Source organism: Larus michahellis, unplaced genomic scaffold (assembly GCF_964199755.1).
Source record: "Larus michahellis unplaced genomic scaffold, bLarMic1.1 SCAFFOLD_34, whole genome shotgun sequence".
NCBI classification, from domain to species: domain Eukaryota; kingdom Metazoa; phylum Chordata; class Aves; order Charadriiformes; family Laridae; genus Larus; species Larus michahellis.
The window spans coordinates 2,217,201-2,287,505 of record NW_027436399.1 but is presented as its reverse complement, the minus strand read 5'-3'; the positions used below and the strand labels follow the sequence as shown (position 1 = coordinate 2,287,505).

The 70,305-nt window shown below is 52.2% G+C and overlaps 3 protein-coding genes across 3 annotated transcripts in view; all 3 read left to right on the top strand.

Annotated features, from left to right (window-relative positions):
- LOC141737344 (olfactory receptor 14J1-like) overlaps positions 1-598 on the top strand; it is a 921-nt gene extending 323 nt beyond the window's left edge. Inside the window, exon 1 of the mRNA XM_074572029.1 lies at positions 1-598. This exon is cut by the window's left edge and continues 323 nt beyond it. Within this exon, the coding sequence (XP_074428130.1) occupies positions 1-598 (598 nt within the window).
- A 33,176-nt stretch (positions 599-33,774) lies between these two features.
- On the top strand, positions 33,775-35,280 carry LOC141737369 (olfactory receptor 14A16-like). The gene has a single exon (XM_074572055.1). The coding sequence runs from the start codon at positions 33,775-33,777 to the stop codon at positions 34,783-34,785; it is 1,011 nt and encodes a 336-aa protein (XP_074428156.1). The 3' UTR covers positions 34,786-35,280.
- Positions 35,281-46,694: 11,414 nt separating this feature from the next.
- On the top strand, positions 46,695-47,459 carry LOC141737343 (olfactory receptor 14C36-like). The gene has a single exon (XM_074572027.1). It carries the CDS (start codon positions 46,695-46,697, stop codon positions 47,457-47,459), a length of 765 nt encoding a protein of 254 aa, XP_074428128.1.
- Positions 47,460-70,305: the final 22,846 nt, after the last annotated feature.

Sequence of the window (70,305 nt, the reverse complement as noted above, 5' to 3'; positions counted from 1 at the left end):
AGAGTTTTATCTTCTCACTGTCATGGCCTATGACCGCTACGTTGCCATCTGCAAACCCCTGCACTACGGGACCCTCCTGGGCAGCAGAGCTTGTGTCCACATGGCAGCAGCTGCCTGGGGCAGTGGGTTTCTCCATGCTCTCCTGCACACGGCCAATACATTTTCCCTACCCCTCTGCCAGGGCAATGCCCTGGACCAGTTCTTCTGTGAAATCCCCCAGATCCTCAAGCTCTCCTGCTCACACACAGACTCCCTCAGGGAAGTTGGGCTTCTTGTGGTCAGTGTCTGTTTAGGCTTTGGTTGTTTTGTGTTCATCGTGCTGTCCTATGTGCAGATCTTCAGGGCGGTGCTGAGGATCCCCTCTGAGCAGGGACGGCACAAAGCCTTTTCCACGTGCCTCCCTCACCTGGCCGTGGTCTCCCTCTTTATCAGCACTGGCATTTTTGCCTACCTGAAGCCCCCCTCCATCTCCTCCCCAGTTCTTGATCTGGTGTTGGCTGTGCTGTACTCCGTGGTGCCTCCAGCACTGAACCCCCTCATCTACAGCATGAGGAACCAGGAGCTCAAGGATGCCCTGTGGAAACTGATGACCAGATGATTTTCAGAAGCAATAAACTTCTTCGGTCTTGTTTTGGAAACCACTCAGAATGTAACTTGTTACAGGGCAAGCCCATCTTCTGTAGCTTTTGTTAGTTTTGGTTTGAGTTTGTGATTTTGGCATTGGTTTTCTTTGTATAATGCTGTCCACAAAGAAGTGTCATCATTTTTGCTGTTTGTAATTATGCATCTACCTTAATTTGTGAATCCCACAGACATTGTAAAAGAGGACCAGTGCTCTCTGTGTCTTTAAACAAAAGAAAGAATCTTCTAGCGACTTGTTTGCCCAAGATCCTTCCTTTGGGCCCTGCTCTGGAGCTGCAGGGCTGTGCCTGTGAGCAGAGGTGGAGGGGAAAGGGTCTCAGCACAGCAGCACTGTCAGGGAGCACCAGCCTTGCTCTTTTCAGACTTATTCTCTTTCTGTTTCCACACTCTCCTGCTGAGCGCAGGTGTTGCTGTAAGGACCGAGTGCTCTGGCAGCTCATACTCCTGCTGTGTGCTGTCCTGTCCCCACAGGCAGGGACAGGCACTGGGCGCTTCTCTGGCAGAGCTGGCCTCCCCAACAGCTCCTCCGTCACTGTCACACCGTGGCATTGCCGCAGGGTGGTGCCTGAAGGCTCAGGCCTTCTTCCAAAGTTGCTCTCAAGGAAATGCCCAGGAAAGCGCCCCGCAATCGAAAACACCTGTGTGCAGCTTAACTGTGTGAGTGTGCAGGGGGGGACAAGCAGCAGGTCCCTCGCCCAGCCAGGGCTCCTGGGAAAGGCATGAAGGACCAGCAGAGCAGGTTCTTCTCTGTCCCTGGCGGTGATGGACACTAGGGGTAAGATGCCCTAGGGTCATGCTTACAACTTATCCAGTAACAACCACCACTGGCCTCTCGCCCCAGCTTGGGGAGGCTGGTTGGTCTTCTGAAGAAGTCCATGTTTGTATTGTAGGAACCAGATGCAAGCATGCACGTCGTGTGCGTGGGGTGAGATGAACCCGAGTAAGCCCAAACACCATCAGCTATTCCCAGGGCTTCAATGAAGGGCTGTGGGGCAGACAGTGTCTGGAGGTCACTTCACTTGGAGAGTAACGTCCCCTGGGAAACCCCCTGAATGCAGCACTGGGATGGGCTTCCTTGACCCCAGGTCCCTGTGTCCATTCCTCACGCCGTGGGGCATCTCAGAGAGGTGCCGAGCAGGGAGACACAGCGCGGGGCTGAGGTGCTGCCGGCCTCTGGGAGTGGCAACAGGAGGCCATGGAGTCTGCTGCAGGGCCTCTGCCCGTGCCAGGGAAGGACTCGTGTCTCTGAACAGCCCTGCCAGAGCCCTGACAGTGCTGGGTGGGTCTCCAGGAACAGCCTGTGTGATTCTCAGGAAGAGACCAGGACAAAATAAAGTGAAAAAACTAATGGGTCAAAATAAAAGTAAGTAGAAAGAAGAAAAATCAAAAAATAAAAAACATTAAAAAAAAAAAAAGAAAAAGCTTAAAAGCAAAGGCCACATGCAGAAGAAAACCAACCACCTCAGATATACCACAAGGTTGTAACAAAATGAAAAGCATGGCCAAGTGGGAATGGATGGACAGGGAAACCGTTCATTTTGGAGGGTAGTTGGATAAAAAAAGAGAAGCAATTGTCGTTTCAAGGAATGAAAAGGTCAGGACTGTTTGGGGGCACCTCTGAAGCATCCTGGCACCTGATGTGAATTACTTCTGTGGTCAGAGACAACCTAAGAGCCTTCCCTAATTTGAAGAAATGAAGGGGAAGAAAGGACAGTCATATTTAGGCTGGAAGGGATGTTGGGAGGTGTCTCGAGCAGCCTCCTGCAGGGCCAGATGAGACTACCGAGGGCTTTCTCCAAACACATCCTGGTCACTTTCTAGAAGAGATCCAGTGCACGCTCCCTGGGAAACAGCTTCCAGCACTTGACTATCCTTATGCTGGAAAAGTTTCTCCCTGTATCTACCCTGACCCTCTCTTTTGTCATCCCATTGCCTCTTGTCTTTGTGTCTTGTACCATGGACATGAGGCTGACTCAGTCTTCAGAATGAAAAGTCTGGGAAGATCATGGAACAGATCCTCCTAGAAGCTATGCTAAGGCATATGGAAGACATGGAGGTGATTCGAGACAGCCAGTATGGCTTCACCAGGCTCATGTCCTGCCTGACCAACCTAGTGGCTTTCTACAACGGCGTGACTGCATGAGTGGACAAGGGGGGAGCTATGGATATCATCTCTCTGGACTTCCGCAAGGCCTTTGACACGGTCCCACACAACATCCTTCTCTCTAAGTTGGAGAGATATGGATTTGATCGGTGGACTGTTTGGTGGATAAGGAACTGGCTGGATGGTCGCATCCAGAGGGTAGAGTGGTCAATGGCTCGATGTCCAGATGGAGAGGGGTGGCAAGCAGTGTCCCTCAGGGATCCGTACTGGGACCGGAGCTGTTCAACATCTTCATCAATGGCATAGACAGTGGGATCAAATGCACCCTCAGCAGGTTTGCTGATGACACCAAGCTGAGTGGTGCGGTTGGCATGCCAGAGGGACAGGATGTCATCCAGAGGGACCTGGATGAGCTAGAGAGGTGGGCCTGAGCAAACTTATGAAGTTCAACAAGGCCAAGTGCAAAGTCCTGCACTTGGGTCGGGACAACCCTCGTTATCAATATAGGCTGGGGGATGATGTGATAGAGAGCAGCCCTGTGGAAAAGGACTTGGGGGTCCTGGTGGATGAAAAGCTGGACATGAGCCAACAATGTGCGCTTGCAGCCCAGAAGGCAATCGTGTACTGGGCTGCATCGAAAGAACCGTGGCCAGCAGACCCAGAGAGGGGATTCTCCCCCTCTACTCTACTCTCATGAGACCCCACCTGGAGTATCATGTCCAGCTCTGTAGCCCCCAGCACAAGAGGGACATGGACCTGCTGGAGCGGGTCCAGAGAAAGGCCACGAAGATGATCCGAGGGCTGGAGCACCTCTCCTGTGAAGACAGGCTGAGAGAGTTGGGGTTGTTCAGCCTGGAGAAGAGAAGGCTCCGGGGAGACCTTATAGCGGCTTTCCAGAACCTGAAGGGGGCCTATCAGAAAGCTGGGGAGGGGCTGTTTGCAAGGGATGTAGCGATAGGATGAGGGGCAATGGGTTAAACTAGAGCAGGGCAGGTTTAGATTAGAGTTTAGGAAGAAGTTCTTTCCACTGAGGGTGGTGAGACAGTGGCACAGGTTGCCCAGAGAGGTGGTGGAGGCCCCATCCCTGGAGACATTCAAGGCCTAGGCTTGATGAGGCTCTAAGCAACCTGCTCTGGTTAAAGATATCCCTGCTTACTGCAAGGGGGTTGGACTGGATAACCTTTCAAGGTCCCTTCCAACCTAACAGATTCTATGATTCTATCATTCTAAGAGCTGGACATGGATGTGAAAACCATCAGCAACCAGCCCTAGCTATTGTGATCATGACCTTGTTAGGTCACCTCCCAAAGGGAACGAGAAAGTTTATTCTCCTGCCAGGTGCCAGACCTCACAGGATCAGACTTTGGCCTAGTCTTGCGACTTTTTAGGGGGGAGCCCGTGTGAGCAGCACAGAAGGGCAGCAGAGCCTGGTACAGCAGTTCTTCAAGTATGAGAGTGTGCAGAACCATCATCAGGGCAACAGGCAGAGCTATCAGGAGAGAAGCTTGGGGAAACAGGAAAGTCATGGGGAAGCTCCATAGAAGAAAGGAAACATGCAAGACATGGATGCAAGGATTTAAAAAAACCAAAACCAACACAACACAACACCAAAAAAAGGGAGGAATTCAGAAATAGAGTTGGATTTAGGAAAGCCAGAGCTCACACAGAGCTAGAACACTTGCAAAGGAGTTCAAGGGTACAGGGAAGTAGTCACCGGCATAGGACAGTGTAGGGCAGCCTCTGGTGGGATCCCACTCTCCTTTCGGGGGAGGGGGGGCTTTGGGGGGCCCTTTGTGGGGGCTGGGATTGCCCAGATCCTTGTGTATTTTACTGTGGCTAACTTGTCTTCAATTGAGGTGCCTGAGAAGACACCAGGTCACTACAGCTCCAGGGCTTTCTTGCCTCTTCACCCACCCACTCACTGCCTAGAGCCTAGGAGGACTCCTACCGCTGTCCTGCACTCGGCATCGCACACCCCCACGCCTCCCTGCCCCCAGGAGCAGCCCTGAGCATCCCATGAGGGAAAGGATCCCCATTGCTGGGGGATGGCCGTCAGCGCTTGAACATCCTGCTTGATGGAACACATCAGGGGCTTTCACAAGAACCTCCAGATTTGATTTTCAACCTGTAACCAATGCCCCTGACTTCCTGCGTCACCAGCCACAGGTTCCCTTCCCAGCGAGGTTCCCTTTCCTGGTCATTCCCTCCATGGTCTCTCTCCACTGATTAGCCTCGCTGGGGCCCAGTAGCACCCTCAGAAACTTGGAGATTTGCTGCTGACTTCTACTTCTCCAGAGGCTTGGGCTTTCAGGATTTGCAGTTCAGGAACTTGGCACCAGAGGGCTCATTAACATGCAAAACTCACCCACAAGCCAAGCCTGTAGGCATGATTTTCTTAACTCTTTAGTTGTTTTCTGGTTAATCAGAGAAATTTCAGAAGTTAAAATATTGCAGTAATAGAAAACAATAAGAAAGGTTTTTCCTTTTGCTCCAGTTTTCTTCATTTCTTTTCTTACACATTAAGTGATAGCAGCAATCTCCAAACGGTATTGAAAGCCGACATCTCCAATGGAGGCTGAAAATACAGACAAGTAAAGACCCCAAATGTCAGACACTCTATGGGCAGTCCTTGTCCCAACCCACATTTCTCTCTTCAGCCACCTGGGACTACAGCAGCCTTGTTCAAGTCCGAGTTTTCTCCACTGCAGTCTGTAGCTCCGTCTTTCACTCCATCAGCACTGGTATCCACAAGTTTTATGAAAACCAGTGCCAGCCTTGGCTGTCGCGACCATGAAATAGTGGGGTCTCACCTCCCAAGGAGAAGGAGAATAGAAGAATGCAGATGACAGACCTCAGAGGAGCAGACTTTGGCCTAGTCTTCTGACTTTTTTGGGGGAGCCCATGTGAGCAGCACAGAAGGGCAGCAGAGGGTCTGCAGTACAGTGGTCTGCAAGGACAGTGTCTTTCAAGTGCGAGAGTGTGGTCATACCCATAGTGAGGACAACAAGCAGAGCTACCAGAAGAAGAGCTGGGGGAAACCAGACACTCATGGGGAAGCCCCATAGAAAAAAAAGAAGCATGAAGAGGTGGATGCCAGGATGAAAACAAAGGAGGAATTGAGGAATATGGTTGGTTTTGGAAAACCAAAGCTCCCGTAGAGTTGACACTTGCAAGGGATTTGAAGGGCACAACAATGAGCAGTTACTCCTTCAGGAACACCTAAAGAATAAACAAAGATAATGTGTGGTCATGGCTGAATTTGCAGAGAGTAGGTGTAGATAGGTACGAGGTACTCTTGGCCTGCGTCTTCACCAGCAAGGTCTCCCAGGTCTGTGTGCTTAAGAGGCAGAACCCCATGCGAAATCCAGCAGTGGAGGCAGATCAAGTCAGGGGCTACATGGGTTAGGTCAACCTTTGGTAGTCCATTGGACCAGACAGGATGAATCCAAGGATGTTGAGAGACCAGGCTGATGTCAGAGCAGGGCTGCTCTGATCCATTTTGGATCATTTTGCGTGGCTGGGCAGCAGCTCTGTGGAAATGGCCCTGGCGCTCCTTGAGTTTTATCAGGCCAAACAAGAGCCAGCAGCAAAGGCGGCCAACAGCATCTGAGGCTGTATGAGCAGGAGCACAGCCAGAAGTGATTGTCCTGCTCTGCTCAGCACCTTTTACACCACACCCTGCCCAGTGACAGTGAGCCAATGGCAAACAGGAGCCAGCTCACTGGAGGGCCACTAAGGTGGTAGCCCTTCCGTTGTCCTTCAAGTGTTTGTGTGATTTCCCTAACAACAGCAGCATATACCACAACAAGAAAACATTAAAGCAACAACATCATTGATCGGCCTAAATATAAATACCTGCCCTGGAGCAGTCTACATCTGTGGTAGCCCCTCTGGGCAATGACAATGGAATCAAAGAATCAGCATCGCAAAACAGTAGGGGTTGGAAGGTTTGAAGAGGTAAGGTCTGTTCAGAGGATGTTTAGACTTCTGTGACACTGACTGTGAAAACATTCATGAGAGGCCTTTACCCTATTTACAACCACAAACCTGAAGCCCTACCACCACCTCTAAGTGAAGGTAGTCGGGTAGCAAACACCGAGGGAAATGGGCAAGACAAATTGGAGCAGGGCTGAGTAGAGAGGAAGGATCACCTCCACCGACCTGCTGGCAGTGCTCTTCCTAGTGCAGCCCAGAAAGCCATTGGCCACCTTGCTGCAGAGGTGCAAAGCCTGGAGAAGAGAAGGCTTTGGGGAGACCTAATATCAGCCTTCCCACATCTTCTTGGCTGTCACCATGACAAAGGCTCTTCACTGTTGTGTGTGATGGGAGGATGAGGGCCAATGGCATCAGCTGAAACAAATGAGCAAAACTTTACCCCTGTCAAGACAGTCAAACACTGGAGAAGATTTCCCAGAGGGCTTGTGTCATCTCCATCCTTGGAGCTTTTCAAGCCCAAAATGAAGGAAGCCCTGAGCAACCTGGTCTGACCCCATAGCTGACCCTGCTGTGAGCAGGAGGGTGGCCTAGAGATCTCCTCAGCTTCCTTCCAGCATGAATGATTCTGCGTTTCAATCCACCATCTTTCCTTCATGAGGGGAGGGAAATCAGTCAGGTTCCTGGTGACCTCGGAAGTCAACCAGAAAGTGTGGTCAGACGATCAGGGACTTTCTTGTCGCACTCCAGGCATGGTTGCTCAGATGCAGGGCTGCTTGGCAGGTCCCCCCAAACAGCCCTGATCCTTTCCATTGTTTCACCGTTTCTTTTTCCCTCTTTTCCCACTCAAAAGTTTTTCCCCTTGACCATCCCTGTACCCTCCCATGCAAATAGCCCACCTCTATTTCCTCTTTCCTCCATGGTCCTAATTTGGCTTCCTTTGTACATTCATTTGGTGTTTCCGAGCTTCTCACCATGGGAATGTGTACCTTGGTGAACAATGGCATTGATCAAGTGCCTCCTTTGATTATCTGTAGTGTCCTGCCATTCCTCATGCTGTTATCTTGTCAGAGGCAGCACATGTCAGGGAGAGCCATCTGCAGGCACACATGAACGACTGGCCCAATGGAGCTTCATTCCTGGGGGACCCTGATAAACTCTGGGATTCAGCAAATGGAAAACTCACACAGTTTTACAAGGAGAAGTGGTCAGACCTTTCCTGGGGGCAGGATCACCCCACAGATGAGGGCATGCTGCGGCCTGACTGGCCAAGGACTGACCCCGAGGAGAAGGGCCTGGGCATTACGAGGGATGCAACTTTAGCCAGTGGTACATGTGGACCGTGAACTGGACTAGCTGCACACAGGGCTGCATTAGGGGGCACACGGCCACCCAGACAAGGCACTTATCATCCCCCTTGACCCAGCACTGGTGTGGCCACATCTGGTCTAGTGTGTCTGTGTGTGGGGCTCTCTGTTCTGAAGGAAGGAGGAGGAAGTGGAGAAGCTCCAAAGGACATTGGCCAGGATGGCGTTTGAGGCCTTTGTGGAGAAGCTGAGGGAGCTGGGCTTCTGTACCTTTTGAAGTGGAGGCCCAGGGCTCTCTAGCAGTAGCCTGCACCTGCTTGAAGGGTGGCTTCAGAGGCGGTGGAGCTTTTCTTGGTAGTAGGAAGAGAAGGAAACCTCAAGAATCTGCAGCTTGGAAGGTTCGGACTGCATGTGAGGAAAAAGAAATCTCACCCAAAGGGTTGCACTGTGGTGCAAGAGGTCACCCAGAGGGAGTCTTGATCAGCCCATGGCTTTGTGTTTCAAGGAACAGCCGGTGAGAGTGGAGAGACATCAGAAAAGATACGGAAATGCCGGGGCGAGAGCAATGTGGGAAAGCACAATGGGTGCCTGCAGCCTACAAGGAAAGAGGCACAGGCATGGGACAGTGATGGTCACTCTGCATTAGAGGTGTCCTAGGGTCTGGCCAGGCTAAAAAACCCAACAGCACCAAGGTCTTTGTCCCCTTGGCTATGGCAGTTGCCTCTGCCACCAAGGCCTACCAGAAGAAACTTTATTTTGAGGCTCTGGGCTTGGTTTCTGCTTCAACGTTGCATGGGGAAGCCGGGAGGTGTTGCACAGTCTCCCTACCCTTGGCCTTGCTCACCCTCACACCCCACTGCCCCCAGGAAGAGCCCTGAGCCACACCTGAGGGGCAGGATCTGCCTTCCCAGGGCCTGAGGGTCAGGTTTGGCCCTTCTGCTTCATCAAACAAAGCAACAGCTTTACAGCCACCTGCACTGTGCCTTTGCCTTCCTGCAATCACAGCCTCCAGCTATCTCCTCTAACGAGTCCATGGGGAGACTTTGTCAGTAGTGGCCCTCAGTGGGGCCCATTAATGCTTGCAGGTACTTTGAGTTTTTCTTCTGACTCCTTGAGCAGTGTTTTCAATCTTCTCGCAGTATCTGAGGTTCGTGGACTCAGAGCTAAATACACCATGGGGCTCATTGAAGTACAGAAAGCCCTAAAGACCTATTTCTCTTCCTTCAATTTCCTTCAAGTCTTCAAGACTTCTACAGCTAATTGGAGTTCTTTCATAGTGTAGTTAAGAAGGAAGATTTCAAAGAGAATCTAATTTTATTATTATTATTGTTGTTGTTGTTGTTGTTATTATTATTATTATTATTTTAAAGGGCTTTTTAATTTATTTTTCCATTTAGAGAAGAGGTGATAGAAGTCTTCTGCAATTGATATTGATCCAGAGGGTCTCCTCAGGAGGTCTGGATGTTTAGGAAAAGCAGTCCCTTGAGGTGACATTGTATGGACATCCTTGCTCCTCACCCCCACAACCCCACCATCTCTGTCATTGGCCAACCGGGATTTACATCAGTTTCCTTCCATCAGACTTCTCCACTGATCTCTGCAGCTGGATGTTACAGCTCCATTGCACCAGCTCCTACCCGATCTCCTTGGAGACCTGGCTGCACCCAGGCACAGAAGGATTTTTCCCCTTTGCAAGCAAAGAAAAGTAAAGAATAATCATGTTTGAGAAACACTAAAACACCCTCTGCAGCCATATGCTAAGTACAAGCTGCGTCTAGTGAGGTTGCTTTTCTACGAGGGATAATCTTATGAGAAATAGGTACAAACAGATAGGTATAAAGAGTTAGTTCTTCTGAAAACTCTTTCTTAGGGGAACCTGCAAATTTGCAGACAGCTTACAACAAAGCAGCTTCTCCTCAGGCCCTGTATCATCAAACCTGCAGCTAGCGTATGCGATAGTGAGTGAAGAAATAGAGGATAAGCAGGTGAAGCGTATCCAGGGGAAGAAGGCCTTATTGTGGCTTTGCACACAGGTTGTCCTCAGGACGCTGCATATAATGTAGGCATAAACCACAGTAGTCAGGGTGAATGAGCTCAACAACACAGCGGAGGAGAGAGCAACGCTCCTGTTCCATAGTAGCCAGTGCCCACGCAGGCTGCTCCCAGCAAAGGATGATGCCGCAGAAGAAGGAGTCACTACTTTGGGCACAGAGGGTCTAATGGCATACGAGATGGTGGGGCTGAGCACAAGTAGAGTTATCATTCCCCAGCAGCTAAAGATGAGGATGGAGCACAACCAGGAGTTCATAAGGACAGAGCAGTATGAGGGGTTACAAATGACCCTGCAGCAAATGAAACGCATCACAATACAAAGGTTAAACTCATCTGTGCCCAGGAAGTCAGAGCAGAAGGTCTAGGACTTGTAAGCAGCCCCAGAAGCACCTTAACCTCCAACATGGGACTGCCAAACACGTTAGGGGCGATGACCAAGTGAACCAACTATCCAAGAAGGACAAGGTGCTGAGGATGGGATACCTGGGGGCGTGTTATTGGTGGTGGAGCCAAATGATGGCAATGGTGACTGCATTCCCCATGACAGTGAGCAGATCAACCACCAGCAGCAGTGTGAAAAGGAGGATTTTCAACGCTTGAATGACTGAGACGGTCTTTAGGAGAGATATAGTAGAATTGTGAGGATCCATTTCGGTACCCAGTCAGTTGAAGGTGTGACAAGAGTAACTAATATCATAGAATCATAGAATCATAGAATCATAGAATTGCTGAGGTTGGAAGGGACCTTTAAAATCATCAAGTCCAACCTTTAACCTACCCTGACAAAAGCCACTTCTAAACCATGTCCCTAAGTGCCCCATCTACCCTTTTTTTAAACACCTCCAGGGATGGTGAATCCACCACCTCCCTGGGCAGCCTATTCCAATGTTTAATAACCCTTTCAGTGAAAAAGGGTTTCCGAATATCCAATCTAAACCTCCCCTGACGTAACTTGAACCCGTTTCCTCTCGTCCTATCGCTTGTCACCAGGGAGAAGAGGTCAGCCCCCATCTCTCTACAACCTCCTTTCAGGGAGTTGTAGAGGGTGAGAAGGTCTCCCCTCAGCCTCCTCTTCTCCAGGCTAAACAACCCCAGCTCCCTCAGTCGTTCTTCATAAGGTTTGTCCTCCAGACCCCTCACCAGCTTTGTAGCCCTTCTCTGGACACGCTCCAACACCTCAATGTCCCTCTTGTGGCGAGGGGCCCAAAACTGAACGCAGTACTCGAGGTGGGGCCTCACCAGTGCCGAGTACAGGGGGATGATCGCTTCCCTAGTCCGGCTCACCACACTATTCCTGATACAGGCTAGGATGCTGTTGGCCTTCTTGGCCACCTGGGCACACTGCTGGCTCATATTCAGCCGGCTGTCCACCAACACCCCCAGGTCCTTTTCTGCCGGGCTGCTTTCGAGCCACTCTGCCCCAAGCCTGTAGCGCTGCATGGGGTTGTTGTGACCCAAGTGCAGGACCCGGCACTTGGCCTTGTTGAACCTCATACCATTGGTCTCAGCCCATCGGTCCAGCCTGTCCAGATCCCTCTGCAGAGCCAACCAACCCTCAAGCAGATCAACATGCCCGCCCAGTTTAGTGTCATCTGCGAACTTACTGAGGGCGCATTCGATCCCTTCATCCAGATCATTGATAAAGATATTAAAGAGAACCGGCCCCAGCACCGAGCCCTAGGGGGCACCACTTGTGACCGGACACCAACTGGATTTAACTCCATTTACCACCACTCTCTGGGCACGGCCATCCAGCCAGTTTTTTACCCAGCGAAGAGTACACCTGTCCAGGCCATGAGCAGCCAGTTTCTCCAGGAGAATGCTCTGGGAAACAGTGTCAAAAGCTTTGCAAAAACCCCAGTAGATAACATCCACAGCTTTTCCCTCATCCACTAAGTGGGTCACCTTATCATAGAAGGATATTAGGTTTGAAGGCATGACCTGCCCTTCACAAACCCATGCTGAGTGGGCCTGATCACCCTGTTCTCCTGCATGTGCCGTGTAATGGCACTGAGGAGGATCTGTTCCATGACCTTCCCAGGCACCGAGGTCAGACTGACTGGCCTGTGGTTCCCCGGATCCTCCTTCCGGCCCTTCTTGTGGATGGGTGTCACATTTGCCAACCTCCAGTCAGCTGGGACCTCCCCGGTTGTCCAGGACTGCTCATAAATGATGCAAAGTGGCCTGGCGAGCACCTCCGCCAGCTCTTTCAATACCCTTGGGTGGATCCCATCCGGCCCCATAGATTTGTGCACCTCCAGGTGCTGAAGCAGGTCCCTCACCGTTTCCCTTTGGATTAGAGGGGCTTCATTCTGCTCCCCATCCCTGTCTTCTAGCTCAGGGCTCTGGGTACTCAGGGAACAACTGGTCCTACTGCTGAAGACTGAGGCAAAGACTTCATTAAGTACCTCAGCCTTTTCCTCATCCTTGGTCACTATGTTGCCGGCCCCATCTACTAGAGGACAGAGATAATCCTTAGTCCTCTTCTTATTGCTAATATATTTATAGAAACTTTTTTTGTTGTCCTTGACAACAGAAGCCAGGTTTAGCTCTAGCTGGGCTTTGGCCCTCCGGATTTTTTCCCTCCATAGCTTCACTACCTCTTTGTAGTCCTCTTGAGTGGCCTGCCCTTCCTTCCAGAGGCCATAGTTCCTCTTTTTTTCCCTAAGTTGCAACACTAGCTCCCTGTTTAGCCAGGCCGGTCTTTTTCCCCGACGGCTTGTCTTCTGGCACATGGGGACAGCCTGCTGCTGCGCCTTTAAGACTTCCTTCTTGAAAATCATCCAGGCTTCCTGGGCTCCTTTACGCTGGAGGACTGTTTCCCAGGGGACTTTGTCAGCCAGGCTCCTGAAAAGCCCAAAGTCCGCCCTCCGGAAGTCCAAGGTAGCAGTTCTGCTGACCCCTCTCCCTGCTTCTCGCAGAATCGAAAACTCTATCATTTCATGGTCACTGTTCCCGAGACAGCCTCCAACCGTCACATCCCCCACAAGACCTTCCCTGTTTACAAACAACAGATCCAGCAGGGCACCTTCCCTAGTTGGCTCTCTCACCAGCTGTGTCAGGAAGTTATCCCCAGTACATTCCAGGAACCTTCTAGACTCTTCCCTCCCTGCTGTATTGTATTCCCAGCAGATGTCCGGCAAATTGAAGTCCCCCACAAGGACAAGAGCTCACGATCCTGAGACTTCTCCCAGCCGTTTATAGAATATTTCATCTGCCTCCTCATCCTGGTTGGGCGGTCTATAACAGACTGCTACTATGATATCCGCCTGGTTAGCCCTGCCCCTGATTCTTACCCAGAAACACTCAGTCTCATTATCACCATCATTTAGTTCAAAGCATTCATAACACTCCTTAACATACAGGGCCACCCCCCCGCCTCTCCTTGCTTGCCTATCCTTCCTGAAGAGCCTATAGGCATCCATGGCAGCACTAGAGCTACGGGAGTCACCCCACCACGTTTCTGTGATGGCGACCACGTCATAATTCTCCTGCTGCACAATGGCTCCCAGCTCCTCCTGTTTGTTGCCCATGCTACGTGCATTAGTGTATAAGCACTTCAGCTGGGCTATCGGTCCTTTCTCCTTTTTCCTGGCGGGAGCCGAAATTCTGCCACCCCCAGACTTATTCCGAAGGAGCCCGGTTACGCCCCCTATCTTTTCCAAGTCTGGTGCCAGCATGCCACCTTCAGGCTTTTTGTAGCAAGCTTGGATCTATCCCCATCCCCCTTCGAATCTAGTTTAAGGCCCTGTCTTAAATGGCCTAAATGAGCCCCGCCAACTCCTGCCCTAAAACCCTTTTCCCCCTCCGAGACAGGCTTTTGCCGTCTGTTGCCAGCAGGCCTGGCGTCCTGAAAAGCAGCCCATAATCAAAGAACCCAAAGTCCTGCCGATGACACCAGTCTCTGAGCCAGGCATGGAACAGCTGGCATTTCCCGTTAATCTTCTCATCAATCCTCGCAACTGTTGGGATAGAAGCAAACACTACTTGTGCTCCTGATCCCCTCACCATCCGTCCCAGGACCCTGAAGTCTTTCTTCATTGCCCTCAGGCTTCTTCCTGAAATTTCATCATTGCCTAACTGAAAAATCCATAAAGGGTAGTAGTCAGTAGGCCTAACTAGGGTAGGGAGTTTCTTCTGGACATCCTTAACTTTGGCCCCAGGGAGACAGCAGACTTCCCTACAGATTGGGTCTGGTCTACATATGGGACCTTCCACTCCCTTCAGAATCGAGTCCCCTACTACAAGGACCCGTCTTTCTTTCCTAACCGAGGATGTTGTTATACGAGGCGTAATCCATCTTGGCCTCGGTGACAACCCCGAGTTCAGCAAGCTGTTGTCCTTCTCATCCTCCACTTCCCTTTGCAGAACATCATATCCGTTCTGCAAGGGCACCTGGGATGGTGTGGGGGTCACCTGGGTGGCACGCCTGCGACGCCAGACGGGGACTTGTTGCCACTGGCCCCTGTCCTCTGAATCTCCACATTCAGCCACGCTGCTAGAGGGTGGGGAGTGCTCTGTATGTGGAGCTCTGTCTGCCTGAGGTGCTTCTTTCAGGGAAGGCAGGATGCGACTCCAGTTATCTATCTCCTGTTCACAATCCCTTATACTTCTCAAACGACTTACCTCCTCACGGAGCTCCATCACGAGGTGAAGGAGTTCCTCTACCTGGGCACACCTCCCACAGGTCTGCTCACCACTACCATTCAACACCGGCACAAGAGCAGGGCACACCCTGCAGCCTGACACCTGGGTGGCAGCATGTTCCCACGCAAGCTCTGTCTGAGTGGCCACATCGGAGCTGCTCGGTGCAGAGCTCAGGGATAGCATGGCCTTCTGCCGAGTTCTTACCATGACGTCCTGGTCAGGTCGAGAGGCTTCCAGTAACTTACTGTTCAAGGAGCTGCGTCCTGTACTGTGAAGTGGACTCAGCTCTCACTTAGGGCTGCCACAATCCCACAGGAGGGGGGATTCCTCTTGCCTCTCTTCAGGTGGGCACAAAATAGGCACCTGCTGCATGGGAGCTGCTGGTCTCAGCTCCCAGCGTCATTCCTGGAGATGGAGGCCAGCAGTGAGCTCTTCAGACTCAAACACCTACTGACATTTCAGGTCTCAGACGTGGTCCAAGATACGTGCCGGTAACTGCAAGATCTAACGGAGCAGTTCATAGAGACAGGGCAGTATCTGGTGCCACCATCTTTGAGATTCACGAGGAATTCCTTTGGCCACCAGCACATGACCACATTTTGGACAAGTGAACTTTTCCCTACTCTTTCAACCCAGGGCAGCCTTCTGAGGTAGTCAGGGGACCAGATGTACTCATTGCCATTGACCTCATCCATCTTCTCCATCAGCCGTGTATACTAGATCCCCACTGACTGTAACGGCAGATGTCTCACGGACATCCCCACATCACCTAACCTAATTCAGGGCAGCTACTCAATGGCCATGGACAGGCCTGTTGTGCTACAGGAGGTGCCAGGGCTCTCCAGCACAACTGCAGGTGGCCGGCAGGGACTGCACAGGACCTACGGGAAAGGCATCGCCTTCAGAGTGGGTGCGAGACACACACTCCAGATGCCATGTCTCATAGATTCAGTTTCTGTTGGCCGGCAACTGAATCCCACGAGGGCAATGAGGCAGGGTCTGACCCACCTCCATCCAGTCGATGCAGAGCAGTTCAGGAACAGGAAGCACATCACACTGGGATCTCCACTCATTTGCCTATTTAAGCAACACAAGGAAGTCTCCAGAATAATGACCCCAGGTCTTATTGGAGACATTAATGACCCTGACACCACTGGAAGGGGAACACAGCAGCATGCATACTGTCCAGCAGGTTTCTGGGTCTCTTGGGACAACATCTTTGCACAGGCGCAAGGTAGGCCAACAAAGGTGTTGCTGAGTCCAGTCAATTCAGAGGGAATTCTGATCAGGGGTGTGAAAATGTCAGCCTGGGCTGTAGCGACCATGAAATAGTGGGGTCTCAGCTCCCAAGGGGAGTGAGAAAAGACTGAAGCCAGACTACAGATGCTGGGTCTCTAGAGGAGAAATGGGGATGGCTTTAGGTAAGCTAGAGCTTCCCAAGTGTAGAGCCTTGCAAGGCAAGGGTTCGAGGGCACCAAGAGGAGAGGCCGCTGCTTCAGGAACAGTTAAAGAAGAAACAAAGAGAATGAGTGGCCACTGCTGGAATTTAGTAACAGCAGGTGTAGATGAATCCGAGATTCCCTGTGTCCTTCTTGCCTTGGTCTCCTCCAGCAAGCTCTCCCAGGCCTTTGTGCCTTGAGGCAGGACTCTGGAGGGAAAAAAAACCGTGGTGAATTTGGAGAGAGTCAGGAGTTACTTGAGCAAACACAATCCTTAGCAGTCTATGGGACTGGAGGGGTGGCATCCGAGGGAGCTGAGAGGGCAGGACGATGCCACAGTAAAGCCACTCTCCATCATCATTGAAAGCATCTGGAGTTTGCGGGAACTCCCTAACAACTGGCAGCACCCAAACGCTGCAGGCACTTTCTGCTGTGACCCTGCTTTGCGTAGAATGTTGGTCTATAGAAATCTTGCAAGGTCACTTCCAGCCTGAACGGAAAGTTCCCAGAACAGGCCAATGTCTGCCACCCTGAGACCCGGAATCTGCACTCTGCTCTTCGTCCTCACTCCCTCGGGAGCTGAGACTCCACTCTTTCTTTGCTACTAGAGCCAAGGCTGACAAGGATGACACAGGTTTTCTGATCCAGGTGAGCATCGCCTTGCTTGGCCCATCTGGCAGCTGTGCTAAAAAGCTGAGGCAAAGAGCCCCCAGACACCTAAAGGAGCATTTGCACCGTGCTCTCCTGGGAATGTCAGGGGGTGCTGGGCTGACTTTTGGCTGCCAGGTGCCCACCCAGCTTCACTCCCGCTCCCCCTCCTTCTCCACTCGCCTTGCTGTCTGCAGGGCTGTTTCTCTCCATGTGTCTCACTCCTCTCTCTTACGGTGACTGCACGCTGCTGTTTAGCCTTGCTTCAATATGCTATCACAGAGGTGCCACGAGAATTGCTTACTGGCTCAGTTTGGGCAGTGGCATGTCCCTTTTGGAGCCAGCTGAAAGTGGCTCTCTCTCACATGGAGTCACCTCTTGATCCCTTTTCTCCTAAGCCACCTCTGCAGCCCCCTCACCCCTACCAAAACCTAGCCATGTCAACGCAATACACAGGGTCATTGATGTCCCCGGTAAGACGTTACGTCGTTGGTGAGCCCAAGACTTCCTCAGGTTGGTTAAATAAGGGTTGGTCCCCTTCCTCTCCTTCATTATAGGTTCTTTGTGTCAGAGCAGAGATGTGCTGGACCTCAGTCGTGGCACCAGGGCCAAGCTCAGGCGTGCAACAAAGCCAGCTGTTACCAAGTGCCCAAGTACCGTGCAGGCAAAAGGTTTGCGTCAGAGCATGCTGGGGGGGATGGCAGATGGCAATGTAAAGGGGAAACGAGGAGATCAATCCCTGCTCTCCTCAGGACGAGAGAGAAGCAGGGCTGGACTCTGCAGCCCCAGCAGGAGAGGGCTTTGCTGTCTGCGGGGTCTCTGCAGCCCCAGAGGGCCTGTGGTGCAGGTGAAGCTGATCTCCAGGCAGGACAAGGGGCTTTTGCAAGTGTCCTTGGCTATGGGTATCCTGAGATCCAGGAACACTGTGAAAATCTTTGCTCTGTTCCTTGACTGCATCATCAAAGGGATGACTGAGGGATGTGGGAGAAGCACTCCCTGCATCTACTGGATTGAGATGGGACAGCACTTGCCTCACTGCAGTTGCTTGAAGGAAAGCACTGAACGCCTCAGAAGGTCTCTTGGGGTCTCTTACACGGCTGCTCTGAATGGGGATGATGTTCGCGCAAGTCCTGTGCTGTCCCTGCCGGCTGCACGCAGTTGTGCTGGAGAGCCCTGGCACCTCAGGCAGCTCCACAGGATGGAGTTAACCTTGAAATTGGGCAGCTGCCCTGAATTAGGTTGGGCATTGTAGGGGTGCCAGTGAGAACCCAGCCCTAACTGCCAATGGAGATCTGGTAAAGACAGCTGGTGGAGAAGAGAGAGAGACGTAGCTCTTCAGATGGCAATGACTCCATTTGCTCAGAGGAATAGCTCTATAGGCTGCCCTGTACATAGTGAGCAGGAACAGGCTTCATTGTCCTAAAGGTGGTCATCTGCTGTCACTTCATCTGTCCAAAGCAATGCCCCAAGAGCCTCCAAAATGATGGCCCCATACGCTGCCCTGTCCCTCTGAACTGCTCCATCAAAGTTTAGAGATACCTGCACATGTCTTGGGCCACCTCTGGCACTTCAAATGTGCACTGTGGTTTGCAGGGGTACAGGAGATTCCTCCCTTTCATTGTCTGGGTGTCCTGTCTCATAGGTGGAAAAGAAGAGGTCGTTCTTGGACCTAACTCTGCCTCTGATAGGGGAAATGATACTGCCGGAAAGGAATGTCCCCCCGCAACAGCTGAGGGAGGAAACATCAGTCATGACTTCAGCTTGTTTCACAGCAGGTTCCCCTGGAGCCTCAGGGACATCTTTGATGGAGCCACAGCGAGCCGAGAAAGTGCCACCTGATTAGGTCAGAAGTCCTTGAGTGCATTGCATGGAGGAGACTCAAGCATGCACATCATGTGCATGTGGGGAGAGGAACCCGAGTTGAGCAGAAGTGCCACCAGCTATTCCCAGAGCGTCCACAAAGGCCTGTGGGACACACTCTGTCTTCGGGTAACTTGACTTTGAGAGGAACGTCCTCTGGGAAACCACCTGGATGCCGCACTGGGATGTGCTTCCGTGAACCAGGGTGCCTATGTCCATACCTCATGCCATGAGGCATCTCAGATGGGCACCACACCACAGGGCTGAGGTGCCTCCCAGCATCTGGGAGTGGCAGCAGGAGGCCAGAGAGTCCCTACGCCTCTGCACGTGGAAGGGAAGGGCTCGCGGCTTTGAACACCCCTGTCAGAGCCCTGACAATTCTGCGTGTGACTTCAGGAACAACCCCACCGGCCCAATGAGATTTCTCTCACCTGCCTTTTCCGGTTCATCGCAAGTGCCTCTGTGTGCTGCCTCACCCTCCCCTGTCCTTATGGCCCATCCCTTGTTTCACACAGTCTGAAAGCAGCACGTCCACAGAGCACTTCGCCCGCGCAGTCCGAAAGGGTTCTGCAAGCAGGAGTGTCGCTGCCCTCCAGAAGATGGCTTTTCTCACCCTTCACACAGAACAGAGCACGTCTAGGGACTATGATGCACTCAGAAGCACAGACACCTCCGTGTTTCACCTCTCTGAACTTCCTTCCCAATGTCCTTAGGCACCTAACAGAGAAACAAATGTTGTCACTCGAAGGCGTACCCACAAGGAGAGAGGGGACAGGAAGACCTAAAATTTTCCATGGAAAAAGGGGATCAGGACAATTTGTCATCATCAATGGCGTTTCCCCTAATGGGAATGGGGAACGTCCCCAGCCTTCAGAAAAATCTCTTCCTCCTCCCTCCCATGACCTGCCCCATAATTGCAGTTGGGAACAGCCTCAGCATGGGGCTGCTGGTGGAAAACCTGGAAACCTGCTACAGCTCCGCCACCCTGACTGTCCTCCCACTGGGCACAGCACCATCTCTGCTCACAGCGCTCTTAGGGCTATTTCCTGCACCTTTGGCAGGTACAGAGTGGCTCCTGCTGGTGGCCACATGCTATGAACAGTACTTGGCTCTGTGCCACCCCCTGCTCTCTGCAAGACTCCTGAACTGGAAGGGTTGTCGCTAGAAGACAGCTGCACCTTGGCTGGGGGGATTTCTGTCATCTGCAGTAATCATTTCCTTCTTGTCCCAGATACATTGGCTGGCCCTGATGTACTAGACCACTTTTGTGATTTTGCCGCAAGGCTGGAGCTCTCCTGCAGTGAAACCATGACGCTCATGCTCTCAGCTTTGGAAACGTGCTGTTTAGATCCAGTCTTCCCCTTCCTGGTCACACCGGCATCTTGTGTGTGCATCAGAGCTTCCATGGCCACCGAATTAATTCGCATCAGGTGCAGGGATGCTTTACATGTGCCCTTATACAGCCCTGACCATATCAAGAATCCTTCAATACTCCTTCAGGAGTTTGTTTGATTTCCCAAGGAGTATCAGTACCTATTAAAAAAATATAAACATACATATGTCCAATGCAGCAGTCTGCATCTCTGTTAGAAGCCTTGAAGCAGTGTCCGGGGGAGCAGGGCTTGAGGTGTGAGCATCCCGTGAGTTGACGGATCCCCTTTCCCAGCAGATGGGGTCAGGGCTTGGCTGTCCTGCTTGGTGACACACATCAAGGGCTTTCACAACCACATGCCACGTTTGATTTTCCACCTCGAAGCAGCACCTCTGACTTCCTGCTTCACCAGCCTCCAAGGACTCTGGGAAACTCTTGGAGGTTTGCTGCTGACTTTTACTTGTCTTGAGGCTTGTTCAGTCTTTCAGGATCTGCAGTTCAGGCACTTGGCACCAGAGGGCTCATTAACATGCAAAACACCCTAACAAGTCAAGTCTCTCTGGGCATATTTTTCCTTAAAGTCTTCAATTCTCATGTGCTTAATTAGAGAAGTTTCAGGAATGTAATCAAAGTGAAATAATATGATTACTAAACAACAAGAAGAAAGGGTTTCTTTTTTCTTTTTCCTACTTTATTTTTCTGCTTATACATGAATGGAAATCAGCAGTCTCTACATGATACTGATCCTGAGCGTCTGCTAATGCAGCCTGAACAGATATGAAAATCAAGACCCTTTGTGTTCCACAACCTATGGCCAGTCTTCATCCTGCCCCCAACCCAGCATTTCTCTCATCAGCCCCCTGGGACTTACAGCAGCCCTGTTCAAATCTGAGCTTCCTCCACTGAAGCTGCGCGGTTCAGCCCATTGGCACCGGTTCCCACCTGGGTTACTTGGAGAACGAGCAGCACACGGACACAGAAGGGTCTTTGTCACTTGCCAACAAATGGAAACAAAGGAATGCATAGTTCAGTAAAAAAATGAGACATTCCTCAGCAATGTGTAAATCCACATTACCCCCACCGAAATCTGCTTCCTACAGTGGCTAACCTTAGACCAACAGAAAACATAATTTTTGTTAAATCACAGATCCCAAGACTTCCCAAAAGATTCCCTCTCCTGGACTTTCTTTCTTTGTCCATAATTGTTCTTTGCAGGCAGTGAGGCACACACTCACGTCACGAGCTCCCTCGATTCGCAGAGAGAAGCAAAGAGACAAAGTAAATCAAATGGTCTTTTGAACACACAAATCTGCCTAAAGGGGGCCCTGAGCAGCAACAAGCTTTTGGACAAATCATGGAATAAGAGAATGATGGAATGTGTGGGGTTGGAAGGGACCTTGAAAGGTCATCTAGTCCAACCCCCTGCAGTAAGCAGGGACACCGACAACTAGATCAGGTTGCCCAGAGGCTCATCAAACCTGGCCTTGAATGTCTCCAGGGATGGGGCCTCCACCCCGTCTCTGGGCAACCTGTGCCACTGTCTCACCACCCTCAGTGGAAAGAACTTCTTCCTAAACTCTAATCTAAACCTGCCCTGCTCTAGTTTAAAACCATTGTCCCTCGTCCTAAGGCTACATGCCCTTGCAAACAGCCTTGCAACAGCTTTCTGACAGGGCCCCTTCAGGTACTGGAAGGCCGCTATAAGGTCTCCCCGGAGCCTTATATGAGCACATTGTTGGCTCATGTCCAGCTTTTCATCCACCAGGACCCCCAAGTCCTTTTCCACAGGGCTGCTCTCTATCAAGTCATCCCCCAGCCTGTATTGGTAACGAGGGTTGTCCTGACCCAAGTGTAGGACCTTGCACTTGGCCCACCTTGATTGCCGTGTCCAGTTTTGCGCCCCTCACCACAAAAAAGACACTGAGGGGCTGGAGCAGGTCCAGAGAAGAGCAATGAAGCTGGTGAGGAGTCTGGAGAACAAGTCTGATGAGGAGCAGCTGAGGGAGCTGGGGCTGTTTAGCCTGGAGAAAAGGAGGCTGAGGGGAGACCTTCTCGCTCTCTGCAACTCCCTGAAAGGAGGGTGTAGAGAGGTGGGGGTCGGTCTCTTCTCCCAAGAAACAAGCAACAGGAGAAGAGGAAATGGCCATGAGTTGCCCCAGCAGAGGTTTAGACTGGATATTAGGAACAATCTTTCCCCTGAAAGGTTTTTCAGGCATTGGAACAGGCTGCACAGGGAAGTGGCTGAGGCACCATCCCTGGAGGTAATTAAAAGACGGGTAGACAGAGCGATGGCACCTCTCGCTCCAGAGGCACCCAGCTGCGGCCACCACAGCCAGTCTCCCAGCAAGCGGCTCTCGAGAGCAGACGCACATTGTTGCATCGTCACGTTGCCGCGACACCGCACTGCACATCGTCATGTTGCCACGCCGCTGCCCGGCTGCTGCCCAGCCACCCCCGGGCCCACCTGGAGGCCCGTCTGGACACGCGTGTGGGCCACGCGCTCTCGCTTGGGACAGTCAAGATGTGGCTTGGACTCTAAAAATGACTGGCTGGGTCCTAAAAATACTTGTTTAGAGCTTGACAATGGGTCTTTGAATCTTAAAATGGGCTTTGGAACTTGTAAATGAGGGTTTGTACCTAAAAATGAGGCTTTGGGTTCAAATGCATGATAATTTGGTCCCTAAAAGAGGAGTTTGGACCATAAAAATGAGGGTTTTGACATCCAAGATGCATCTTGGACCCTAAAACTGACTGGCTTAATCTTAAAAATGCCTTTTTGGAGCCTGAAATAGAAGCTTTGGAAACAAAAAGTGTTTTTGTACTCTTGAAAGGAGACTTTACAAAACACAACTGAGACTGGGGGCCCCTCTCCAGCCCCCAGTGGGGTCGACAGTGTCCCCTGGTCTCACTGTGACACGGAGGTGGACAAAACTGATGCTGCCATGGAACCAGCCCAGCAGGCGGCCGCTGTCCCCACAGCCCTGGGCACAGGGCACCTGTGGGGACAGGGAGGGGGACAAGAGACCTGGAGGGACAGAGACAGGGCTGGGGACAGTGGTGTGGCCAGGACACCTGTGGGGACAGCGATGGGGACATGGCACCTACAGGGATGACACTGGGGTCAGGGATAGGGTCAGCTGCAGGTTGTACACCTGCCCCTCCTCTGCGCTCCCACACGGGGAAGTCAGGGGGCTGAATCTGGCACGTGTGTCCCCCTCCCCGCAGTGTCCCCACACCCCAAGGTGCTCTCCCCATCTCCTCAGTGTCCCCACCAAACCTGTGAGCAGCAGAAGGGTCCACGTCACCTCCGTGCTGGTGACGACCGCCTGTCTGACGCGGATGGAGGAGGGGAAAGATTGTTCCTAATATCCAGTCTAAACCTCTGCTGGGGCAACTTGCGGCTGTTTCCTCTTCTCCTGTTGCTTGTTTCTTGGGAGAAGAGACCGACCCCCACCTCTGTACACCCTCCTTTCAGGGAGTTGCAGAGAGCGAGAAGGTCTCCCCTCAGCCTCCTTTTCTCCAGGCTAAACAGCCCCAGCTCCCTCAGCTGCTCCTCATCACACTTGTTCTCCAGACTCCTCACCAGCTTCATTGCTCTTCTCTGGACCTGCTCCAGCCCCTCAGTGTCTTTTTTGTGGTGAGGGGCACAAAACTGGACACAGCACTCGAGCTGGGGCCTCACCAGTGCCCAGTACAGGGGGACGGTCACTTCTCTAGTCCTGCTGGCCACACTGTTCCTGATACAGGTCAGAACGCTGTTAGTCCAACCTGGCCTTGTGCCCCGGGATTCTGGGTTGGTTGGGTTGGAGTTTGGGGTGGATTTTGGGTTTTTGGATTTGGCTTTTGGATTGGATGTTGAGTTTCCTGGACTGGATTCTTTGGGTCGGATTGTTCGTGTTAGATTTTTGGGGTTGTTTTTTTCATTTATTTAAGTTGTTTTTTGGGGTTCATGTTTTGGGGTTGGATTTTGGGTTTGATTATGGGTTGGTTGGTTGGAATTTTGGGTTGGATTGGATTTTTACCCCTTGGTGGGCGTGTCAGGCAGCCATTGTGACATGAGGGCGGCAGGGCCAGCGCTGAGTGTCTGGCGGTGGTGGCATGGCAACCGCTGATGTGCTGCCCGCAGTGGTGGGGCTGCCATCGGCAGGGACATGTTCAAGCAGGTCAGGTTCCTCCAACGCCGTCCAAGCTGGCCTTGAGCCCTGGGATTTTGGGTGGGTTGGGTTGGATGTTGGGGTGGATTTTGTTTTGTTGGGTTTGGATTTTGGATTGGATTTTGGATTTTTTTGGGTTGGATGTTTGGGGTTGGATTTTTGGGTGGATTTGTTTTTATTTCAGTTAGATTTTGGGTTGGATTTTGTTTTTTTGGGTTGGATTTTTGGGGTTGGATTTTTTGGATTGGAATTTTGTGGTTGGTTGGGTTGAATTTTGGGTTCTTTTTTGGGGGTATTGGGTTGTTTGGAGTTGGGTTTTGGACTTTTTTGGGTTCAAATTTTTGGGTTGGGTTTTGGGGTTGGGTTTTTTGCGTTTGATTTTTACCCCTGCGCGGGCGTGTCAGGCAGCCATTGTGACATGAGGGTGGCAGGGCCAGCGCTGAGTGTCTGGCGGTGGTGGCATGGCAACCGCTGATGTGCTGCCCGCAGTGGTGGGGTTGCCACTGGAAGGGACGTGTTCAAGCAGGTCAGGTTCCTCCAATGCCGTCCAAGCTGGCCTTGAGCCCTGGGATTTTGGGTCGGTTGGGTTGGATTTGGGTTGTTTTGAGTTGTTTTTTTAGGGTTGGATTTTTTAGGTTGTATTTTTTGCCTGTATTGTTGTTTTTCGAGTTGGATTTTGGATTTTTGGCATTGGTTTTTTGGAGTTGGTTGGGTTGAATTTTGGGTTGGGTTTTTTGGTGTTGTGGTTTTTTCATGTTGCTTTTTTTGCTTTTGGGTGTTTTGATTTTGGGTTTGTTCAGGTTGGGTTTTGGATTATTTGGAGTTCGATTTTTTTGGGTTGCATTTTAGGGTTTTTTTTTTGGTTTAGTTTTTGGCCTTGATTTTTCCCTTTTCGCGGGCGTGTCAGGCAGCCATTGTGACATTGCGGCGGCAGGGCCAGCGCTGATTGTCTGGCGGTGGTGGCATGGCAACCGCTGATGTGCTGCCCACAGTGGTGGGGCCGCCATCGGCAGGGACATCTTCAAGTAGGTCAGGTTTCTCCAACCCCGACAGACCTGGCCTTGAGCCCTGGGATTTTGGGTCGGTTGGGTTGGAAGTTGGGGTGGGGGTTTTTTTAATGTTTGGATTTTGGCTTGGATTTTGGAATTTTTGGGCTTTGCTTTTTTTGGCTTGGATTTTTTGAGGTGGATTTTATGTTTTTTGAGTGATATTTTTGGGTTGGATTTTGGGTTTTTCAGGTTGGATTTTTGGGGTTTGGTTTTTGGGGGTTGGATTTTTTGGATTGGATTTTTTGGGTTGGTTGGGTTGAATTTTGGGTTGGGTTTTTTTGTTTGGGTTTTTTGGGATTGGGTTTTTGGGGGTTCGGTTTATGTTTTTTTGATTAGATTTTGGTTTTGGGGACTGGATTTTTGGGGTTGGGCTTTTTGAACCCTGGGATTTCTAGTTGTTTGGAGTGGATTTTGGGGTGTTTTGGGTTGGTATTTTTTTGTGTTGGGGGTTTTTGTTGTTGGGTTTTTCTTTTTGGGCTAGATTTGTTGGGGTTGGATTTTTGGACTGGGCTGTCCCCAGGGCCCTCCATCCCCCATGCGTTTAAACTTGCCTGTCTGATACCAACCAAATCCCTTTGATTTGGATGAAAATAAAAGTATTCCAGTGCTTGACAAACCTTTCAGTGAAGAAATGTTTTTCCTACTATCCAATCTAAATCTTCCCTGGCACAACTCCTGGCCATTTCCTCTTGTCACGTAACTCGTTACTTGGGAGAAGACACCAACATCCACCTCGCCACTTCCAAGCCTGTAGTGCTGCATTGGGTTTTTGTGACCCAAGCGTAGGACCTGGCACTTGGCTCTGTTGAACCTCAGGCCACTGGCCTCTGCCCATCGATCCAGCCTGTCCAGATCCCTCTGCAAAGCCTTTCTTCCCTCAAGCAGGTCGACACTGCCAACCAACTTGGTGTCGTCTGCAACCTTATTGAGGGTGCACTCGATCCCCTCATCCAGATCATTGATAAAGACCTTAAAAGGAACTGGCCCCAATTGTAGGCCCTGGGGAAAACCACTTGTGACCAGCTGCCACCTGCATTAAACTTTGTTCACCACCACTTTGGCCACTCTTTGGCTCAGCCATCCAGCCAGGTTTTCACCTGGCATAGAGTACTCCCGTCCAAGCCACGGGCAGCCAGTTTCTCAGGGAGAATGCTTTGGGAAATGCTGTCAAAGGCGTTTCTAAAGTCCAGGTAAAGAACATCCACAGCCTTTCCCTCATCCACTAAGTGGGTCACCTTCTCATAGAAGGAGATCAGGTTTGTCAAGCAGGACCTGACTTTCATGAACCCATGCTGACGGGGCCTGATCACCTGGTTGTCCTCATGTGCCACATGATGGCACTCAGGATGATCTGTTCCATGATCTTCCCCACACCGAGGTCAGACTGACAGGGCGGTAGTTCCCAGGATCCTCCTTCTGGCCGTTTATGTTGATGGGCGTCACCTTTACTAACCTCCACTTAACTGGCACCTCCCCGCTTTGCCAGGACTGCTGATAAATGATGGAAGGCGGCTTGGTGAGCATCTCCGACAGCTCCCTCAGTACCTGTGGGTGGAACCCATCTGGCCCCATAGATTTGTGTATGTCTAAGTGCTGTAGCAGGTCCCTCACTATTCCCTTTGGATTATGGGGGCTTCATGCTGCTCCCCATCCGTCTTCCCGCTCAGGGGCTGAGTACCCAGAGAACTGCTGGTCTTACTAGTAAAGACGGAGGCAAAGAAGGTATTAAGTACCTCAGCCTTTTCCTCATCCTTTGTCACTATGTTTTCCGCCATATCCAATAAAGGATGGGGATTCTCCTTAGCTCTCTTTGTGTTTCTAATGTAATCATAGAAACATGTTTTAGTGTCTGTTATGACATTAGCCAGGTAAAGACCTAGTTGGGCATTGGCCTTTCTAATTTTTTCCCTGCATAACCTCACAACATCCTTGTAGTTCTCCTGAGTTGCCTCCCTCTTCTTCAAAATGTCATAATCTCCTTTTTTCCCCTGAGTTTGAGACAAAGCTCTCTGTTCGGCCAGGCCAGTCTTCTTCCCCACCAGCTTGTGTTTAGGCACATGGGGATGGCCTGATCCTGCGCCTTTAAAAATTCCTTCTTGAAAAACGTCCTGCCTTCCTGGACTTCTTTTGCCCTTCAGGACTGCCTCCCAGGGGACTCTGTCAACCAGGCCTCTCAAAAGGGCAAACTAAGATAACCAGGTCCAAAGCCCAGAGAGTTATTGCCATTAGGCACCTCCTGATGGTGGAGAGAGGGTGCAAACCAGGGATGAGAACAGCTGTTTCCAGCTTGTGTGCATGCCTCAGCCTGGCAAATGGGGAATGCCCACGGCTTGGGGTAGCCGTGCCCAAGGAGCTGACCTTGCTTGCCCAGGGAGAGAGCAGTGTAGGGGCAGCAGTGAGGGACTTAAAGGCAGAAAGAAGAAAGGAAATATCAGGGGGTGTCATGCAACAGTGAGCTAAGTTGAGTTTTGATCCTGAGGCAGAAGAAGAAGGGGGATGTGCTGTTTGGTGCTGGGATGTGGAGCTACATATGGGATTCCAGGAACTCTGGGGCTTGGAAATCTTGTGCAATAAGTGAGCATTAGCAAGGCTTTGGAAGAAACGGGATGGGTTGTGGGGAGCTCACAGGCACTGGCAAATCCTCAGAAACCCACAGCTCAGTGTTGGAAGCAAGGGAGCAGACCCAGGCACAGGAGAGTGTAGCTGTGTTTTGGGGATGGCCAAGGGCCTTGGTGGGGCTTTGACACCCCAAGAGAACGGAGACCCTTGTCTGCTCAGCTGTGGCTTCTGTCTCATCCACTGAGCTCAATGAGAGGACACCAAGTCCTTACAGCTCCAGCGCCTTGTTGCCTCCTCACCCACCCTCCCCAGAGCCTGGGAGGTTCCTACTGCTGACCTGCACCTGGCATCTCATCACTCCCACATCACCTTGCCCCCAGCAAGAGCCCAGAGCACCCTAAGAAACAAAGGAGCCCCCTCTGCAGGAGAGAGGGGACTGACCTTGGCCAGCCTGCTTGGTGAAGAACATCAAGGCCTTTCACAGTGATTTCCACATTTAAGTTTTCTCCTCTACCAAGTGCCTCCAACTTTATGCTTCACCAGACCACAGAGACAAGAACTTTGTCTGCTCCTTCCCTCCATGGTCTCTGCAGTGAGGGACTTCAGCAGGGTCTGATAACACCCTCAGAAACCTGGAGGTTAGCTGCTTTTACTTCTCGAGAGGCTTGCTGAGTCTTTCAGGATCTGCACTTCAGGAACTCGGCACCAGAGGGCTCATTATCACACAAAACACACGAAGGAGCCACGTCTGGGCACAAATTTTGTTTAGTCTTCAATTCTTTGGCTCATTAGAGAGATTTCAGGAGTGCAGTCAAAATGAAAGGATGTCCAAGCAAAGAGAACAAGTTATTTAAATGCTTGGTTTTGAAGAGTCGTTTCTGCATTAATCCCAACACATTTGGGTAACAGAAATGTCTTCGGGAAGAGTCTGCCCCATCTAGACCCATGTGGATGGACTGGCACAGCCACCCCCAGCAGGGGGAATCCCCATCTCCTAGGCTGAGGCACGCAGTCAACATGCAAACCTCTGCAGTGCCCACTTGCTACAGGCCTCCAGGCAGAGTGTGACTCATTCCACATGACCCTCTGAGCCTCTGTCAGCTCATTGTGCTTCCTCTCCGCATCCCTGCAACTCTCAAGCCTCTGGGAGCTTTGGCTTTGGCATCCTCCCGACATCCTGGGGCCAGGTTTCTAAATGCCTCCTCTGCAGCTTCCCCGCCTTCCACCTCCTGTGTGCTGCCTTTTTGCCCTGCAGCCCAGTCCGTTTATACCAGCAGCCTCCTGAGACGAGTGTTTCTCTTCATGGTATTCCAAGACATCATTCCTGTGCTTGGAGGAGGCTGTGCTATAATGCCTATATGATTTCCCGAGCTCCTTCACCCTTCAAAACTCCTTGCCATGGCACCGCTTGTATCAGTCCCCCGAGTACATCAAAGTCTTCTCCTCTGGAGCCACCCACGTGTGTTCCTCTGCTGGCCTTCCTCACTCCTCTTTGGCCTCTGGGACCCCGCTATTTCCTGGTCACTCCAGCAAGGCTGACACTAATTGTCACATCCCTGACCAGCTCTTCCTTGTTGGCCAGGACCAGGTCTAGGTGAGCATCGCCCTTCCTGGCCCACCAGGCAGCTCTGCTAAGAAGTCATCTCATGATGCTCCAGGCTGCTGGCACCTTGTTTCTCTGCCTGGCCAGTGAATGCCTGGGCAATTACTGTTCCCCACAGGAATCTCCTCATTTACCTGGAGTCTTCTTCGCATTCCTATTTCAGACTTGTTCTGCCTACTGTGCCTGATCAAGTAGTTTATAACTGGCAAGACAGGGTCACCCTTACTGGCTTCTCCTCCCATCCTCACTCACACAAGCTACTCACCCTATTGCCCATCTCATAGAGGAGCTCCATAGATCTGAGCTGCTCCTTCACACAGGCGGCATCCCCCCATCCTCATCCTCCCTGCCGCTCCTTCCAGCAGAGCCCGTGTCCTTCCATTGCAGCACCACAGCTCAGCAAGCTGTGCCACCACATCTCATTGAATCCAAAATCATCACAGGGCTGGGACAAGACACGGGGATCCTCCTGGAAGGGCACAATTGGGCGGCAGCAGCTCAGCTGTGGCACCAGGGTGGAGCGCAGACTCCTCACAGGGAAACCTGAGCACCGATCCTGACCAGAACAACCATTGTCCATCGAGCAGTTTGTGCTGGGCTGGGCTGTGCTGCACGTACAGCGTGGCCTTCACACCCGTGCTGTGCTGCACAGGTCCCTTGGCTGCAGGACAACCTCAGCAGCATGTTGTCACACAGGAGCCCGCAGACAGGTCCCACTCTCTGCCGGACATTACGCCTCCTGCGAGGCCTTGCCTGTATGCGACCCTGCAGCAGGAGGTTCTCATGGAAACTTCCTTTCTGTTTGAGTGTAGAGATGGTGAATAGTGTTGTTCCCTGTAAGAAAATCCTACAGTAGCTTGAAAAACAGGAGACTGTCTTCTATGGATGGGGTCTGCATGGTGTCCTGCACTTAGTTCAAAGGCCCATTTAATGCACACATCCTGGAGTTCCCACCATCTAAAATGTCATAGGATTGCCCCTGGGATACTCTCCGTACAGTGCTAGACCACATGAACAGCGTTTCAAAACATACATTATGAAGTGGGAGTGCCTTTCTTACTGGGGTCATAACAGACCAACACTTCCTAGTGAAAAATCACTCTCTCAGCACCCCTGGATGCAAACCTCTGGACCCGTGGACTGGTAAGGGTGTAGTTTGCTCCAGTAACCCTTGGCTTGATCCCCATCCACTGCTGGTTGTTCTTCTCCAGAGTCCTGCCTCAAAGCACCAAGGCCTGGGAGACCTCGCTGCTGGTAACTGAGGCAAAGAGGACATTGAATATCTCAGGTCTAGTCCTACTCCTACTGAATTCGACAGTGCTCCTACATTATTCCCTTTTCTTCGTTTAACTGTTCCTGAATTACCTAAAGCTCATCTCGGTGCCCTGGAATTCCTATTTGAGTTTCAGTTGAGTTTTGATATGCACCACTGCTGGATCTGGAGGATGCTGCCCTTGAGGACAAGATGTATCCAGGCACACTGTGAAATCTATTGGTCTTTTCATTGATTGTATCATCAGGGCAGTGAGTAAAGATCCCCGTGTGACGTGCTCCATGTCCATGCAATGCCTGCAGCTGTTGTGTGGAGAAGGGACAGCCCTCACCTCTCTGATGACACCGGATGACTGATGCCTCTGACTGAAGGCACCAGTGAAGGGAACAGACACCCAGCTGCACTCTCTGCGATGCCATTAGAGGCACTGGAGATCTGGTAAATTGAGCTGATGGAAAAGAGAGAGACCAAGCTCTCCCTATGGCCCAGGACGGCAGTTGTACATAGGAATTCCTCTAAAAACTGCCATGAACACAAAGAGGAGAAGATTCTTATGGCCCTTGTTTAGGCATCAGCTGTCATTTCACTTGGCCAAAGGGCTTTCCCACCAGGCTCATTCAGGATCCCTGAGACGATGCCCTGTCTCTATGAACGGCTCCAGCAGAGCTTGCAGTTATCTAATAATAAGACCAAAAAAGGTGATATTTCGATGTAACTTTGAGAGGAGAAGTAAAAGTTCTGGAAAGAAGTGTCTCTGCCCAGCTGAGGGAGGGAACATCAGTGGTGACTTCATCCTGTTTCCCAGCAGGTTCCCCTGGAGCCCCAGGGACACCTGGAGGGAGCCCCGAGGGGGCAGAGAAAGGGCTGCCTTGGGCTGGTCCTCTGCTGCTGAGCTGGGCTGGGCTCCTGGCATGGAGGGAGCTGATGGCAAGCGGGCAGCGCTGCAGAGAGACAGCTCTGCCCAGGAGCAGCTCCTCTGCCAAGCGCAGCAGGGCTGAGGGCACTGCCTGCAGGCAGCGAGGGCAGAGGAGGGAGGCAGAGAGTGTAAAGGCAGTCTGGGGTGGGAGGAGAGAGGAGAGCTCACTTGGAGAAAGATCTTCACAGCCCTGAACAGGGTAAGTCTCTGGCTGCAGGGCAATGCAGCTGCGGTTCCTGGAATGATCTCCCAAAGCTGGCACATCCCACAGCCTCTGGGATCTGTCAGGAGGTCTCTCACCGTTTCTCCAGCGTAGAGGAAAAGGACTTGCTTTGGAGCAGGGCTTCCCTGTGGCTCTGTCAAAGGGACAGGGCACATCAGCTGCCTTCACCCGGGGATGGCTGCAGTGTGAAGGTGGGTGTGCAGCCAGGGGTGCCCAGGGCTGTCCTTCAGAGCAGGGTCCCTTCACCCAAGGGTGCTTTGTGCCGTGGCAGGGACTTATCTCCTGTCAGGATCAGCTCTCCGTTTACCTGAGGAGCTCCCACCAGCAGTGTGGGGAGAAGCTGTGGGGGGAAGAGGCAACTCCTGGCAGGAGAGTGTCCTGCTGTCAAGGGGGTGCTGCGTGGGGCAGGGCTGCTCTCAGCTGCAGTTCACCCCCAGGACATTTCCCAAGGGATTGTTTGAGGGAAAGCTCAAGGCAGGAATTACGTTACAGATAAGGAGCTTTCCTGCGTTTGTGTTTTTATTTTCCTAGTGAGAGGGTGGGGAGGTAGAACAAGGGATACATGTATAGGGAGCTCTCAAGTTGGAAGAAGTCAGTGAGACTCCTGAGCTGTAGCTTTGAGTGATCAGCAGGTCTGCCAGGAACCTCCTGGAGTGCCTTCAGCCACTCCTCTGCCCATGGGCAGCACCAGCATCAGCTCTGCTGGACCCATCGGGGTTGTTCTGACCTGCCCTTTTCCACCTGCAAACAGGAACATGAACCCGGCCAGTGCCCGGCAAACAGGCAGGTTTCTGTGGGGCCAAGGGGAGCGCACAGGGGTTGGGATGGGGTCTGTGAGAGCTGACGGGGAAAAGACATGGGACAGGGAAACACCTCCCAGGAGGAAAATCTCCCGGCAGCAGAGCTATGATCAGGGAATGAGAGGAAAGAGAAACCAGAAATGCTGTGGGAGGAAGGATTCAGAAAACTCTGTAGGATCCCCTCCAATGCAGACCCCTTCCCCTGAGCAAGTGTCTCCATGGGAATGAAGTGTCCAAGCTCTCCTCTAACCCGTGGGGCTGTGGGCAAAGTAGTCTATGTGGCTGGGGAATGAGCTGACTCTCCCCTTCTGAGATACCATCACTAGGACACTTGGGTGTCTCCTTGGGGTGTCCTTCCAAGCACTGCGCTGCCCTCCAGGATGCCAGTCTGTCCTGGAGCATCCTGCTGTTACCTGAATGCCCAGTGGAGAAGTGCAGAGACGCTACGACCAAGGAAAGGCTGCTGGGTTTGTGAAACGAGCCACGTGTGTCCTTGGCGAGAAGTGGGGTGCTGAGACCTTGAGAGAGGGTGAGATGCTGAGCTCTCGGCAGGGGGTTTCTCTGCTCTCAGCAGCGCCTGGTGTCTTTTCAGGTCTACATGTGAGTGCGATTCCCCTCTGTCTCAGAAAGGCACAAGCAGAGGGCAGCTGGGAACAAGACAGAGGGACAGACCAGCTCCCCTCGCTCTGCACTAACCCTCAGACAATCCCCTCGCCTGGCAGGACTCCCTTTGCTGTCCCTGAACGCAGCAGAAATGGTGAGGGTTTCTGAAATCCAAGAGAATCTCCTGCTGAGATGGGAGAGAGCTGTATGAGAACCTCTCTCCAACACTCTTGCAACTGTGGTTTCATGGCAATGGGAGTGCAGAGACTGACGAGCCCTTTTTTCATGAGGAGAGGCTTATCTGAGAAATTGGGACACCAGGACTGCCCACCCCATTCCCACGCATCTGCTGCTGCAGAGCAGGGCTGACTCCTGGGCATCCAGCGGGCAGAGGTCCCGCTCCTCCTGGCACACCTGGACAGAACCAACCAGAGCTCCAGCCACAGAGCTGAATGAAGATCTGATAGAAATGGAAAAGCAGTGCAGAGTGTGAGGTATGAGAACTGGTGTGGATTTTTCTCAGAAAAGTCTCCCCTAACTTCTCACTGTGCTTTCCTCCTTGTTCAGTGCTGCACACCAAAAGGCACCAAATGTCCAACAGCAGCTCCATCACCCAGTTCCTCCTCCTGGCATTCGCAGACACACGGGAGCTGCAGCTCTTGCACTTCGGGCTCTTCCTGGGCATCTACCTGGCTGCCCTCCTGGGCAACGGCCTCATCATCACCACCATCGCCTGTGACCACCGCCTCCACACCCCCATGTACTTCTTCCTCCTCAACCTCTCTGTTCTTGACCTGGGCTCCATCTCCACCACTGTCCCCAAATCCATGGCCAATTCCCTGTGGGACACCAGGGCCATTTCCTACAAAGGATGTGTTACACAGGTGTTTTTTTTCTTTTTCTGTGCTGCAGCAGAGTTTTATCTTCTCACTGTCATGTCCTATGACCGCTACGTTGCCATCTGCAAACCCCTGCACTACGGGACCCTCCTGGGCAGCAGAGCTTGTGTCCACATGGCAGCAGCTGCCTGGGGCAGTGGGTTTCTCTATGCTCTCCTGCACACGGCCAATACGTTTTCCCTGCCCCTCTGCCAGGGCAATGCCCTGGACCAGTTCTTCTGTGAAATCCCCCAGATCCTCAAGCTCTCCTGCTCAGACTCCTACCTCAGGGAAGTTGGGCTTCTTGTATTAGGGTGTTTTTTAGCTTTTCTGTGTTTTGTGTTCATCGTGCTGTCCTATGTGCAGATCTTCAGGGCCGTGCTGAGGATCCCCTCTGAGCAGGGACGGCACAAAGCCTTTTCCACGTGCCTCCCTCACCTGGCCGTGGTCTCCCTGCTTGTCAGCACTGCCGTGTTTGCCTACCTGAAGCCCCCCTCCATCTCCTCCCCATCCCTGGATGTGGTGGTGGCTGTGCTGTACTCCGTGGTGCCTCCAGCCGTGAACCCCCTCATCTACAGCATGAGGAACCAGGAGCTCAAGGATGCCCTCTGGAAATTAATGACCAGGTTATTTTCTGCAGCAATAAACTGTCTCCTGCAAATCACTCATAATGTAACTCATTATACGCCAAGCCCGTCTTCTGTAGCTTTGGTTAGGGGTTAGGTAACTGTGTGTTAGGTTTGGTTGAGGGTTTTTGGCTTTTTCTTACTTTTTTTTTTTTAAAAATTATATACTTTTGTCCTCAAATAAATGTCATTATTTGAGATTTTTTTTTTACTACCTATCTATCCAAATTTCTGAGACTCACAGAGTCATGCCCAAAATCCTTCTTCTCAGGCCTTTTCTGGAGCTGCAGGGGTAGAGCCTGAGCGCCGAGGAGGAGGGGAAAGAATCCCAGTACTTGCAGAGCACCAGCACTTGTTCTTTGCGGGGCTGCTCTATTTTCACTTCCACACTCGCCTTCTGAGCCCCTGTGTTGATCTAAGGCCTGAGTGCTCTGGCAGCTTGGTCATGGTGCTGCTGTGTAGCAGCTCTGTGATCACAGGCAAGGAGAAGCAATGGGCACCTCTGAGAAAAAGCTCGTCTGCATAACAGAGTTTCCACCATGAAAGGGGATCTGCTCAGGGCAGCGCAGGAAGGATCAGGTCTTCTTCCACAGTTGCTGTCAAGAGCGTTCCTTCAAACGTGCCCTGGTGAGGGATGCCCAGTAAAGAGGTAAAGAGTGTGCGTGTGCAGGGTGAGGGCACACACAACAGTGTCCTTGCACAGCCACACCTCCAGGGACAGAACTGAAGGACCAGCAGAGCGGGGTCTGGTCTGTGCCTTTGTTTGCTGGACACCCCGGGGAAGCTGTCCCAGGGCAATCGTCACAGAACAGACACCTGAAACCACCATTTGCAGAACTGGACGCCTACGCAAACCCAGAGAGGATGTTTGTCTGCCTGTGGAGAGACACCGAATAACGAGGTCAGAAGTCCCTGTTTGCATGGTTCAGAGGAGATTTCGGCATGCACACCGTGTGCATGTGGGGACATGAACCCGAGAGAGCACAAACACCAGCAGCTGTTCTTAGAAATGCCCGAAAGTGCTGTGGGACAGGCAGTGTCCCTTCATCGGAGAGTAACGTCCCCTGGGAAACCCCCTGAATGCAGCACTGGGATGGGCTTCCTTGACCCCAGGTCCCTGTGTCCATTCCTCACGCCGTGGGGCATCTCAGAGAGGTGCCGAGCAGGGAGACACAGCGCGGGGCTGAGGTGCTGCCGGCCTCTGGGAGTGGCAACAGGAGGCCATGGAGTCTGCTGCAGGGCCTCTGCCCGTGCCAGGGAAGGACTCGTATCTCTGAACAGCCCTGCCAGCGCCCTGACAGTGCCGTGTGTGTCTCCAGGAACAGCCTGTGTGCTACCTCACCCTCCCCTCTCTTCATGGCCTGTCCCTTTGATTACACGGTGTGACAGAAGCACCTCTGTGGAGCATCTCCCCTGTGCAGTCCGAAAGGGTTCTGCAGGCGTGAGCGGCATTGCCCTCTACGAGATGGCATTTCTCACCTCTCACAGAGCACAGAGCACGTCTAGGGAGTAGGAATGCAGTGAGAGGCACACACTCTCCATGTTTCACCTCTCTGAACGTCCTTCACAATTTTTTTAAGCACCTGACAGAGAAGCAAATGCCCTCAGTAGGAGATTTCCTCAACCTTCAGAAAAATTCTATTCCTCCTCTCTTCCTCTTGAGCTGCCCCATGACAGTGGTCGGGAAGACCCTCCCCATTGTGAGGTTGCTCCTGGAAAACTGTGAAACCTGCTCCAGCTCCACACCCTGACTGTCCCTTACTGGGGACAGCACAATCTCTGCTCACAGCAATGGGTCGTGCTCTTTCCTGCACCTTTGGCGTGTACGGAGTGTTTCCTGATGGTGGCCCCATCCTACGATGACGACTGGGCTGTATGCCACCCCCTGCTCTCTGCAAGGCTCGGGAACTGGAAGGGTTGTCTCCAGAAGAAGGCTGCACCTTGGCTGGGGGGATTTCTGTCATCTACAGCAATCATTTCCTTCTTGTCCCAGATACATGTTGTGGTCTCCATGTCCTGGACCACTTCTTCTTTGTGGGAGTGAAACACTGGAACAGGTCACCCAGAGAGGTTGTATGTACCCAGTCTCTGGAAACATTCAAAGTCAGATTGGTAAGGGCCCTGAGCAACCTGTCTAATTGGAGATGTCCCTGCTCCCTGCAGGGGGTTGGACTAGATGACCTTTAAAGGTCCCTTAAAACCCAACCCTGTTTATGATTCTGTGATTCTGTGGGTTTACACCAATGCTGAAACTCTTCTGACGTGAAACCATGACCCTCATGGATTTTGTTTTCATAACCTCTTTTTAGACCCATTCTTCCCCTTCATGCTGGAATCCTGTGCGTGCAGCAGAGCTGCACTTGGGGGCAGCTCTCCTGCCCAGCATGGGCAGGCAGAAGGCCTTCTCCACCGGCTCCTCTCCCCTCCCTGGAGCCACTCCTTTCTGCGGCACCCCCACCACTGTCAGTGGGATGCCCAGAACAGCCCTCCTGAGAGAGTTTAACAAAGCCCTGTTTCAACACGCACCTCACCCCTGCTCGATCCTCTCATCTACAGCCTGAGGAGAAGGAAGGATGGGGGTTGGGAGGAACTGACAGAAACAGCTTAGGAAAGCTGTCGGCTGCAGAGAGATCCCGTTGGAGTCGTGGGCTTGTAGGAAGAAATCACTTCTGGTTTTCTTCTGAAGCGGCCCCCAAGGATCTGGACAGCGAGTATTGTGTCCTGGGCACTCCTCTGGCAGCGTGTCATAGTGAGAAAACTTTTGGTGTCATGGAGATGGAGAAGGCTGGTCAATGCCATTGTGAGACCTCTCTCCAACACCTTGGAAAGGCCAGAGCCATCTGAGCGCCTTGGAAAAAGCAGAAATGAAACCAGTTTTCAAAAAAGCAGGAAGGAGGATTGGGACAATGACAGACTGGCCAGCCTCACCAGGGAAGGGGATATGACAAGTCCTCCTGCAGCCATCTGCAGGCGTTTGAAGGACAAGAAAGGGATGGCAGAAGACATGTGGGAGGGAAAAGAAGGGCATGTTGTGTACCCGGACTTTAGCAAGGCCTTTGACATGGTCTTCTGTAGTCTCCTTATGGCCAGGTTGTTGACAGCCGGGCTGAAGAAGTGGACGATGTGGTTTGTGGAAAGCTGTCTGAGTAATGACAGAGGGACATCATCTGTGGTACAAAGTCCTTCTGGAACCCACTTACTAGTGGCATCCATCAAAGACCAGCCCTTGACAACTGCTATGGAACATTATTATCTCTCCGTATGATGGCAGACAATGCACTTTCACCTCCTTTGTAGATGATGCCAAGCTGGGGGAGCCCTTGAGGAATCCCACCCTGTTAGCACTGTTGGTGGCAGGAGAGTTGGGAAGGATGACTGTGGTGGGTTAAACATGGCAGGGCACGGAGGGTCGGAAGGGAGAAGCGTAGAGGGATGGCACCTTTGGGGAGGAGTGGACAGGAGAGGTGACCCAAAGCTGACTAACAGAGTACTCCATCCCACCGGCATCTTGCTCAGTATAAAAGCTGAGGGATCACAGGGCTCAGGCTCTTTTTTCAATGTCAGATGCCAGCTGGAGGAGCGGTGCTAGAGGAGGCTGGGAAGCAAAAGCGTGGTTGTGATGTGACAATTCAGGGCAGCATTTGACCAGGGGCTGGTCCCAGGCAAATGGCGCTGGAGCCCCGGTGGTCCTGCTGTGGCTGGGACATTAATGGCCCCTGCGAGCGGGGCGGGGGCAGGGGCAGAAGGAGGTGCCCTGAGCCGGAGAGGGAAAAAACTAAATGGCCCAAGTGGGGCAGGAGCAAAGCGAGTCACCCCGATTTCAGCAGAGGCACAAAGAGCCACCTTGAGCAGGGCAGGAATAAATCCAGGCACCTGCTGTAGGGCAGGGGCAAATGGAGCCTCCCCAGGCAAGAGAGGGGAAAAACCAGCTGTCCTGAGGGGGACACGAGGAAAAGAAGCCACCCAAGCAAGGCTGAGGCCACACTGGATGCCCCAAGGGAAGGATATAAAGAAGAAAGCCTCCCCAAGTGGGGCAGGAGGCAAACTCCCTGTCCTGAGCTGAGCAGGAGGAACTCAGTGCCCCGAGCAAGAGTGGGGAAAACTGGAGGACGCAGGCGGTGCAGGGGCCCAACTGGCGAGCTCAAGGGGGGCAGGAATAGCAACCAGCTGCCTTCTTGGGGCAGAGGCAACACTCATTGCCCTCCAGGCAGGTCGTGGGGTTAAACCAGATGCTAAAAAGCCACCCACAAATGTTTTTTGGATCTGGAGGGTGGGAGAGCAGCTGGGTGGGGGCCTGGCAGCCACCCAAGGTGCACCCAGTGCAGTTGCTCAAGGTGGTTCTTTTGTAGCACTCCTTCAGTCAGCCTGTGGCTGGATCTTCTGGGGTAGATAAAAATCACAGAATCACGGAATGATAGGGGTTGTAAGGGACCTCTGGAAATCATCTAGTCCACCTCCCCTGCCAGAGCATGTTGAGCTAGAGCAGGTTGCACAGGAATGCGTCCAGGTGGGGTTTGAATATCTCCAGATACAGAGGCTACAGCACCTCTCTGGGCAGCCTGTCCCCGTGCTCTGCCACCCTTGAAGTCAAGAAGTTCTGAACCTGTCAGACACCAGGTGCTTTGCTGCAGGAGTCTCACAGACGCAGTCCTGTATCTGGGAAGAGTGGAAAATAAAGCCCTCAGCCCCCCGACTGTGCCAGCCAAAGCTGTGAAGGGGCTCGCTGACAGCCCTGGGCAGGTTTTTATTCCTGGGGCTGGTGCGGCTCCAGGCAGAGGTGGGAGCTCTGTGGGCAGACCAGCAGCCCTTGGCCAGCAGTGCCTGGGGCAGCCCAACAGCTGCCAGCTGGTGGCTGCAGGAGGTGCCCCGGCTGTGGTTGCTGAGGGGCCACAGTGTGTCCGCGTGCGTCTGGGGGTGGCCCCTGTCACAAAGGGGCAGTGATGTGGCACCCACCCACTGCTTGTGAGCTCACCTGGCCAGGGCTTGTCATCCTCAAGAGCACACCAGCCAAAGCTCCTTGGGCTGAGCTGGCCTTGGGACAACTTGGCTGCTTCCTTTGCCACTTCCTTGGCTGCTTTTTCCCAACCATTCATCGTTTACTGCCCACTTCTCCTCACCTTCCATCCTCTTCCAAAGGTAACGATGATTTGACCTTCAGGACAGATCATACAGGAGGTAGATGTGGGATCAAAGTGATGGCTGGTCTATACCTTCGGAGCTTTAGGATGAGCTGTTACAGCTTTATAGGCTGGCCAGATACGCACTGTGGGTAGAGTTCCTATTTGCTAATTGTTATTTCTTCAACACATTCCAGGGTGGGTAAGTAGGGGTGGCAGTGTACTCTGAGGCTTTGGGCTCCGTCTGGAATGAGAAGAAGCCCATCCTGATGAATGCGGTAGGAAGACAGACAGAAAAGGAGCACAGCGAAGGCAGCTGTTAAGGCAGCGGCTGAAAGCCGGTCCCTCCTGTGTCCAAGGGGGCAAAGTGTGGGGTGGGGAACCAGAGGGCTCTGCTGCTAATGGCAGCCAGAGGGAAGCAGCAGGTCCTCTTCAGAGAAGGTGACACCCAGCGCAGTCTTCCCAAAGGGCCTTGGTAACTGCTGTCAGTTGGATTCCTGCGACAGGGACAGCAGGGCCGTCAGCTGCAGCTCTGCAGCGGTTGGAACTACCACTGAAACGGTGCTGGTGGCGGATACTGTTCTCTGGGTTTAGTTTGGGATTTTTTGTAATTTATTTTGTTGAGGTGCAACTATTTCTTTGCACTCAGGTGTCAGGATTAGCACTGATCTTCTCTTTCTGGAGCATATCCTGGCATCCTTCGTCGTCCAGAGCTTTCCCTGCTGTTCCTGAATGGCAGCGATGGCCTCAATGGGGCCACCCATAGCTCCTGTGAGTGACGACTTCACCATCAGGCTTGGACTTTGTGAATCCCCAAAGGCAAGGGACGTGGCTGGTGCTCCGTCCCTGAATGGTGATGTACCGGCAATCGAGAGGGAATTCTGGGGTGAGTCAGTCATGACTTATGAGCCAGTTTTGACATCTCATGTCATGACTTCTCATCATGCTGAGACATGAGGGATGCCCCCATCCATCCCCCAAGTCCATTCGGCACCCAAGCACATCATCAAGGCCTTTCAGCCTTCAGTTCCCTGAGTGTGTTCTGCACTCCAGTTTGAGAAGAAAAGGCCTATTTTCACCCATGGCACTGAGGAAACTCCCTTTTATTGCAGAGATACCACAAAGGAGGCCAGCATTACCATGGTTCCATCCCATCTCCTGAGTATTCCATCCCATCTCCCATGCTCAGTGTAAAAGCTGAGGGATCAAAAGGTCGGCTCTTTTCTTCAATGGCTCTCTTTGTTCAGTGACTGATCCCTGAGGAGGACCCTGTTTGTCTGCCTTTGATCCTGATCTGTGCGTTCCTGAATCTATATCCGATATCCAGTTCCTATCTGGTGCTGAGTCCAGTCCTTGACTTCCCCAGTGCCTGCCATTGACATCTCCCTGGGAGCCTGAAACGGTTTTGTATGCATTGTATCTATTTCATTATTTCCTTTATATTTTATTATTAATATTTCATTAATATAACTACTTTAATGAACTATTATTTTTATTACAGTAACCATTTTTTTCTAAACACATAAATCTTTTATCTCTTTTCTGTGTCTCCTTGGAATGAGAGGTGGGGGAGAGCATCTGTCATCTCACCATTGGCCAATCTGCCCCAAACCACGACAGCCCTCCTGTCCAGCTGGTTTTTACCCATCTATTTATCCATCCATGCAGACCATAGTGTGCTGACATTGAACATTGTGGGGGATGATGCTGAAAGCCTTGCTGACTTCCAGGTAGAAGACAATCATTGCTCTTCCTTGCCCAGAAATCCTCTCCTTTCTTCAGAAAACGTAAAAAGGATGGCCAGGAAGAAGCTACCTTGGGTAAATCCAGGGTAAATCACCTTCTCTTTCAGACACCCAGAAAGGGGATCCGAGTGGGCGTGCTCCGGGGCACAGCCTTCTGTTACCCTGCTCATCCTTTGGGCCTTTTTGCAAGGTGCATGCAATGTTTGGGTTCTTACAGTAATCAGGGAGTTCCCTCAGACTCTGTGACCTTTCAAAGATGATGGAGAAGGGCCTCACAGTGACACCGTCCTGCTCGCTCAGGTCCTTGGGAGCCTGCCCCTCCAGCCCCATAGGCTGGTAAGGACTATGTTTGCTCAAGTGACACCTGAATTGATCCACATTCACTGCTGGTTATTTTCTTCCAGACTCCTGCCTTGAGGAGCAAAGGGCTGAGAGACTGTGCTGGGGAAGACTAAGGCAAGGGGGATACAGTATCTCATATTTCTCTACACCTGTTCTTACTAAATTCTGCAGTGGCCACACATAATCTTTGTTTTTTTTCTTGAATTCTTCTGGAAGTACTAAGAGATCCTCTTGATGTCCTCGAAGCTCTTGCAAGGGTCAACACTAGGGAAGCTTTGGCTCCTCTAAAGCCATCCCTATGTCTAAATTCCTGCTTCAGTCCTTGCATCCACATTCCTTCCTTAGCCAAGCTGCTCTCCTGAAATGTCTGGTTGTTTTCCGGCTTATGGATGTCGACAGTTCTTATGCTTGGAAGATGCTTCTCTGAAAGACCAACTGTACCGAGCTCTGCTGCCTTTGAATACTGCTGCCCATGGGCCTACCACTGAAAGTCCCCTGAAGAGGCTAAAATCTTCTCCCAGTATTTCATGGTCCCTACAGCCAAAGCTGACACTGGTTTTTGCATCCCTGATCAGCACTTCCTCCTTTGCAAGGACTGGATTGGAGTGAGCATCACCTTTGTTGGTCTGTGCCTGTGCAAAGAAGTTGTCCAAAGAGACCCCAACACCAGCTGGACAGTATGCATCCTGCCATGCTCACCTGCCAGTGAGGGTCATTAAAGTCTCCAATAGCCCTTGGGGTCATGGATCTGAGGACTTCCATGGCTTGCTTAAGCAAACCTTTCTCCACTTCCTTACCCTGATTGCAGGTGCTTTGTCTCCCACGAGGGTGTCACACTAACAGGCCTCTCCTCTGACCCTCACTCACAAGGGCTCACGCAACCTGCTGCGCATCCCATAGAGGAGCTCCATACAGGCAACAAGCTCCTGCACATGGAGGGCATCTCCCTCCTCATCTTCCTGGCCCGTCTCTCCTGAAAAGCCCCTGTGCACCATGGCAGCACCACTGTGAGCTGTCCCACCACCCCTTGCCACTTATTCCACCAACGTACAAACTCTAGGATGGCACATGGGACTCCAGCTCCTCCGGTCTGTGCCCCAGGCTGAGGGCACTGGTGCACATTTGGTCTGCAGCACCTGAGCTGGAGCACTGGGGCCAAGCTTGGACTTGTCCCAGGCAAACCCAGTACCAAGTGCCCAAGACCCCACACCTGCTAATGCTGTGCTCGAGACCAGAGACATACTGGATGCGACGGCAGGCGGCAATGTGAAGGCACTAAACGAGAAAACGCTGCTCCCTACAACACCAGAAAAGCCAGGCTGGGCTCTGTAGCCCTGGAAGAAGCAGGCTTTGTTGTCTGTAGTGTTGCTGAAGACCTGTGCTGGAGGTGAAGCTGATCTCCAGGATGACAAGGTGCTGCTCAAAATGTCCCTCATCAAGGGCCTCAGGAAAGGATTGTTGAAAGAAGAACTGGGAGAGTTTGGGAGCAGCCAAATCATTTGAGACCCCAGTGTGATAGGCTTCCTGTTCATGACCTTCTCTGCATCAGCTGAATGGAGATGGGTGAGACCGTGCCTCACTGCAGTGGTGGGTTTCAGTCGCTGATCAACGGAAACTGAACGTGCCTGAGATGCCACATAGGCTTGCACAAAGGAACCAAATCGGCCTGCAGTGCCCTCTGAGGTGTCCCTCACGCATCTGCTCTGAACACCAATGGCTTTCCCATAGGTCCTGTGCGGTCCCTGCCAGCCTGTGCTGGAGAGCGCTGGCATCTCACTTAGCACCACAGGCCTGTGTTTGGCCATTGAGAAGCTTCCCGAATTCGGTTAAGCCACGTAGGGATGTCCGTGAAACAGCTGCCATTACAGTCAGTGGAGAGCTAGGAACTACAGCTGATGGAGAAGAGAAAGAGAGGGACTTAGGTCCATTTGTTCAGCTGATGACCTCTGTAGGCTGCTGTAGATATAAGGAAAAGGAAAGGTTTTAGTTGTCGTAAACGTAAACACCTGCTGTCATTTCCATCTGCCAAAGGAATTCCTCACAAGGCTCCAGGATGGTGCCCCCTGATGCTGCCTTGTCTCTCAGCATTGCTGCATTAGAGCTTGCAGTCACCTGCAAATGTCTTGGACAAGCTCTGGTGTCACCTCCAATGTCACCAGGTGTTTCCACCTGAACAACACCCTCAATCTCCATGAAGTAGCCTGAGAGCTGAGACAAGGAGCTCCCATACAGCTGCCTGTATTTGTGCACACCTGAACTGAGGCAAGAAGAATCCCACCTCCTGTGGGTTTGTGGAAGGAACAAGAGGGAGTCCTCTCCTAGCCCAGGACTTCAAACCCAGGATGAGATGCCTCAAATGATTCAGCTGCATCACTGCACTCACCAGGGGTAAAGAGCTGTCTGGGTGTCCTGTCTAATGGTGAGACAAGGAAAGGCTATTCTCATGCCTAACTCTGTCTCTGGTAATAGAAACGACACAGCTGGAAAGAAGTGTCTCTGCCCAGCTGAGGGAGGGAACCTCAGTGCTGACTTCAGCCTGTTTCCCAGCAGGTTCTCCCGAAGCCCCAGGGACACCTGAAGGGAGGCCAAAGTGGGCAGAGCAAGGGCTGCCTTGGGCTGCTCCTCTGCTGCTGAGCTGGGCTGGGCTCCTGGGACAGAGGGAGCTCATGGCAAGCGGGCAGCACTCCTTCCACAGCACTGCAGAGAGACAGCTCTGCCCAAAGCGCAGCAGGGCTGAGGGCACTGCCTGCAGGTGCCAAGGGGAGAGGAGCAAGGCAGAGATGTTAAAGGCACTCTAGGAGCGGGGGGATAGCTGAGCTCTCACTGCGGGAGGAATCTTCACAGCCCTCTATATGGTAAGTCTCTGGCTGCAGGGTACTGAGTTTGGTGTTCTTTGGAGGACATCCTAGACCTGGTTCATCCCGCAGCCTGCAGGACCTGGCAGGAGGATTCTCACAGATTCCCAAGAAGAGGAGGAGGACGTGCTCTGGAGCAGGGCTTCCCTGCTGCACTTCAGCAGGTCGGGGCACGGTGGTTTCCTTGTCTTTGGGATGACTGCAGGGGTACCAACCTGGGTGTGCAGCCAGAGGAGCCCAGGGCTGTCCTTCCGCAGACGGTCCCTGCACCCCGGGGGATCACTGCCAGGGCATTTCCAAGGAAACTTTTCAAGAGGCTGGTCAAAGTGGGGATTACCTGAAAGGGAAGGAGTCTGTGCTTTGAGATGAGTCACCTTGTTTGGCTGGGTGGACAGTGGGAGATGGGACTTTATTTTCCCACTCTTGTGAAGGCACGGGGTCGCCCACTCCCTTTGAGTTCTCTGAGCCGCCCCTTTGCCCCTGTGCAGGCAGAGATGCCCTGGAGCAGTTCCCTGCTGCCAGGAGGTGTTTGCAGGGCAGAGCTGAGCACATCGCAGGTGGGATGGAGTTCTCTTTCTGTGAGCACTGCAAAGGAGGAGACCTGGGCACAGAGAAGTGGTTCCCAGCAGAGACAGCTCCAGGCAGCAGAACCCTTGTCAGAGAGGGAGAGGGAGGAGATCCCAGAAACGTGAGGGGAGGGGGGATTCGGGCACCCCCCTGCCATCCGCTGCAGTGCAAGCACCTTTCCTGCAGCAGCTCCCAGGTCTCCTCTCCCACACAGTGCAGCCCCCCACTCTCAGCGTCACAAACACTCGGCCATCACTTTCCTTCCCAACAGCTCAACCAACACAGAGGGAGATGGGGATTCAGCTTCAGCTGAGACACAAGCACTTGGGTCCTGCCATGCAGATGTTTCCATGGAGGAAAAGCAGCCAAATCCCCTCGCGGACTTTGGAGCCAGGCACCAGAGTGTGCCTGACTGGAAAAGACCTTTTAGGACACCCCATCTTAAAGACATTGGGCTCTTTCCCTGAGGGGGCCCTGCTGAGCTGCAGGCTGCCCTCCAGAAGGTCACAACTCTCCCATGGCATCTCTGTGTTTTCTAAGTACCCGACAGAGAAGACACCACAGCGCTAAGGCCAAGGAGATGCCACGGGACGGCTGTAGGTCGGCAGCTGCAATGAGGCCTCTGTGTCCCTGGCTGGGAGGGGAGAGATGAGATTCCTCTGCTCTCAGCAGTGTCCTGGTCTTCTGGGGGGAACACCTGGGTGTTACTGTCCTCCAGCTCAAAAAGGTGCCTGCCCAGGGCAGCTGGGAGCAGGGCTGAGGGACAGGTCAGCTCTCCACACTCTTCACTGAGGGACAGTCCCTTTGCCTGCCAGCACCCACAGGATTTCACTTGGAGTGCAGCAGGAATGCTCCAAAACTCCTCAGCTCTTGTGTGACAACTGGAACAAAGTCCACAAAGCAAATTCCCCTCAACTTTGCTCTGCCGTCGGGTGAATTAGGAGTGCCAACGCGGAAAAGCTCTTCGATATCAAAAGTGGATGTAGGCTAAGATCACCCCGTCTTCCTATCGACCAATTGCTGTAGGCAGGACTGAATCCTGCAGAGCCCCCTGCTCCCAGCGGCACCCTCAGCCAGCACCAACCACAGCTCATGAAAGGGACCTGCCAAAGGTCTGCTTGAAAGGGGAGAGGAACTTTCAGAAGTTTTTCTGAGAAACTGAATAGACTTTGGTCTCTTCTTTGAACAGGTCCCCATGTCCAGAGGACAAAAATGTCCAACAGCAGCTCCATCACCCAGTTCCTCCTCCTAGCATTCGCAGACACACGGGAGCTGCAGCTCTTGCACTTCGGGCTCTTCCTGGGCATCTACCTGGCTGCCCTCCTGGCCAACGGCCTCATCATCACAGCCATCACCTGTGACCACCGCCTCCACACCCCCATGTACTTCTTCCTCCTCAACCTCTCTGTTCTTGACCTGGGCTCCATCTCCACCACTCTCCCCAAAGCCATGGCCAATTCCCTGTGGGACACCAGGGACATCTCCTACGCAGGATGTGTGGCCCAGCTCCTATTCTTTTTCTTTTTCATTTCAGCTGAGTATTGTCTTCTCACCATTATGGCCTATGACCGCTACGTTGCCATCTGCAAACCCCTGCACTACGGGACCCTCCTGGGCAGCAGAGCTTGTGTCCACATGGCAGCAGCTGCCTGGGGCAGTGGGTTTCTCTATGCTCTCCTGCACACGGCCAATACATTTTCCCTACCCCTCTGCCAGGGCAATGCCCTGGACCAGTTCTTCTGTGAAATCCCCCAGATCCTCAAGCTCTCCTGCTCAGACTACTACTTCAGGGAAGCTGGGCTTCTTGTGGTTAGTGTCTCTTTTGCATTTGGTTGTTTTGTGTTCATCGTGCTGTCCTATGTGCAGATCTTCAGGGCCGTGCTGAGGATCCCCTCTGAGCAGGGACGGCACAAAGCCTTTTCCACGTGCCTCCCTCATCTGTCTGTCATCTCCCTGTTTCTCAGCACTGCCGTGTTTGCCTACCTCAAGCCCCCCTCCATCTCCTCCCCAGCTCTAGACCTGGTGGTGGCAGTCCTGTACTCATTGGTGCCTCCAATACTGAACCCCCTCATCTACAGCATGAGGAACCAGGAGCTCAAGGATGCCCTATGGAAACTGGCTCAATGGACGTTGTTTCACCATTAATAAATTGTCTCCCCTTCTCCGCATGTTTTCTAGACTTTCTCTTAGGCAATAAGCCTGCTTTTTTCTCTTGCAGTCATCCTGCTTCTGTATAATTTTCTGGGTTTGTACCACTTGTCTTGAGGTTTGTTCCAGTTGTGTCTGACCCTTGCACAACACTGTGTCAAAGGTGACCTGCCTAATAGCAGCTCTTCAAGAAAAAGGCATCTCCCAGGTGCAGTGCCTGGATGCTAGGTGCTTCCTCCAAAGGTGCTGCCAATAAAATGTCCAACGAACTGGTCTTTCAAAGAGTCTGTTCTCCCTGTGTTCTCCCTGTGTTTGGGGTTAAGCTCACTGTACTATTGGGTTCCGTGGACCAAATGTTCTAGTTTGAAAGGCTCTCTTCTTGTCTCCAGTGGTAGTGGAGATGGTGCATGAGCTCCCGATTACCTCCTCAGGCTGCTTCACATGTGTCAGGACTTATGGCACACAGCAGACTCTTTGGAAATGAATTGGGACGTGTGAGGAGAGGATGGGGACTCACCACGTGGCCTGAGCTGGGAGTGAATGAAGACACAGGAGATGAAACATCCACAGAGGTGAAGTCCCCCACAAGCAAAACACTAAACTGAGGTATGCACAAACAAGGACTCTGCAATGCCCAGAAAGTCAGTGTGGATCCGGTAGGCGTGGGAGAGGGAGGCTGGAGAGGTGTGGGAGCTGCCGGAGGACCCTCAGGGCCAAGGAATGTCGTGCTGTCCTGGGGAGCAGGGCTGATGTGAGCAGAGGAGGGGGCAAATTCACTCAGGGTTGGGGGTCACCTCAAAAGGCTATCAGGAGAGGCAGAGAGTGACTAGCCTGTTTTCCTCATTGCCTTGAGGCCAGCACTAGCCTGGGGCTGATGGGGAGGCTGAGCTCCTTGTCTGCCCCCCAGGGGCTGTGTGCCCTTCAGAGGAGCTGGGGCTGTGGAGTGAGTGCCGAGAGCTCTGCAGCGACTGTGGTGGGCACTGCTGTGGGACCAGCCCAGACTGGGCAGCTGTGCTTGGCTGGGCAGAGGAGAGGGCAAGGGCTCTGGAGAGAGATGAGGAACAGCTGGGATGGGCTGGTAAAAGCCTGGGAGAGGAAAATGTCAGTGTAGAGCTAAGTTGTGTGAGTGTGCAGGGTGTGGGCACTCCAGGTGTGGCCTCACCAGTGCCAAGGAGAGGGGAAGGTCACCTCCCTCCATCTGCCAGCAATGCTTTTCCTGCTGCAGCCCTGGAGGCTGTTGGCCTTTGTCATGGTGGTGCATTGCTGGCTCATGCTCAGCTGTTTGTCCTCCAGGACCCCAAGGTCCTTCTCTGCAGAGCCACTATCTAGCCAGTCAGCCCCCAGCATGATCATGGAATCATAGATCATAGAATCATAGGGTTGGAAGGGACCTCTGGAGATCATCTAGTCCAACCCCCCTGCCAGAGCAGGGTCACCTAGAGCAGGTTACACAGGAACATGTCCAGGCGGGTTTTGAATGTCTCCAGAGTTGGAGACTCCACCACCTCTCTGGGCAGCCTGTTCCAGTGCTCTGTCACCCTCAGGGTAAAGAAGTTCCTCCTCATGTTTAGGTGGAACTTCCTATGTTCAAGTTTGTGCCCATTGCCTCTTGTCCTGTCCCCGGGCACCACTGAAAAGAGCCTGGCCCCATCCTCCTGACACCCACCCTTTAAGTATTTATAAGCGTTGATAAGGTCACCCCTCAGCCGTCTTTTTTCCAGACTGAAGAGACCCAAATCCCTCAGCCTTTCCTCATAAGAGAGGTGTTCCAGTCCCCCAATCATCTTTGTAGCCCTCTGCTGCACCCTTTCCAGCAGTTCCCTGTCCCTCTTGAACCGGGGAGCCCAGAACTGGACACAGTACTCCAGGTGCGGCCTCACCAAGGCAGAGTAGAGGGGGAGGATGACCTCCCTTGACCTGCTGGCCACGCTCTTCTTGATGCAGCCCAGGATGCCATTGGCCTTCTTGGCCACAAGGGCACATTGCTGACTCATGGTCATCCTGTTGTCCACCAGGACTCCCAGGTCTCTTTCAGCTGAGCTGCTCTCCAGCAGGTCTGCCCCCAACCTGTACTGGTGCATGGGGTTGTTCCTTCCCAGGTGCAGCACCCTACACTTGCCCTTGTTGAACTTCATAAGGTTCCTCTCTGCCCAACTCTCCAACCTGTCCAGGTCTCTCTGTATGGCGGCACAGCCTTCCGGTGTGTCAGCCACCCCACCCAGCTTGGTGTCATCAGCAAACTTGCTGAGGGCGCACTCTATCCCCTCATCCAGGTCATTGATGAATATGTTGAAGAGGACTGGACCCAGTACTGACCCCTGGGGAACACCACTCGTCACTGGTCTCCAACTAGACTCTGTGCCCCTAATCACAACCCTCTGAGCTCTATCTTTCAACCAGTTTTCTATCCACCCCACTGTCCATTCATCTAACCCACACTTCCTAAGCTTCCCTATGAGGATGCTGTGGGAGACCGTGTCAAACGCCTTGCTTAAGTCAAGGTAGACCACATCTACCGCCCTCCCCTCATCTATCCATCTAGTCATGCCATCGTAGAAGGCTATCAGATTAGTCAGACATGATTTCCCCTTGGTGAATCCATGCTGAGTACTTCTGATAGCTTTCCTTTCCTCCACGTGCCTTGAGATGACACCCAGAACGAGCTGTTCCATCATCTTTCCAGGGATAGAGGTGAGGCTGACCGACCTGTAGTTCCCCGGCTCCTCCTTCTGATGCCCACAGTGTGGCTAGATCACAAGCTGTCCTCCCCCAGGGACTTTCTCAGCAGCAGCTTGTCCTTCTTGCAGATCAGCTCCACCGCTGCCATAGGTCCCACAGTGCTTCAGAGTAACCTGGGACAGCAAACCCCTCTCCTGCCAGGGCTGCGCAGCCAAGGCCTGTTTCTCTCTGGCCCTGGGGACTGCAGCTTTTACTCTCGTTGTGGGAATCTCATCCATCATTTTGTGTCCACCTGCCATCCACTCCAGCATGCCTCTGCAGGGTTTCTGGCAGGAAGTGTGGCCTGTGGGGGACCCACACCGGAGCAGGCTGCGAGTGCACATTGCTGGCTCATGTTGAGCTTCTCATCCACCAGCACACCCAAGTCCCTCTCCTCAGGGCTGCTCTCAAGCCATTCTCCACCCAGCCTGTATTTGTGCCTGGGATTGCCCCCACCCTCGTGCAGGACCTTGCACCTGGCCTGGTTGAACTTCATGAGGTCCACACAGGCCCATCTCTCAAGCCTGTCCAGGTCCTTCTGGATCGCATCCCATCCCTCCAGCTTGTCAACTGCTTCACACAGCTTGGTGTTGAAACAAAGAACTCTACACGACAGCACTTGGATACCGTGAAGTCCATGTTCTTTATTCAGCTTTCTTGTTGCCCTTGATGCCTCTGGCCAGATTTGACTCTCTCTGGGCTTTAGCTCTCCTAACATGATCCATGGCTGCTTGGACAATTTCTCTGTATTCCTCCCAGGCTACCTGTCCTTGCTTCCACCTTCTGTAGGCTTCCTTTTTCTTTGATTTACCCATGGTAAGTCCATGCTGATGGTTCTTAGCACAGCTGCCAAATGGGCCACACTGATGCACAAGTGGAGCTGGTACTGCCAAGAGGCAGAGCTGGTCAGAGATGTGAAGACCAGTCTCAGCCTTGGCTGTAGTGACCATCAAATGGTGGTCTCCCAGATCTCCAGGGGAACAGGGAAGGAGAGGAGCAGAGCATAAACCCTGGACAGTAGGGAAGGAGGCCTACTGAGGGCACTGGCAGGTGGGCTCCCATGGAAAGCATGTCAGGGCCCTGAAAATATCCACAGACCTTCATGGCCCTGAGCAGCTTCACCTGGGGCCTCCTCCCACCCCTCTGTCCATCAGCTCAGGATCCCCTTTAAGCCCAGGCCTGAGGTTCAGCCCCAGCTTGATCTACGCTGTAGGTGTAAAGGTTCTCCAGACACAGCCTTGCCTGTCCATGGACCTTGTTGGTTTGCTCTTGCAGGCTGACTTCCCAGCTTGATTCTTTATCGGGTGGACCACGAAAGAACTGCCATTCACTGAACGCCCCTCCAAGTGCCAGACCCCAGCTGATTCACAGGGGCCTAGGGCCTTTCTGCTTTCTTTCTTCATGTCACTTGGTCAGGTTTGGGGAGGAGAGGAAGAAAAGCATGTGAGGTTTCTGGGTGCCAATGACTGAAAGTGGGAAGCAGAAGCATCCCATGTGAAGTGATGTAAAGGCTAGGCTAGTTCAACACTCTTATTTTCAACTCCTTTCTTGGAGGCCTTCAACCTTCCACAGGAATCTGGAAGCTCTGAGATCCCTCCATCTCACTCTCTTTTAGCAATTAAGTTGATAGTAACCAAGCCAGAGGCTTTGTTTCCATTCTCTTTACAGCCTAAATCACCACTTGGTCTGGAGATGTGGAGAAGTTTGTAGAAGAACAAGAAAGACAAGAAAGTGGCTGCTCCCAGGAATCTCAGGAGGCATGGCATACTGATAGCTTTGTTCAGGAAGCTGGTCAAATGCCTCAAGGCATGACCAATGCTGGTCAAATGTTGCTCAAGGCTTTATCCCGTAGGAGATGGAAAACATCCAAGGACAGAGATGGCACAATGTCACTGGGAAACCTCCTGCAATGCTTGGATGCCCTCACAGAGAAAAAGATTTTCATTTTCTTTGTCCTGAACCTTCCTTATTTCAACATCTGACCATTGTCTGTTAACCTCCTGCCAAGCACCACTGTCACGAGCCTGGCTCCATGGCCCTGAAAATGTCCCCATAGGGACACACAGGCTGCTATGAGCTTCCCAAGACCTTCCCTTCTCCAGGCTAAAGAAGGCCCTTCCCCTTCAGCCCCTAAGCATCTTGGTGGCCAACCGCTGAACTCGCTCCCAGCTATCACAATCTTCCTTGCTGTGATGTGTTGACCATGGCCAATAGCCAATAGCCCAGCAGCCACACAGTCGCTCACACTTTCTTCCCCCTTCACAAGTGGGACAGGGAAGAAATAAAATGTGAAAAGTTTTGGGTCAACATAACAATTTAACTGGTGAAGAGAAGAGATTAAAAAAAACCTCAACAAGTGAAACGGAGACCATCACTCAACACCTCCCACAAGCAGACTAATGCCCAGCCAGTCTCCAAGCAGCAGACTCCTTAAACAATAAAAAACCCCACCATCTTCCTCCTGTGCCTCAAGCTTTTATTCCTGAGCATGAGGTCATATGGTATGGAATATGCCTCTGGTCAGTTTGGATCAGCGGTCCTGGCTGGGTCCCCTCTCAACTTCTTTCTCACCTCCCACCTACTCACTGGAGGGAGCAGAACGAAGAAACAGAGAAGGCCTTGACACCATGCAAACTCTGTTCAGCAATACCCAAAACACTGGAGTCTTCTGAGTTTTCTCAAGTCCCACGGGCATAGGACACAGCCGTCCTCCAGGACTTCTTGTGGTCTGGTCCAGAAGAGAAGCCGTGCTGGGCTGGCCTTTTTCCTTTAGGAGCGTTAGACCAGCAGCCCATGGAGGACCCCGGTGGAGCAGGCTCCTGGCAGGACCTGCTGCCCAAGGAGAGGAGCCCATGCTGGAGCAGGTTTTGCAGCAGGACCTGTGGCCTGTGGGGGACCCACACTGCAGCAGTCCACGCCTGAAGGACTGTACCCTGTGGAAAGGATCCACGCTGGAGCAGTTTGTGGAGAACTGCAGTCAGTGGGAAGGACCCACAGTTGGGCAAGGTCAGAAACGAAGTGTTATGAACTGACGGCAACTCCCATTCCACAACCCCCCTGTGCCACTCGGGGCAAAGGTAGAAGAGTTAGGAATGAAGTTGAGCCTGGGAAGAAGGGAGGGAGGGAGGAGGGAAGGTGTTTTGAATTGTGTTTTATTTCTCACTGTCCTATTCTGTTACAATCAATTGGAAATACATTTAATGAATTTTCCCAAGTTGGGTCTGTTTTGCCCATGGGAGTAATTGGTCAATTAATTGGTAAACAAATGATCCTCCGAGTTTATTGCTATTGACAAACATGGCGAGAGTTGCCCTCATGCACAAATGCAGTTACTTCATGGTGAAGGCAGTCAGGTTGGCGAGGCATGATTGACCCTTGGTAAGTCCATGCTGATGGGTTTTGGACACGTTCTGCTGTTGGTGCCCACAAATGTCACCCAAGAGGACTCCAACTGATGGCCCGCTCCTCACCGACATGAGCTTCTGCAGCCTCTGGTTCCCTGGGGTGCACTGTTGGATTCTTCCAAAGACGGGTGCACCACTTGCTTGTCCTCTCTCACAAGAGACCTCTGCCAATCCCATGACCTCTCAGAAAGGATATTCCAAAGAAATATTGATCTTCCCTGTGACGCCATTACAACTATTCTCCCTGTTACACAGTGCAGTTAGTTTCTCTAATTTTTTGTCTACTTGTCCCGATACAGTGACCATTTCTAAAGTCACCTTTTCAGATCCAGACTGTCTCGGCAAAGGCCCTTTCCGTAATTCTTCAGTTTTCTTCTCCATTTACTCTTTGTTCATTCAGGTACCTCTCGCCCACGCTGCTGCTTTCACCTTCAGGGACTGAACGGCCTGACTGTCTCTCAACAGTCTAATTGCCTCCTTAGCCAGCTCTTTAATTATGTTTATATCTATTGTTTTTTATCTAACTACCTAAGTTTATCCCTTGTAGAAATCAACCTCATTAGTGGTAGCTTGTACTTAGCATATGATTGCAGAATATCATTTATTGTTTATGAAAACTGATTGTGCTTTACTTTTCTTTTCTGAAGAATGGGGAAAATTCTCCTGTGCCTGGGTGCAGCCAGGTCTCTAAGGGGCTCAGGTGGGAGATGGTGCAATGGAGCTGTAACCTGCAGCTGCAGAGACCAGTGGAGAAGTCTGATGCAAGGAGCAGTGATGCAAGTCCCAGGTGGGCAATGTCAGAAATGGTGAGGTTGGGGAGGTGAGGAGCAAGGCTGTCCATCCAGCGATGGACATCAAAGGACTGCTTTCCCTAGGTGTCCAGACTTCCTGAGGAAACACTCTGCACCAATATCAATCAGAGGATGCTTCTATCACCTCTTCTGTAAAGTGAAAAGTAATAAAATATATCCTTTAACAGAAAAGATCATTTTTATCAGATGCATTTTGAAATCTTCCTACTTCATTACACTATGAAACCTCTCCAATTAGCTGTACAAGTCTTGAAGAAAATTACAAAAAGAGAAGCTTGTTAAGGCTTTCTGTCTTTTAATGAGCCCCATGGGGTATTTGCTGCTGAGTCCACAGACCTCAGATACTGAGAGAAGGTTGAACAGAGTGCTCAAGAAATCAGAAGTCAAACTCCAAGTACCTGGAAGCATTAATGAGCCCCACTGAGGGCCATTCCTGACAAAGCCTCCCCAGGGACTCGTTAGAGCAGATAATTGCAGGCTGTGATTGCAGGTGGGCAAAGGCAGAGTGCAGGTGGCTGTAATGCTGAAGAAACCCTTGCTTTGTTTGATGCAGCAGAAAGGCCAAGCCCTCAGCCCCAGGCCCTGGCAAGGCAGATCCTGTCCCTCGCTTGTGGCCCAGGGCTCTTCCTGGGGCAGAGGGATGTGAGGGGGAGCAATGCCAAGTGTAGGAAAATTGTGTGACACCTCCTGGCCTCCCAGAGAAGGGGCGAGGAGGAAACAGAGTCCTGAGGCTCAAAACAATCACAGACTCATGGAATCATCTATGTTGGAAAGGATCTTTAACATCATTGTGTCCAACTGTAAACCCAGCCCTGCCACGTCCACCACTAAACCACATCCCTGTGTGCCGCATCTTGTGGCGCTGCGCTCTCCCGCTTCTGCCCCTCCCCAGCTCCTGCTCAAGCCATAACCATCAGTGGGAGGTGTGATGAGTGTCACCTGGACTTTGGGGGATGGCTGGCAACACAGCCAACACACTGTCTGGAGTGGGGCCTAGGTATTTTGTTCCCACGCGAATATGACTGTAGGTCAATTCTCTTACTCTATAAATAGTGGACAGCCCAAGAGTGCTTGGAGCTCTCCTGCACGGCGGTGGGCTGCACGCCAGGATCTCCCCTTGAGCAGGGATGCTCGCTTAAGGTTCTCCTCCTAGACGTCGAGAGATTCCTTGCCACAACAGGTTCTCGGTAGGTGATTAATAGAACGTTAAACTGTGAAATCTTAGCTAAGTGATAGAAAGGATTGATTACACATATATAATCCTTTAGACATAAACCGTTAACCAAGGCTGGGACTAGCATTGGATCCAGCCACAGGCAGACTCCTCTCCGAGGAGGAGTTTAGAAAGCAAGTTGAGCCTCATGACTCAACGGGAGGGTCTCCCTGACAGCTTGTCCGACCCTGTCCTCTGTGCAATAAAGAATCAAGTGTACCTTGTCATCTCATCCCATAAAACACTGTCGCGTTCACTACTAATTTTGTTAAACCACTGTTTGTATATTAATAAATATTTCACTCTTCACGCCCAGGCATCTTAGCTTTGTTGGACGCCCTACCAGTGAGCCCAGAAGCCTCAACCCATGGAAGAGAAATCCCAAGACATTTCACTGCTCAGAAAGTAAAAGCTGGAAGAAGCCTTGGGACCATTAGTGTGGATGTCCCACCACCTATGTTAGAGTCCAGAAAGTTTCCAAGATGAAGAGACCACACAGGCTCCAAACACAGCCACAAGCCTCATTTTGGCCTACAAAGGTATTCAGAAGGAAATGACTTCACAAACACAGACCCAGTCATGAGCCTGCTGCTGGACAATCATGTGCCCAAGCAGCAGTGATCCCACAAGCGACCTCTAGCCGCTGGTGTGTTCCATACGTGCTGGCGTGTCCCATACTGTGTGTTGCATTCATACGCATGCTGCTGGCATGTCCCATACTTGGGGCCTCACAAGAACCAAGCCTGGTCTTCAACCTGCTGGCCTAAGGGGTGCTCTGGAACACAGGGCTTCAAACACCCACGAGCTTGCTCATGGTCCCTCAGGTCCTCAGGCAGCAGCACCCTCACAACTGGCATTCAGGCCATTTGCCTGCTGCGGGGCTATCAAGGACTCAGGCAGAAGTGACCTCCAAATCAATATCTGCCTGCTTCTGGCCTATCAGAGACTGTGGCAGCACTGACCTCATAACCAACATCCACACCACGTGCCTGCTGCTGGCCTGTCAGCTACTCATGGAGAAATGACCTCGTAGGCACCGAACCCAGCCTTGAGCCTGGGGTTGGCCTGCCACCGGGTTCCTGCCGTTATAGCAGCAGTGACCTCACAATCAACACGCCAGGCCTTGGCCTGCTGCTGGCCTGTTGGGTTCTCAGGCAGAAGGGACCTCACAAGCATCTACCCTAGATGTTGCTGGACTGCCATGTCCTCACAGAATCATGTAGATTGAAAGGGATCTTTGGAGATCATCAAGTTCAATCCCCCTGCCCTAGAGGGAGTCAGCCAGAGCAGGTCACTTAAGAAGATGTCCAGGCTGGGTTTTAGTATCTCCACGACAGGACACTCCACAGCCTCTCAGGGCAGCCCGTGCCAGGGTTGTGTGTTCTTGATGCCAAAACCTGTTTTCTTGAGTTCAGTTGGAATTTCTTAGTTTTGAGGATTGGGGCTTAGCGCATAAGCCGTGTGTGGGGACGATGAGGGACATGGGCTTCTTCAACCTGGTGAACCTCCTCCAGCGAGGGTCACCATCCAAAGGGATAACCTCACTCCAAGTATGGGAGAGAGATGGATGGGATATGACAGATATAAACACATGGAAGGATTTGGCTGAAGAGATTATCAGCCTGCTGAAAGACCAGGGCATTCTTCCAACTGCCTGAAGCTCAAAGCAGCACCTGGGGAGTTTAGAGGGATGTGACTGAGCGAGGAGTAAGGGGATGGGAAACTGGAGAGCAATGGGAAGGCGGGCCCTGCTGCCCCATTAACGGTCCAATGGCCCCACCGTGCTGGAACCGCATGGGACAGGTGTGTTCAAGGGTGGGGAGACATCTCCCTGGCAAAGTACCCCGGCAGCCCTAAGGGCTCTGTCCCCCTCAGCCCTCCTGTTTTGGTGGCCTCCCCCAGTGCCAGGGCCACAGATGGTCTGTGTCCCCTCAGTGCCAGCCCCTCTCCCCAGGCCAGCACAAGAGTCCTGCTCCAGGCACAGAGCAGCCTGCCCAGAGTGGGGGCCTGCAGAAAGAGGTTTCTCCTTCTCATGGATTCCTCCCTGCAGGCACAGAAATGGTCCCTTGCTCTTCTCCCTGGTCACCCTTTCTCCCCAGAAAGCCTTTCCCCAGGTGAGTGTGTCCAGGCTGGCCTGGCTGGACATTCCCGGTTCCCACCCCATGCTTTCTGCAGGGACCTGAGCTGGAGGTGCTGCTCTGCAGAGGGAGGGGGCTGTGGTGCCCTGGGGCCATGGGGTGACCCTGCACTCGCCATGCTGGTCAAGGTGGGGAGCAGCCCCAGCCAGAAAGGGATCACTGCTGCTGAGTCCCCTTCCATCTTCCCTGATTGCTCAGTAGACAAGGACAGGGCTTGGCAGGACAATGGGGTGTCTTTAGTGTCACAACGGGCAGGGAAGGGCTGCCCTAGATCGGTCCCACAGGGTTTCTAGGACAGTGGGCTGAACCATTGTCTAGTCTTTTGTCCCTTTGGCCTGCTGGGTCCTGGCATTGCAGGGGCCTTGTTAGCCCATGGGCTCTTTAGGTTCACCTTTCCTTCAAGGACACTCCACCTTGGATGGTCACTCATTTGATGAGGTGCCACTCACTGCTCATCCAGACTCACATACTTTTCCAGGAGATCCCATGAGCTCTCCTGGCAACTCCAAGTTCCTCTCCAGGATAGCAGTGGCCATCGGCCATACCACAAGCGGGACAGTACCAGGAAGAACAATCGAAGGCCATGTGCACTCTGCTTGGACATGTGCCACCAAGAAGGCTCTCTTCGTCCAGCCCTTGGTCCCTAACAGATCCCCCTGCAACTCTGACCCTGTCCCCCTGAGTCTGTGGAGAACCCCAGAACACCATGAGGACTTTTCATGGAACAATTCCTTGGGTGTGCTCCTGATACCAGCTTTGGGAGAGGCATCCAGTGTTCTGGCCCTGCTTTTCACACCTTTCATCAGTAGATGACAACTCATTGTATGAGGGTGCCACCGGGGCATGAGCCACCTCCTCATGAGATGCTCCAAAATCTATGCCCTCTGGACAGTCCGTAATCTCTTCAAGGATTCCTGGAGGTCTGGTTTCCCTGGTCGAGCTCACTGTGTGATCAGCACTACCCGTTTAGTCCATGTAGTGTCAGTCACGTGATGTGTGGAGGGGATATCCAGTGTAGCACAGGCAACTGCTGTGCCAGGAGGAGCCGTGCTTGCCCATCAACAACTTCTGAAGTGGCTCAAACCCCCTCATACGCTGTCAGGATCTCTTTTTCGGTTGGGGTGTTGAGGGCTTCCGATCCTCAATACCCTCATCTCCAAAGCCTAGAGGTTGACCTCAGGTTTCTCCCGATGATTTCTGCCAGAGGCTCCAGGTGAGACCACGTGCCCCAGCTGCACTGTAGAGACCATTACGCACGGCTGGTCCTGTCTGGACAGACCCAAAAGCTATCACACGAGCTATCTCCTGTTTGATCTGCTCAAAGGGTTGTTGTTGCTCAAGGCCGCACTCAGAATAGATCTTCTTTCAGGTTACTCCATAGAGAGGGCGCACAAGCTGATTACAACCTGGACTATGCATTCTCCAGCATCCCACAAGGCCTAAGAAAGCTTGTGCTTCCTTCTTCTTAGCTGATGGAGACATAGTTGCAATCTTGTTGACCGCATCCATAGGGACATGACGGCATCCATCCTGCCATTTTATTCCCAAGAACCGAATCTTCTCTGCGAGTCCCTTGACCTTGCTTCTTTTATGGCAAAACCAGCTTTCAGAAGAATCTCAATTGCTCTTTTTCCCTTCTCAAACACTTCTGCCTTGTTGCCCCACATGATGAGATCATCGATGTATTGTAGATGTTCAGGGGTATCATGCTGTTCCAGTGCAGTTTGGATTAGTCCATGTCAAACCGTAGGATAGTCGATTACAGAATCACAGAATGGTAGGGGTTGGAAGGGACCTCTGGAGATCACGTAGTTCAACCCCCCTGCCAGAGCAGGTTCATCTAGAGCACATTGCACAGGAATGCGTCCAGGCGGGTTTTGAATGTCTCCAGAGAAGGAGAGTCCACCATGTCTCTGGGCAGCCTGTTCCAGTGCTCTGCCACCCTCAAAGTCAAGAAGTTCCTCCTCATGTTTAGATGGAACTTCTTATGTTCAAGTACCTCTTGTCCTGTCCCTGGGGGCATTCCAGGTGCATTGGACACCACGTGAAAGCAAACTGTGGCCTGCACCCTGCTGCCAAAGGGATTGAAAAAGAAGAATGCATTGGCAATGTCAGATGTAGCACACCACTTGGCTGCCTTTGGCACCAGATCATATTGGAACTTCCACCAGAAGGTTCAAGCAAGTCGGGGGGCTAAGGCATCTTCTGTGCGAGGGGAACATTATCAGGGCTTTGGAAGAAGGCGGGTGAACTGTTGGAGTCTCACAGGCTCTGGCAAATCCCCAAGGGACAGGGGACAGGGCGTGGCTGTCCCCATTGATGAAATGCATCAAAGGTTTTCAGAGCCACCTCCACATTTGATTTTCCACCTATAACCAGTGCTTCTCACTTTCTGCTTCACCGGTCCCCGGGGACAGGAATCTTGTCCGGTCATTCCCTCCATGGTGTCTCCAGTGATGGGCACCAGCGAGGCCTGGTAACACCCTCACCATCTTGGGGTTTTGCTGCTGAGTTTTACTTCTCTAGAGGCTTGCCCAGTGTTTGAGGGTCTACAGGATCTTGGCCGGAGAGGACTCATTTCCATACCAAATGCCATAACCAGCCAAGTGTCTGTGCATAGACTTCCTGGATTCCTCAGTTCTTCTGTGCTTAATTAGAGAGTTCTCAGATGAATACATTTCAATACTAAACAACCATAAGGAAGGATTGCTTCCTTCTTATATTTGTTCTTTATTTTTTCTTCTTACACATGAAATGATGCCAGCAATCTCCAGTTCATGTTGATCCTGAATTTCTGCTAATGGAGCCTCAAGACCCTTTAAGGCAAGACCCTTTATTGCAAACACTCCATGGACAGGCTTTGTCTCAATCTCACCATGTCTCTCATCTGGCAACCAGGACTTACAGCAGCCTGTTCAAACCTGAGCTTTCTCCACTCCAGTCCGTAGCTGCGTGTTTCCACTCCTTGGCACCGGTTCCCACCCGCTTTACCTTGAAAACGAGCTGACACAGAACGGTGTTTCCTAATGGCCAACAAAGGAAATCAAAGGCAGGCAGAGTTCAATACAGAGAAGACATGCCTCGGCTGTATGTCACGTCCCCATTCCCTGCCCTGAAGTTCACTTTCCATTCTGGATGGCCTTAGACCAATAGAAAACACATTTTCCTGTCAAGCACAGATCCCAGACTGTGTTCCGAGGACACGTTTATTTAATATATTTCACATCTGTATCTCCTATCTAAAAGAGGCTGGGTGCAATGAAGGTTGGATACGTTGGATAGATCCTGCCTTTATCTCTTTGCAGTCAAGCAATGGTCCCACCTGCTAGCACTTCCCTCCTACCGTCCCTTTTTTTGAGATGGCCAGATCTTTATGGGGCGTACAATGGCATAACACCATGGCCCTCCAAGTGCCAAACCGTAACCGGTGTACATGTTCCCTGAGTTCATCCAGGCACCGTCTCCTTCAGGCACCCAGAAATGCAGTGCGAGAGAACATGCTTTGGGACATGTTCCTCGTCTAAAGGGAAGCTAAGCAGCCTTTAGCTCCCCACCTCCTTCTCTGGACCCTTTTGAAAGATGCATGCAGCGTTTACTTTTTGCCAGATGTCAGGGAGTCCCGCCAGTCTCCAGGACCTTTCCAAGATGATGGAGAGTGGCCTCACTGTGACATTCTCTTACTTTCCAGCACCTCTGGATGTACCCCGTCCATTCCCATGTACTGGTAGTGGTTGAGTTTGCTCCAGTAGATCCTGATTTCATTCCTATCCGCCATTGGCTGTTCTTGTCCAGAGTCTTGCCTCGAGGCACAAAGCCTGAGAGACCTTGCTGGGGAAGTCTGAGGCAAAAAAGACAGGGAGTATCTCGGAACTCTCTCTCCCTACTCCAACTCAATACAGCAGTGTCCAACTAATATCTTTGTTTTCTTCTGTAAGAATTCCTGAAGTTGGAAATCTCGTTATGATTCCCCTGAATTTACTTTCAGGTTTCAAACTGAGTTTTGATACAGACCAGTGTTCTTCTTGGAGGATGCTGTCCTTGAAGACCAGCTGTACAGAGCTTTGCGCCACCTTCAGTGCTCCTGACCATTGGATCCGCACAAAAACTCCTCAGCGTAGGCCAAAGGCAAAAGGACCTCTGAGGTCCAGCGTCTGCAGTCTTCTATTCTGCTTCCTCACTCCCCTGGAGTGCTGGGACCCCACTACGTCAGGGTCACGACAGCCAATCTTCACGTCTCTGACCAGCTCTTCCTGCATTGCAGGTATCACATCAAGGTTGGCATTATTTTTGTTGGCCCATCTGGCAGCTGTGCTAAGACGTTGTCCTAAGACACTCCAGAAACCACCTGGACTGTACATGCTGCTGTGCTCCTCTTTCAGAAGCTGCCAGTATCATGGCAGTCCCCAGCGAGACCCAGGCTTGTACAGCCAGATGCTTCCCTGGGATCCTTCAGAAAGACTATACCCTCTTCCTCATCCTGACTGTGGGTTCCTTATCCCCCACCATGACAGGACACTGCTACTGGCCTCTCCTCTCACCCTCCCCCACAAAGGCTCACCAAACTCTTCACCTGCCCCAAGGAGTTGCGCCATACATCCAGTTAACGGCTTCACTTTCAGGAAACCCCACTCCTGATCCTTCCAGCCTGTCTCTCCTGAAAAGCCTGTAGCCATCCATTGCAGCACCCCAAGCTGTGTGCCTTGTCCCACCACGCCTTGGCAGTTCCTCTGTCAAAGTCAAAAAGCACAGGCTCTCTCTCAACTTGTCTCTTCCCCTGGCTGAGAGTTTTGGTGCACGTCTGGGCTGTGGCACCTCAGGTGTAGCTCCAGGCCAAGCTCGGACGTCTCTTAAAGGAAACCTGGTACCAAGCATTGAAGACCTTCTGTGTGCAAAGGCTTTGCTTCACGGCAGAGACACAGTCAAGTGGACGGCACCTGGAAGCTTAAAGCTGAAATTGGATGTTGATGGTGAGCAAAGCCTGCTGTCTGCAAGAACAGAGAGAAACAGGGCTGGGAAGGGCGGCCCTGGCAAGAAAGAGGGGTTTTGTCAGTGGTGTCTCTGCAGCCCTCAAGGGCCTTTGACAAAGGTGAAGGTGATCTCCATGAATGACAAGGTGCTGCTGACAGGTCCCCCATGAGATTTTTTGGCCTGTTCCTTGACTGTATTATGAAGAGGGCGAGTAAATGTTGGGCAAGAGAAAAAACAGCAGTTTGAGAGTGCAACACATGAGTGGAGACCCTGGTGTGGTGTGTCTTGTGTTCTAAACTGCCTCACATCTACTGCATGGAGAAGGGAGAGACCTTGCCCCACTGCAGTGGCAATCAGTCACTTGTGTTATGAAAATTTGCAAGTGGCCCGTGCTGACCGAGCAGAGAGGCTAGGACACAAAGCACAGAGGTGCACGCGTAAATATTTAGTCATGTGCATGAGGTGTCCGAGCTCAATTGGGGTACCTCAAATGTGGTTAAACACAGGGTTCTTATGCCATTCAAGCATTCAGGTACCTTATTATTTGACTAATGACTAACTAACACACACACGGAGTACCAATTACTAATCACAGTAACACTGCACAAAGTAGCTATATCTCTGCAGCTCCATCAGCCATCAGCCTTCTCGCGGCTTGTCTATTGATCCAGACGTCCCCGGAGTTGGTCTGTTGCTAATTACTTGTCTGTGATGCTGGACACTGGGAGAGTTTCAAAGGTGTGTAAGAGGGACGAGGATACTGGCATTATCTCGGTTCTCCAGGGGTATCTTTTATCCTTCATGGACAGCTGAATGATTCTGAGAAGTCCTTATTTTGAGGGCAGGGCTGTTCTTCTGGTCCTTGTGATGAGCTGACCTCCTTTAACTCACTTACCCAAGCATGATAAATCAGTACACAATGGGAGCTAGCTAGATATATATCTTAAGAAAGTCAATTCATTTTCATACGATAAAGACTGATGGGCATAAGAGTTAGGGAGGTAGAGTTTGATAACCTTGGATCAGAGGATGTCTGTGGCCAGGTGGGTCCTGCAGAGAGCTTTTTGGTGGTCAAGGATCACCTCTTCGTCATCCAGAATGGTCCATGCCAACATGCAGGAAGTCATGCCAAGGTGGCAGGAGGCTGGCATGCATGAGAAAAGAGCTCTGAGTAACATCAAGCCTGAAGAGGAAGCACAGAGAAGGTGGAAGCTGGCTGCCTTCCAGCCTCCAGGGTTCCGTGGTTCTGTGCTGGAGTTGAACTTTCGGTTTTCCTTTTTCCTCTTTCCCCTTCCCAAGTTCTTTTCTTTAACCATTGTCGTAGATTCCTCTACAAACAGCCCAGCTTCTCTTTCCCCACAGGCCCTACATTTGCTTGCTTTGTGCCCTCTCTACGGGGCACAAAGATGTTTCTAACATAGCTGTCGTGACAATTCCTCTGCTGGACAGTACAAAATTAGGAATGTCTTTAATTCCCTGTAGTGCCCTGCAACTCCTCGTGCTGTTATCTTGTGCTGATGCATCACCACAACCATGGTGAGCTGCCTGCACGCAAACATGAAGAACGAACAAAATGGATCTTCAGTCCAGGGGGACCTCGGGAAATTCTGGGAGTCAGCCAGAAGAAACTGCTTAAGTTTTACAAAGAGAAGTGGCCAGTCCTGCATCAGGGGGAAGAAAAACACCGTATTACAGTGCCAGGTAGGACGTGACAGGATGAGCAGTGACCCTGAGGAGACGGGCCCACGCATTATGAGGGACACCACATGAGGCAGTGGCGCAGGCTGACCATGAACAAGGCCAGCTGCACACAGGGATGGATTAGGAGGAGAGGGCTACCCAGACAGCTTGACTTTTCATGCCCTTTCAGTGAGCCGTGGTGTGGCCACACCTGGACGTGTCTGTCCCTCTGTGGGAATTCCTGCTGTAGACAGGTGGGGAGGAACGGGAGAGTGCCCAGAGGAGGTCTGCACATGGCCTCTGCTTGAGGCCCCACACCCCATCCTTCTGACCTCTGCCATCCCAGCACAACCCCAGGAACATGCTGTCCCTGGAGAAACACCAGCCTCTCCAGACAGCTCCAGATTCCCCTCCCACAGGATGGGTGGCCTTTATGTCATCTGTGTGAAGGGCTGGGGTACGTCCCTCAGTTAAACCCACGATCTTACCTGTCACCAGGCACCGACTGGTGACTCCTAAATCCAGTCCAATATCTCTAAAATGTTACAAACGGACAGTCAGCTTTTTATTCCTGGACACATGGAGGAAGAAGAACTTCAGGGGTGAATTTCCTCAGGCATGTTTGGAGAAAGACCCCAGCATTAAAGCACTGCACCAGGGAGATCTTGCTTTGTTAACAGAGACTCTGTGAAAGAGGCCAGCTCTGAGCCACTGTGAAATACATTTTTAGAAGGGAACCAGGTGAAACTAAGATGTAAATGTCTCAGGTGTAGTGACACAAGTGAAACCTTTGTGTAGGAGCATAAAAACCATAAATGACAATATCAACAGCAATGATGAGAAATGTAATCATTAAAAACACAAAGCCAATAACAAAACACACAAAAAAGCAGATGGAATCAAATAGTGCGGGAGTCATTTGTGGAGAGAGGTGGAACATTTCTCCCTCTTGAAAAAAATCCATGAAATCAGATACCTAATGGCCTCCTTGAGCTCCTGGTTCCTCATGCTGTAGATGAGGGGGTTCAGTGCTGGAGGCAACACTGAGTACAGCACAGCCACCACCAGGTCGAGAACTGGGGAGGAGATGGAGGGGGGCTTCAGGTAGGCAAACACGGCAGTGCTGACAAACAGGGAGACCACGGCCAGGTGAGGGAGGCACGTGGAAAAGGCTTTGTGCCGTCCCTGCTCAGAGGGGATCCTCAGCACGGCCCTGAAGATCTGCACATAGGACAGCACGATGAAAACAAAACAACCAAATGCTAAACAGACACTAACCACAACAAGTCCAACTTCCCTGAGGGAGTCTGAGTGTGAGCAGGAGAGCTTGAGGATCTGGGGGATTTCACAGAAGAACTGGTCCAGGGCATTGCCCTGGCAGAGGGGTATGGAAAATGTATTGGCCGCATGCAGCACAGCGTAGAGGAAAACAAAGCCCCAGGCAGCTGCTGCCATGTGGACACAAGCTCTGCTGCCCAGGAGGGTCCCGTAGTGCAGGGGTTTGCAGATGGCAACGTAGCGGTCATAGGCCATAATGGTGAGAAGAAAGAACTCTGCTGTGAGAAAGAAGATGAAGAACAAGAGCTGTGCAGCACATCCTGCATAGGAGATGTCCCTGGTGTCCCAGAGGGAATTGGCCATGGCTTTGGGGAGAGTGGTGGAGATGGAGCCCAGGTCAAGAACAGAGAGGTTGAGGAGGAAGAAGTACATGGGGGTGTGGAGGCGGTGGTCACAGGCGATGGTGGTGATGATGAGGCCGTTGCCCAGGAGGGCAGCCAGGTAGATGCCCAGGAAGGTCCAGAAGTGCAAGAGCTGCAGCTCCCGCGTGTCTGCGAATGCCAGGAGGAGGAACTGGGTGATGGAGCTGCCATTTGACATTTTCTTCCCCTGGGCTTGGAGACCTGTGAATGGAAAGAAAAGCAGTGAGAAGTTGGGGAAGATTTCTCTCCAACTAAAGTATTCAATTGGCCTTAGAAACCCACCAAACTGGCTCTCGCCTTTCAGGAAGACCTTTTGCAGGTCCTTTTTGTACACTCTGGTTGGTGCTGGCTGATAGTCCACCAGAGAGCTGAGATCTCTGCAGGATTCAGTCCTGCCCTACAGCCATGGGTAAAAAGGAACACGGGGTGATCTCAGATTAAATCCACTCCTGGCATCAAAGGGCTTTTCAGCATTGTCACCCGACTGCAGGGCAGAGCTCAGGGCACCTTGTTGTTGGTGTTGTTCTGTTGTAGTTTCCCCACCACACCTGAGGAGTGTTTTTAAGGCAGAAATCCCTGGCATTTCTGCTGTGCTGCAAGTGAAACCTTGTGGGTCCTACGAGCCAAGGGGACTGTCCCTCAGTGCAGAGCGAGGACAGCGAGTTTGTCCATCGGAATTGCTCTCAGCTGCCCTGTGCTGCTGCCTCTTTGAGCTGGAGGATGATCCCAAGCAGACATTCCCCTGAGAAGAACCTGGACACTGCTGAGAGCGGAGGAGTCCCATTTAGAAGCGCAGCTCTCCCAGCCCCTCACCTGAGCTCATTGGACCCCAGGAGGATCTCAGCTCTCCCCTCCCAGCCAGGGACACAGGGGGCTCACTGCAGCTGCCTACATTCAGCCCTCCAGCTGGATTTACACGGCCTTGGCACTGACATGTCTACTCCGTGGGGCTGCTAGACGACACAGGGACGCCACGGGAGAGCTGAGCCCTTCTGGAGGGCAGCGTGCAGCCAAGCAGGATACTCCTGGGAAAGAGCCAACTAGCCTGAAGATGGGGTGGCTTACTCTCGGCCCTGCACACTGCAGTCCCCAGAGCCCAAAATATTAAAGGCATTTGGATGCTTTCCTCCCTGGATTCACCTGCATGACAGGACGTGCAGCATCAGTGTCTGAGCTGCACCTGAATCCTCACCCCCCACCACAGTGGAAGAAGGGAAGGAACAAGGACAGCAGGGGCAAGAGGGGAACAGGTGAAAATTCTTCTTCAAAAAGAGTCAGGACAGGGAGACACTTGAACATTTCTCCTCTAGGGTGTGGGAGAGGAGACCAGGGAGTGTCTCCAGGGAATATATGTGTGGTGGTGGGGAGGTACCATCCTAAATGGAAAAGGAAATTCCTTTCTCCCGCTCCCCATGCATCCCACTAAAGGTGGAAAATTCAAAACATGGGCTCCATTTCTTTCATTTAAATGCTGCCTTGAAGTCCTTCTCCAAAAGGACCCTCTGCAAATGTCCTGGGGGTGATCTGGAGCTGGGAGGAAACACGACCCATGCAGCACCCTCACGACTGCAGAAGGACCCTGCCGTGACACGACTGGGGTCACTCCTTCCACCCACAGCTTCTCCCCGCAGCGCCATGGGGAGCTCCCCGGGCAGGCTGAGAGCTGACCCTGGCAGGCAGCAGAGTCCCTGGCCCAGCACACAGTTCCCTGGGACACGGGGACCCTGCTCTGAAGGACAGCCCTGAGCACCCCTGCACGCACACCCACCTTCACAGCCCGGCAGCCGTCCCTGGGAGAAGGCAGCCGACATGCCCTGTGCCTTTGGTGATGTGGTAGGGCTGCCCTGCTCTCGAGCACATCCTTCTCAACACCGACGGAGCCTTGAGAGCCTTCCTGACAGATCACATTAGCCATGGGCTATGCCAGCTTTAGGAGACTGCTCCAGGGAGCCTCTCTGCATTATACTGCAGCAGAGACACATCATGCCCTGTCCCTCTGACGGTGCAGCAGGGAAGCCCTGCTCCACACATTGTCCTTCTCCTCGAAACTAGAGAAACCGTGAGAGTGGTACTTGCAGATCCCGTAGGCTGGGGGTTGTTCCAGCTTCTGGAGATCCCTCCAGCAGCTGCAGATTCAATGCCCTGCAGCCAGAGACTGTGCAAAGGCTGTGAGGATTTCTCCCAGTGAGCTCTCAGCACTCTCCCACCCCAGGCTGCCTTTAAGCTCCGCTGGCCTCACACGTCTCCCCTCGTTACCTGCAGGCAGTGCCCTCAGCCCTGCTGCCCTTTGCACAGGAGCTGCTCCTGGGCAGAGCCGTCTCTCTGCAGCGCTGCCCGCTTGCCACGAGCTCCCTCCATGCCAGGAGCCCAGCCCAGCTCAGACGCAGAGGACCAGCCCGAGACGTCACTTTCTCTGCCTCCTCGGGGCTCCCTGGAGGTGTCCCTGTGCCTCCAGGGGAACCTGCTGGGAAAGAGACTGAAGTAATACTGTGTGGTCTCTCTTGCACCTCTGGAGAGACGCTTCTTTCCAGCCGGGTAATTTCTCCTATCAGAGAGAGCTGCGCATGAGAAAGGTCTTGTTCCTTCTGGTATGAGACAGGAAACCTGGACAGTGCCAGATCTCCTTTGCCCCCGCTGAGCGAAGGCAGTCGGCTTCGTCAATTGAGGCATCTCCTCCTTGGTTTGTACTCCTGGGTGTGAAGTGGACTCAGCTCTCACTTAGGGCTGCCACAATCCCACAGGAGGGGGGATTCCTCTTGCCTCTCTTCAGGTGGGCACAAAATAGGCACCTGCTGCATGGGAGCTGCTGGTCTCAGCTCCCAGCGTCATTCCTGGAGATGGAGGCCAGCAGTGAGCTCTTCAGACTCAAACACCTACTGACATTTCAGGTCTCAGACGTGGTCCAAGATACGTGCCGGTAACTGCAAGATCTAACGGAGCAGTTCATAGAGACAGGGCAGCATCTGGTGCCACCATCTTTGAGATTTACGAGGAATTCCTTTGGCCACCAGCACGTGCCCACATTTCGGACAACTGAACCTTTCCCTACTCTTTCAACCCAGGGCAGCCTTCTGAGGTAGTCAGGGGACCAGATGTACTCATTGCCATTGACCTCATCCATCTTCTCCATCAGCCGTGTATACTAGATCCCCACTGACTGTAACGGCAGATGTCTCATGGACATCCCCACATCCCCTAACCTAATTCAGGGCAGCTACTCAATGGCCATGGACAGGCCTGTTGTGCTACAGGAGGTGCCAGGGCTCTCCAGCACAGCTGCAGGTGGCCGGCAGGGACTGCACAGGACCTACGGGAAAGGCATCGCCTTCAGAGTGGGTGCGAGACACACACTCCAGATGCCATGTCTCATAGATTCAGTTTCTGTTGGCCGGCAACTGAATCCCACGAGGGCAATGAGGCAGGGTCTGACCCACCTCCATCCAGTCGATGCAGAGCAGTTCAGGAACAGGAAGCACATCACACTGGGATCTCCACTCATTTGCCTATTTAAGCGACACAAGGAAGTCTCCAAAATAATGACCCCAGGTCTTATTGGAGACATTAATGACCCTGACACCACTGGAAGGGGAACACAGCAGCATGCATACTGTCCAGCAGGTTTCTGCGTCTCTTGGGACAACATCTTTGCACAGGCGCAAGGTAGGCCAACAACGGTGTTGCTGAGTCCAGTCAATTCAGAGGGAATTCTGATCAGGGGTGTGAAAATGTCAGCCTGGGCTGTAGCGACCATGAAATAGTGGGGTCTCAGCTCCCAAGGGGAGTGAGAAAAGACTGAAGCCAGACTACAGATGCTGGGTCTCTAGAGGAGAAATGGGGATGGCTTTAGGTAAGCTAGAGCTTCCCAAGTGTAGAGCCTTGCAAGGCAAGGGTTCGAGGGCACCAAGAGGAGAGGCTGCTGCTTCAGGAACAGTTAAAGAAGAAACAAAGAGAATGAGTGGCCACTGCTGGAATTTAGTAACAGCAGGTGTAGATGAATCTGAGATTCCCTGTGTCCTTCTTGCCTTGGTCTCCTCCAGCAAGCTCTCCCAGGCCTTTGTGCCTTGAGGCAGGACTCTGGAGGGAAAAAAAACCGTGGTGAATTTGGAGAGAGTCAGGAGTTACTTGAGCAAACACAATCCTTAGCAGTCTATGGGACTGGAGGGGTGGCATCCGAGGGAGCTGAGAGGGCAGGACGATGCCACAGTAAAGC

Coding starts and splice junctions, on each gene's coding strand:
- LOC141737369 (XM_074572055.1), top strand. CDS start 33,775: ATGTCCAACAGCAGCTCCATCACCCAGTTCCTCCTCCTGGCATTCGCA.
- LOC141737343 (XM_074572027.1), top strand. CDS start 46,695: ATGTACTTCTTCCTCCTCAACCTCTCTGTTCTTGACCTGGGCTCCATC.